The sequence below is a fragment of the Cololabis saira genome, chromosome 16 (assembly GCF_033807715.1).
Source record: "Cololabis saira isolate AMF1-May2022 chromosome 16, fColSai1.1, whole genome shotgun sequence".
Taxonomy (NCBI): domain Eukaryota; kingdom Metazoa; phylum Chordata; class Actinopteri; order Beloniformes; family Belonidae; genus Cololabis; species Cololabis saira.
In genome coordinates this window covers 40446420-40516831 of record NC_084602.1, presented here as the reverse complement: position 1 = coordinate 40516831, position 70412 = coordinate 40446420, and the positions used below count along the sequence as shown (strand labels likewise).

General features: G+C 43.1%; 4 protein-coding genes and 1 non-coding gene across 6 annotated transcripts; 2 read left to right on the top strand and 3 right to left on the bottom strand.

Moving 5' to 3' along the window:
• Window positions 1–24383: 24383 nt before the first annotated feature.
• On the bottom strand, window positions 24384–24455 carry trnaq-cug (transfer RNA glutamine (anticodon CUG)). Its single transcript has one exon. It is a non-coding gene; the product is annotated as a tRNA-Gln (tRNA).
• A 121-nt stretch (window positions 24456–24576) lies between these two features.
• LOC133462008 (retinol dehydrogenase 14-like) lies at window positions 24577–28114 on the top strand. Its single transcript, XM_061743083.1, has 2 exons — window positions 24577–24858; window positions 27494–28114. The coding sequence occupies exons 1-2, from the start codon at window positions 24604–24606 to the stop codon at window positions 28109–28111; spliced, it is 873 nt and encodes a 290-aa protein (XP_061599067.1). The 5' UTR covers window positions 24577–24603; the 3' UTR covers window positions 28112–28114.
• A 5592-nt stretch (window positions 28115–33706) lies between these two features.
• LOC133462709 (protein YIPF5-like) lies at window positions 33707–39845 on the bottom strand. 2 transcript variants are annotated; one of them, XM_061744098.1, is made up of 6 exons: window positions 39765–39845; window positions 38174–38289; window positions 37934–38085; window positions 36916–37061; window positions 36613–36794; window positions 33707–35306 (listed from the first exon to the last, which is right to left on the bottom strand). In XM_061744098.1, the coding sequence occupies exons 2-6, from the start codon at window positions 38275–38277 to the stop codon at window positions 35144–35146; spliced, it is 747 nt and encodes a 248-aa protein (XP_061600082.1). In that variant the 5' UTR covers window positions 38278–38289; window positions 39765–39845; the 3' UTR covers window positions 33707–35143. The 2 variants fall into 2 exon arrangements, with proteins under 2 accessions (XP_061600082.1, XP_061600081.1); XM_061744097.1 differs by having other exon boundaries at window positions 39733–39817.
• An 892-nt stretch (window positions 39846–40737) lies between these two features.
• On the top strand, window positions 40738–45909 carry lamtor3 (late endosomal/lysosomal adaptor, MAPK and MTOR activator 3). Its single transcript, XM_061744100.1, has 7 exons — window positions 40738–40914; window positions 41014–41033; window positions 41855–41889; window positions 42723–42781; window positions 43486–43619; window positions 45450–45513; window positions 45614–45909. The coding sequence occupies exons 2-7, from the start codon at window positions 41025–41027 to the stop codon at window positions 45685–45687; spliced, it is 375 nt and encodes a 124-aa protein (XP_061600084.1). The 5' UTR covers window positions 40738–40914; window positions 41014–41024; the 3' UTR covers window positions 45688–45909.
• Window positions 45910–47174: 1265 nt separating this feature from the next.
• dapp1 (dual adaptor of phosphotyrosine and 3-phosphoinositides) lies at window positions 47175–69418 on the bottom strand. The gene is made up of 9 exons (XM_061743588.1): window positions 69312–69418; window positions 61945–62067; window positions 61611–61744; window positions 55862–55992; window positions 52137–52184; window positions 51983–52045; window positions 51307–51392; window positions 48466–48553; window positions 47175–47906 (listed from the first exon to the last, which is right to left on the bottom strand). The coding sequence occupies exons 1-9, from the start codon at window positions 69365–69367 to the stop codon at window positions 47883–47885; spliced, it is 753 nt and encodes a 250-aa protein (XP_061599572.1). The 5' UTR covers window positions 69368–69418; the 3' UTR covers window positions 47175–47882.
• Window positions 69419–70412: the final 994 nt, after the last annotated feature.

The window sequence follows — 70412 nt, the reverse complement described above, 5'->3', positions numbered from 1 at the left end:
GGTAGAGGAATGTTGGTTAGTTAGGTAGAGGAATGTTGGTTAGTTAGGGATGGTAGAGGAATGTTGGTTATTTAGAGATGGTAGAGGAATGTTGGTTAGTTAGGGATGGTAGAGGAATGTTGGTTAGTTAGGGATGATAGAGGAATGTTGGTTAGTTAGGTAGAGGAATGTTGGTTAGTTAGGGATGGTAGAGGAATGTTGGTTATTTAGAGATGGTAGAGGAATGTTGGTTAGTTAGGGATGATAGAGGAATGTTGGTTAGTTAGGTAGAGGAATGTTGGTTAGTTAGGGATGGTAGAGGAATGTTGGTTAGTTAGGGATGGTAGAGGAATGTTGGTTAGTTAGGGATGGTAGAGGAATGTTGGTTAGTTAGGGATGGTAGAGGAATGTTGGTTAGTTAGTTAGAGATGGTAGAGGAATGTTGGTTAGTTAGTTAGAGATGGTAGAGGAATGTTGGTTAGTTAGGGATGGTAGAGGAATGTTGGTTAGTTAGAGATGGTAGAGGAATGTTGGTTAGTTAGGGATGGTAGAGGAATGTTGGTTAGTTAGGGATGGTAGAGGAATGTTGGTTAGTTAGGGATGGTAGAGGAATGTTGGTTAGTTAGAGATGGTAGAGGAATGTTGGTTAGTTAGAGATGGTAGAGGAATGTTAGTTAGTTAGAGATGGTAGAGGAATGTTGGTTAGTTAGGGATGGTAGAGGAATGTTGGTTAGTTAGGGATGGTAGAGGAATGTTGGTTAGTTAGTTAGGGATGGTAGAGGAATGTTGGTTAGTTAGGGATAGAGGAATGTTGGTTAGTTAGAGATGGTAGAGGAATGTTGGTTAGTTAGGGATGGTAGATGAATGTTGGTTAGTTAGAGATGGTAGAGGAATGTTGGTTAGTTAGGGATGGTAGAGGAATGTTGGTTAGTTAGAGATGGTAGAGGAATGTTGGTTAGTTAGAGATGGTAGAGGAATGTTGGTTAGTTAGGGATGGTAGAGGAATGTTGGTTAGTTAGAGATGGTAGAGGAATGTTGGTTAGTTAGGGATGGTAGAGGAATGTTGGTTAGTTAGGGATGGTAGAGGAATGTTGGTTAGTTAGTTAGGGATGGTAGAGGAATGTTGGTTAGTTAGGGATAGAGGAATGTTGGTTAGTTAGAGATGGTAGAGGAATGTTGGTTAGTTAGAGATGGTAGAGGAATGTTGGTTAGTTAGGGATGGTATAGGAATGTTAGTTAGTTAGAGATGGTAGAGGAATGTTGGTTAGTTAGGGATGGTAGAGGAATGTTGGTTAGTTAGGGATGGTAGAGGAATGTTGGTTAGTTAGGGATGGTAGAGGAATGTTAGTTAGTTAGAGATGGTAGAGGAATGTTGGTTAGTTAGTTATGGTAGAGGAATGTTGGTTAGTTAGTTAGGGATGGTAGAGGAATGTTGGTTAGTTAGAGATGGTAGAGGAATGTTGGTTAGTTAGTTATGGTAGAGGAATGTTGGTTAGTTAGGGATGGTAGATGAATGTTGGTTAGTTAGAGATGGTAGAGGAATGTTGGTTAGTTAGGGATGGTAGATGAATGTTGGTTAGTTAGAGATGGTAGAGGAATGTTGGTTAGTTAGGGATGGTAGAGGAATGTTGGTTAGTTAGTTAGAGATGGTAGAGGAATGTTGGTTAGTTAGAGATGGTAGAGGAATGTTGGTTAGTTAGTTATGGTAGAGGAATGTTGGTTAGTTAGGGATGGTAGATGAATGTTGGTTAGTTAGAGATGGTAGAGGAATGTTGGTTAGTTAGGGATGGTAGAGGAATGTTGGTTAGTTAGAGATGGTAGAGGAATGTTGGTTAGTTAGGGATGGTAGAGGAATGTTGGTTAGTTAGGGATGGTAGAGGAATGTTGGTTAGTTAGGGATGGTAGAGGAATGTTGGTTAGTTAGAGATGGTAGAGGAATGTTGGTTAGTTAGAGATGGTAGAGGAATGTTGGTTAGTTAGGGATGGTAGAGGAATGTTGGTTAGTTAGGGATGGTAGAGGAATGTTGGTTAGTTAGGGATGGTAGAGGAATGTTGGTTAGTTAGAGATGGTAGAGGAATGTTGGTTAGTTAGAGATGGTAGAGGATTGTTGGTTAGTTAGAGATGGTAGAGGAATGTTGGTTAGTTAGAGATGGTAGAGGAATGCTGGTTAGTTAGGGATGGTAGAATGTTGGTTAGTTAGAGATGGTAGAGGAATGTTAGTTAGTTAGGGATGGTAGAGGAATGCTGGTTAGTTAGAGATGGTAGAGGAATGTTGGTTAGTTAGAGATGGTAGAGGAATGTTGGTTAGTTAGGGATGGTAGAATGTTGGTTAGTTAGAGATGGTAGAGGAATGTTGGTTAGTTAGGGATGGTAGAGGAATGTTGGTTAGTTAGAGATGGTAGAGGAATGTTGGTTAGTTAGGGATGGTAGAGGAATGTTGGTTAGTTAGAGATGGTAGAGGAATGTTGGTTAGTTAGGGATGGTAGAGGAATGTTGGTTAGTTAGGGATGGTAGAGGAATGTTGGTTAGTTAGAGATGGTAGAGGAATGTTGGTTAGTTAGGGATGGTAGAGGAATGTTGGTTAGTTAGGGATGGTAGAGGAATGTTGGTTAGTTAGAGATGGTAGAGGAATGTTGGTTAGTTAGGGATGGTAGAGGAATGTTGGTTAGTTAGGGATGGTAGAGGAATGTTGGTTAGTTAGGGACGGTAGAGGAATGTTGGTTAGTTAGAGATGGTAGAGGAATGTTGGTTAGTTAGAGATGGTAGAGGAATGTTGGTTAGTTAGGGATGGTAGAGGAATGTTGGTTAGTTAGGGATGGTAGAGGAATGTTGGTTAGTTAGAGATGGTAGAGGAATGTTGGTTAGTTAGGGATGGTAGAGGAATGTTGGTTAGTTAGGGATGGTAGAGGAATGTTGGTTAGTTAGGGACGGTAGAGGAATGTTGGTTAGTTAGGGATGGTAGAGGAATGTTGGTTAGTTAGAGATGGTAGAGGAATGTTGGTTAGTTAGGGATGGTTTAAGAATGTTGGTTAGTTAGAGATGGTAGAGGAATGTTGGTTAGTTAGGGACGGTAGAGGAATGTTGGTTAGTTAGGGATGGTAGAGGAATGTTGGTTAGTTAGGGATGGTAGAGGAATGTTGGTTAGTTAGGGATGGTAGAGGAATGTTGGTTAGTTAGTTAGGGATGGTAGATGAATGTTGGTTAGTTAGGGATGGTAGAGGAATGTTGGTTAGTTAGGGATGGTAGAGGAATGTTGGTTAGTTAGTTAGGGATGGTAGAGGAATGTTGGTTAGTTAGAGATGGTAGAGGAATGTTGGGTAGTTAGGGATGGTAGAGGAATGTTGGTTAGTTAGGGATGGTAGAGGAATGTTGGTTAGTTAGGGATCGTAGAGGAATGTTGGTTAGTTAGAGATGGTAGAGGAATGTTGGTTAGTTAGGGATGGTAGAGGAATGTTGGTTAGTTAGGGATGGTAGAGGAATGTTGGTTAGTTAGGGATGGTAGAGGAATGTTGGTTAGTTAGTTAGGGATGGTAGATGAATGTTGGTTAGTTAGGGATGGTAGAGGAATGTTGGTTAGTTAGGGATGGTAGAGGAATGTTGGTTAGTTAGTTAGGGATGGTAGAGGAATGTTGGTTAGTTAGAGATGGTAGAGGAATGTTGGGTAGTTAGGGATGGTAGAGGAATGTTGGTTAGTTAGGGATGGTAGAGGAATGTTGGTTAGTTAGGGATCGTAGAGGAATGTTGGTTAGTTAGAGATGGTAGAGGAATGTTGGTTAGTTAGGGATGGTAGAGGAATGTTGGTTAGTTGGAGATGGTAGAGGAATGTTGGTTAGTTAGAGATGGTAGAGGAATGTTGGTTAGTTAGAGGAATGTTGGTTAGTTAGGGATGGTAGAGGAATGTTGGTTAGTTAGAGATGGTAGAGGAATGTTGGTTAGTTAGGGATGGTAGAGGAATGTTGGTTAGTTAGGGATGGTAGAGGAATGTTGGTTAGTTAGTTAGGGATGGTAGATGAATGTTGGTTAGTTAGGGATGGTAGAGGAATGTTGGTTAGTTAGAGATGGTAGAGGAATGTTGGGTAGTTAGGGATGGTAGAGGAATGTTGGTTAGTTAGGGATGGTAGAGGAATGTTGGTTAGTTAGGGATCGTAGAGGAATGTTGGTTAGTTAGGGATGGTAGAGGAATGTTAGTTAGTTAGGGATGGTAGAGGAATGTTGGTTAGTTGGAGATGGTAGAGGAATGTTGGTTAGTTAGAGATGGTAGAGGAATGTTGGTTAGTTAGAGGAATGTTGGTTAGTTAGGGATGGTAGAGGAATGTTGGTTAGTTAGGGATGGTAGAGGAATGTTGGTTAGTTAGGGACGGTAGAGGAATGTTGGTTAGTTAGGGATGGTAGAGGAATGTTGGTTAGTTAGTTAGAGATGGTAGAGGAATTTTGGTTAGTTAGAGATGGTAGAGGAATGTTGGTTAGTTAGAGATCGTAGAGGAATGTTGGTTAGTTAGAGATGGTAGAGGAATGTTGGTTAGTTAGGGATGGTAGAGGAATGTTGGTTAGTTAGGGATGGTAGAGGAATGTTGGTTAGTTAGGGATGGTAGAGGAATGTTGGTTAGTTAGGGATGGTAGAGGAATGTTGGTTAGTTAGGGATGGTAGAGGAATGTTGGTTAGTTAGAGATGGTAGAGGAATGTTGGTTAGTTAGGGATGGTAGAGGAATGTTGGTTAGTTAGTTAGAGATGGTAGAGGAATGTTGGTTAGTTAGGGATGGTAGAGGAATGTTGGTTAGTTAGGGATGGTAGAGGAATGTTGGTTAGTTAGAGATGGTAGAGGAATGTTGGTTAGTTAGAGATGGTAGAGGAATGTTGGTTAGTTAGTTAGAGATGGTAGATGAATTTTGGTTAGTTAGAGATGGTAGAGGAATGTTGGTTAGTTAGAGATGGTAGAGGAATGTTGGTTAGTTAGAGATGGTAGAGGAATGTTGGTTAGTTAGGGATGGTAGAGGAATGTTGGTTAGTTAGTTAGAGATGGTAGAGGAATGTTGGTTAGTTAGAGATGGTAGAGGAATGTTGGTTAGTTAGTTAGAGATGGTAGAGGAATGTTGGTTAGTTAGGGATGGTAGAGGAATGTTGGTTAGTTAGGGATGGTAGAGGAATGTTGGTTAGTTAGGGATGGTAGAGGAATGTTGGTTAGTTAGGGGTGGTAGAGGAATGTTGGTTAGTTAGTTAGGGATGGTAGATGAATGTTGGTTAGTTAGGGATGGTTTAAGAATGTTGGTTAGTTAGGGATGGTAGAGGAATGTTGGTTAGTTAGGGGTGGTAGAGGAATGTTGGTTAGTTAGTTAGGGATGGTAGATGAATGTTGGTTAGTTAGGGATGGTAGAGGAATGTTGGTTAGTTAGAGATGGTAGAGGAATGCTGGTTAGTTAGGAATGGTAGAGGAATGTTGGTTAGTTAGGGATGGTTTAAGAATGTTGGTTAGTTAGGGATGGTAGAGGAATGTTGGTTAGTTAGGGATGGTAGAGGAATGTTGGTTAGTTAGAGATGGTAGAGGAATGTTGGTTAGTTAGGGATGGTAGAGGAATGTTGGTTAGTTAGGGGTGGTAGAGGGATGTTGGTTAGTTAGTTAGGGATGGTAGATGAATGTTGGTTAGTTAGGGATGGTAGAGGAATGTTGGTTAGTTAGGGATGGTAGAGGAATGTTGGGTAGTTAGGGGTGGTAGAGGAATGTTGGTTAGTTAGTTAGGGATGGTAGATGAATGTTGGTTAGTTAGGGATGGTAGATGAATGTTGGTTAGTTAGAGATGGTAGAGGAATGTTGGTTAGAGATGGTAGAGGAATGTTGGTTAGTTAGTTAGGGATGGTAGAGGAATGTTGGTTAGTTAGAGATGGTAGAGGAATGTTGGTTAGAGATGGTAGAGGAATGTTGGTTAGTTAGAGATGGTAGAGGAATGTTGGTTAGTTAGGGATGGTAGAGGAATGTTGGTTAGTTAGGGATGGTAGAGGAATGTTGGTTAGTTAGTGATGGTAGAGTAATGTTGGTTAGTTAGAGATGGTAGAGGAATGTTGGTTAGTTAGAGGAATGTTGGTTAGTTAGGGATGGTAGAGGAATGTTGGTTAGTTAGGGATGGTAGAGGAATGTTGGTTAGTTAGAGATAGAGGAATGTTGGTTAGTTAGGGATGGTAGAGGAATGTTGGTTAGTTAGGGATGGTAGAGGAATGTTGGTTAATTAGGGATGGTAGAGGAATGTTGGTTAGTTAGAGATGGTAGAGGAATGTTGGTTAGTTAGGGATGGTAGAGGAATGTTTGTTAGTTAGAGATAGAGGAATGTTGGTTAGTTAGGGATGGTAGAGGAATGTTGGTTAGTTAGGGATGGTAGAGGAATGTTGGTTAATTAGGGATGGTAGAGGAATGTTGGTTAGTTAGAGATGGTAGAGGAATGTTGGTTAGTTAGGGATGGTAGAGGAATGTTGGTTAGTTAGGGATGGTAGAGGAATGTTGGTTAGTTAGAGATGGTAGAGGAATGTTGGTTAGTTAGGGATGGTAGAGGAATGTTGGTTAGTTAGTTAGGGATGGTAGAGGAATGTTGGTTAGTTAGAGATGGTAGAGGAATGTTGGTTAGAGATGGTAGAGGAATGTTGGTTAGTTAGAGATGGTAGAGGAATGTTGGTTAGTTAGGGATGGTAGAGGAATGTTGGTTAGTTAGGGATGGTAGAGGAATGTTGGTTAGTTAGTGATGGTAGAGTAATGTTGGTTAGTTAGAGATGGTAGAGGAATGTTGGTTAGTTAGAGGAATGTTGGTTAGTTAGGGATGGTAGAGGAATGTTGGTTAGTTAGGGATGGTAGAGGAATGTTGGTTAGTTAGAGATAGAGGAATGTTGGTTAGTTAGGGATGGTAGAGGAATGTTGGTTAGTTAGGGATGGTAGAGGAATGTTGGTTAATTAGGGATGGTAGAGGAATGTTGGTTAGTTAGAGATGGTAGAGGAATGTTGGTTAGTTAGGGATGGTAGAGGAATGTTTGTTAGTTAGAGATAGAGGAATGTTGGTTAGTTAGGGATGGTAGAGGAATGTTGGTTAGTTAGGGATGGTAGAGGAATGTTGGTTAATTAGGGATGGTAGAGGAATGTTGGTTAGTTAGAGATGGTAGAGGAATGTTGGTTAGTTAGGGATGGTAGAGGAATGTTGGTTAGTTAGGGATGGTAGAGGAATGTTGGTTAGTTAGAGATGGTAGAGGAATGTTGGTTAGTTAGGGATGGTAGAGGAATGTTGGTTAGTTAGGGATGGTAGAGGAATGTTGGTTAGTTAGGGATGGTAGAGGAATGTTGGTTAGTTAGGGATGGTAGAGGAATGTTGGTTAGTTAGGGATGGTAGAGGAATGTTGGTTAGTTAGGGATGGTAGAGGAATGTTGGTTAGTTAGGGATGGTAGAGGAATGTTGGTTAGTTAGGGATGGTAGGGGAATGTTGGTTAGTTAGGGATGGTAGAGGAATGTTGGTTAGTTAGGGATGGTAGAGGAATGTTGGTTAGTTAGAGATGGTAGAGGAATGTTAGTTAGTTAGAGATGGTAGAGGAATGTTGGTTAGTTAGGGATGGTAGAGGAATGTTGGTTAGTTAGGGATGGTAGAGGAATGTTGGTTAGTTAGAGATGGTAGAGGAATGTTGGTTAGTTAGTTAGAGATGGTAGAGGAATGTTGGTTAGTTAGAGATGGTAGAGGAATGTTGGTTATTTAGAGATGGTAGAGGAATGTTGGTTAGTTAGTTAGAGATGGTAGAGGAATGTTGGTTAGTTAGAGATGGTAGAGGAATGTTGGTTAGTTGGAGATGGTAGAGGAATGTTGGTTAGTTAGAGATGGTAGAGGAATGTTGGTTAGTTAGAGGAATGTTGGTTAGTTAGGGATGGTAGAGGAATGTTGGTTAGTTAGAGATGGTAGAGGAATGTTGGTTAGTTAGGGATGGTAGAGGAATGTTGGTTAGTTAGGGATGGTAGAGGAATGTTGGTTAGTTAGTTAGGGATGGTAGATGAATGTTGGTTAGTTAGGGATGGTAGAGGAATGTTGGTTAGTTAGAGATGGTAGAGGAATGTTGGGTAGTTAGGGATGGTAGAGGAATGTTGGTTAGTTAGGGATGGTAGAGGAATGTTGGTTAGTTAGGGATCGTAGAGGAATGTTGGTTAGTTAGGGATGGTAGAGGAATGTTAGTTAGTTAGGGATGGTAGAGGAATGTTGGTTAGTTGGAGATGGTAGAGGAATGTTGGTTAGTTAGAGATGGTAGAGGAATGTTGGTTAGTTAGAGGAATGTTGGTTAGTTAGGGATGGTAGAGGAATGTTGGTTAGTTAGGGATGGTAGAGGAATGTTGGTTAGTTAGGGACGGTAGAGGAATGTTGGTTAGTTAGGGATGGTAGAGGAATGTTGGTTAGTTAGTTAGAGATGGTAGAGGAATTTTGGTTAGTTAGAGATGGTAGAGGAATGTTGGTTAGTTAGAGATCGTAGAGGAATGTTGGTTAGTTAGAGATGGTAGAGGAATGTTGGTTAGTTAGGGATGGTAGAGGAATGTTGGTTAGTTAGGGATGGTAGAGGAATGTTGGTTAGTTAGGGATGGTAGAGGAATGTTGGTTAGTTAGGGATGGTAGAGGAATGTTGGTTAGTTAGAGATGGTAGAGGAATGTTGGTTAGTTAGGGATGGTAGAGGAATGTTGGTTAGTTAGTTAGAGATGTTAGAGGAATGTTGGTTAGTTAGGGATGGTAGAGGAATGTTGGTTAGTTAGGGATGGTAGAGGAATGTTGGTTAGTTAGAGATGGTAGAGGAATGTTGGTTAGTTAGAGATGGTAGAGGAATGTTGGTTAGTTAGTTAGAGATGGTAGATGAATTTTGGTTAGTTAGAGATGGTAGAGGAATGTTGGTTAGTTAGAGATGGTAGAGGAATGTTGGTTAGTTAGAGATGGTAGAGGAATGTTGGTTAGTTAGGGATGGTAGAGGAATGTTGGTTAGTTAGTTAGAGATGGTAGAGGAATGTTGGTTAGTTAGAGATGGTAGAGGAATGTTGGTTAGTTAGTTAGAGATGGTAGAGGAATGTTGGTTAGTTAGGGATGGTAGAGGAATGTTGGTTAGTTAGGGATGGTAGAGGAATGTTGGTTAGTTAGAGATGGTAGAGGAATGTTGGTTAGTTAGTTAGGGATGGTAGAGGAATGTTGGTTAGTTAGGGATGGTAGAGGAATGTTGGTTAGTTAGGGGTGGTAGAGGAATGTTGGTTAGTTAGTTAGGGATGGTAGATGAATGTTGGTTAGTTAGGGATGGTTTAAGAATGTTGGTTAGTTAGGGATGGTAGAGGAATGTTGGTTAGTTAGGGGTGGTAGAGGAATGTTGGTTAGTTAGTTAGGGATGGTAGATGAATGTTGGTTAGTTAGGGATGGTAGAGGAATGTTGGTTAGTTAGAGATGGTAGAGGAATGCTGGTTAGTTAGGAATGGTAGAGGAATGTTGGTTAGTTAGGGATGGTTTAAGAATGTTGGTTAGTTAGGGATGGTAGAGGAATGTTGGTTAGTTAGGGATGGTAGAGGAATGTTGGTTAGTTAGGGATGGTAGAGGAATGTTGGTTAGTTAGAGATGGTAGAGGAATGTTGGTTAGTTAGGGATGGTAGAGGAATGTTGGTTAGTTAGGGGTGGTAGAGGGATGTTGGTTAGTTAGTTAGGGATGGTAGATGAATGTTGGTTAGTTAGGGATGGTAGAGGAATGTTGGTTAGTTAGGGATGGTAGAGGAATGTTGGGTAGTTAGGGGTGGTAGAGGAATGTTGGTTAGTTAGTTAGGGATGGTAGATGAATGTTGGTTAGTTAGGGATGGTAGATGAATGTTGGTTAGTTAGAGATGGTAGAGGAATGTTGGTTAGAGATGGTAGAGGAATGTTGGTTAGTTAGAGATGGTAGAGGAATGTTGGTTAGTTAGGGATGGTAGAGGAATGTTGGTTAGTTAGTGATGGTAGAGTAATGTTGGTTAGTTAGAGATGGTAGAGGAATGTTGGTTAGAGATGGTAGAGGAATGTTGGTTAGTTAGAGATGGTAGAGGAATGTTGGTTAGTTAGTGATGGTAGAGTAATGTTGGTTAGTTAGAGATGGTAGAGGAATGTTGGTTAGTTAGAGGAATGTTGGTTAGTTAGGGATGGTAGAGGAATGTTGGTTAGTTAGGGATGGTAGAGGAATGTTGGTTAGTTAGAGATAGAGGAATGTTGGTTAGTTAGGGATGGTAGAGGAATGTTTGTTAGTTAGAGATAGAGGAATGTTGGTTAGTTAGGGATGGTAGAGGAATGTTGGTTAGTTAGGGATGGTAGAGGAATGTTGGTTAATTAGGGATGGTAGAGGAATGTTGGTTAGTTAGAGATGGTAGAGGAATGTTGGTTAGTTAGGGATGGTAGAGGAATGTTGGTTAGTTAGGGATGGTAGAGGAATGTTGGTTAGTTAGAGATGGTAGAGGAATGTTGGTTAGTTAGGGATGGTAGAGGAATGTTGGTTAGTTAGGGATGGTAGAGGAATGTTGGTTAGTTAGGGATGGTAGAGGAATGTTGGTTAGTTAGGGATGGTAGAGGAATGTTGGTTAGTTAGGGATGGTAGAGGAATGTTGGTTAGTTAGGGATGGTAGAGGAATGTTGGTTAGTTAGGGATGGTAGAGGAATGTTGGTTAGTTAGGGATGGTAGGGGAATGTTGGTTAGTTAGGGATGGTAGAGGAATGTTGGTTAGTTAGGGATGGTAGAGGAATGTTGGTTAGTTAGAGATGGTAGAGGAATGTTAGTTAGTTAGAGATGGTAGAGGAATGTTGGTTAGTTAGGGATGGTAGAGGAATGTTGGTTAGTTAGGGATGGTAGAGGAATGTTGGTTAGTTAGAGATGGTAGAGGAATGTTGGTTAGTTAGTTAGAGATGGTAGAGGAATGTTGGTTAGTTAGAGATGGTAGAGGAATGTTGGTTATTTAGAGATGGTAGAGGAATGTTGGTTAGTTAGTTAGAGATGGTAGAGGAATGTTGGTTAGTTAGAGATGGTAGAGGAATGTTGGTTAGTTAGAGATGGTAGAGGAATGTTGGTTAGTTAGGGATGGTAGAGGAATGTTGGTTAGTTAGAGATGGTAGAGGAATGTTGGTTAGTTAGGGATGGTAGAGGAATGTTGGTTAGTTAGAGATGGTAGAGGAATGTTGGTTAGTTAGGGATGGTAGAGGAATGTTGGTTAGTTAGAGATAGAGGAATGTTGGTTAGTTAGGGATGGTAGAGGAATGTTGGTTAGTTAGAGATAGAGGAATGTTGGTTAGTTAGGGATGATAGAGGAATGTTAGTTAGTTAGAGATGGTAGAGGAATGTTGGTTAGTTAGAGATGGTAGAGGAATGTTGGTTAGTTAGAGATGGTAGAGGAATGTTGGTTAGTTAGGGATGGTAGAGGAATGTTGGTTAGTTAGGGACGGTAGAGGAATGTTGGTTAGTTAGAGATGGTAGAGGAATGTTGGTTAGTTAGAGATGGTAGAGGAATGTTGGTTAGTTAGAGGTAGAGGAATGTTAGTTAGTTAGGGATGGTAGAGGAATGTTGGTTAGTTAGGGATGGTAGAGGAATGTTGGTTAGTTAGGGATGGTAGAGGAATGTTGGTTAGTTAGGGATGGTAGAGGAATGTTGGTTAATTAGGGATGGTAGAGGAATGTTGGTTAGTTAGGGATGGTAGAATGTTGGTTAGTTAGGGATGGTAGAGGAATGTTGGTTAGTTAGGGATGGTAGAGGAATGTTGGTTAGTTATAGATGGTAGAGGAATGTTGGTTAGTTAGGGATGGTAGAGGAATGTTGGTTAGTTAGGGATGGTAGAGGAATGTTGGTTAGTTAGGGATGGTAGAGGAATGTTGGTTAGTTAGGGATGGTAGAGGAATGTTGGTTAGTTAGGGATGGTAGAGGAATGTTGGTTAGTTAGGGATGGTAGAGGAATGTTGGTTAGTTAGAGATGGTAGAGGAATGTTGGTTAGTTAGAGATGGTAGAGGAATGTTGGTTAGTTAGAGATGGTAGAGGAATGTTGGTTAGTTAGAGATGGTAGAGGAATGTTGGTTAGTTAGAGATGGTAGAGGAATGTTGGTTAGTTAGAGATGGTAGAGGAATGTTGGTTAGTTAGTTAGGGATGGTAGAGGAATGTTGGTTAGTTAGGGATGGTAGAGGAATGTTGGTTAGTTAGTTAGGGATGGTAGAGGAATGTTGGTTAGTTAGGGATGGTAGAGGAATGTTGGTTAGTTAGGGATGGTAGAGGAATGTTGGTTAGTTAGAGATGGTAGAGGAATGTTGGTTAGTTAGTTAGAGATGGTAGAGGAATGTTAGTTAGTTAGTTAGGGATGGTAGAGGAATGTTGGTTAGTTAGGGATGGTAGAGGAATGTTGGTTAGTTAGAGATGGTAGAGGAATGTTGGTTAGTTAGAGATGGTAGAGGAATGTTGGTTAGTTAGAGATGGTAGAGGAATGTTGGTTAGTTAGAGATGGTAGAGGAATGTTGGTTAGTTAGGGATGGTAGAGGAATGTTGGTTAGTTAGGGATGGTAGAGGAATGTTAGTTAGTTAGAGATGGTAGAGGAATGTTGGTTAGTTAGGGATGGTAGAGGAATGTTGGTTAGTTAGGGATGGTAGAGGAATGTTGGTTAGTTAGGGATGGTAGAGGAATGTTGGTTAGTTAGGGATGGTAGAGGAATGTTGGTTAGTTAGAGATGGTAGAGGAATGTTGGTTAGTTAGTTAGAGATGGTAGAGGAATGTTAGTTAGTTAGTTAGGGATGGTAGAGGAATGTTGGTTAGTTAGGGATGGTAGAGGAATGTTGGTTAGTTAGTTAGTTAGAGATGGTAGAGGAATGTTGGTTAGTTAGAGATGGTAGAGGAATGTTGGTTAGTTAGAGATGGTAGAGGAATGTTGGTTAGTTAGAGATGGTAGAGGAATGTTGGTTAGTTAGAGATGGTAGAGGAATGTTGGTTAGTTAGGGATAGTAGAGGAATGTTGGTTAGTTAGGGATGGTAGAGGAATGTTGGTTAGTTAGGGATGGTAGAGGAATGTTAGTTAGTTAGTTAGGGATGGTAGAGGAATGTTGGTTAGTTAGAGATGGTAGAGGAATGTTGGTTAGTTAGGGATGGTAGAGGAATGTTGGTTAGTTAGAGATGGTAGAGGAATGTTGGTTAGTTAGTTAGGGATGGTAGAGGAATGTTGGTTAGTTAGGGATGGTAGAGGAATGTTGGTTAGTTAGGGATGGTAGAGGAATGTTGGTTAGTTAGAGATGGTAGAGGAATGTTGGTTAGTTAGGGATGGTAGAGGAATGTTGGTTAGTTAGGGATGGTAGAGGAATGTTGGTTAGTTAGAGATGGTAGAGGAATGTTGGTTAGTTAGAGATGGTAGAGGAATGTTGGTTAGTTAGAGATGGTAGAGGAATGTTGGTTAGTTAGGGATGGTAGAGGAATGTTGGTTAGTTAGAGATGGTAGAGGAATGTTGGTTAGTTAGGGATGGTAGAGGAATGTTGGTTAGTTAGAGATGGTAGAGGAATGTTGGTTAGTTAGGGATGGTAGAGGAATGTTGGTTAGTTAGGGATGGTAGAGGAATGTTGGTTAGTTAGGGATGGTAGAGGAATGTTGGTTAGTTAGGGATGGTAGAGGAATGTTGGTTAGTTAGGGAACATGCTTGAACAAGGGACATTAATTCAATTCACACTTTATTAGAGACACATCTCGAGAAAAGGTCCATAGTACCATATAATTATACATACAACATACACAATATAAAAGACAACAACAACCACAATACAGAAGACTTAAAAACAACAGTGACACAAAAAGAAAACAGTGTCAAACGCAAGTGTAGAGACATGACCGGCAGTGTTTCAACAACATAGATGTGAACCTGACTGAGCTAAGTGCAGGATTCATTTAGCAGGTAATAATGCTATTTAAAGAGTTAGATACTCTACATATACATTTATACATCAGATTCCGTAGCACAGCAGAACAGGTTGGTACTCCAACACTAACGAACTCCTTGGGACTTTAAGAATCCTCATGCAGTCATTATAGGCCAAAGTTTAGCCTCTGCATTCTGCTTTTCTTGTACCGACACCACAAGTGGCCAGTGCATAGGGATGTACAATATGTTTTAAGCAAAGAAATTTTAACATCCAACGAGCACATGCTGAATTTGCACAGCAGCATATTAGCTTGTACATACATTCTTCGACACTGTCTATAAATATCTCTGTCATCAGAGAGATCATTAGTCATAAAATGAAGTGAATGAAGATGTTCCGACTGAGTCGTATGTTGGAACCGGGATTCGCTCATAGAACAGGACGATGCTGGACGGGAGCGGAAGATATTAAACCGCTGGAATGTTACGATGCAACCAACCCCAGTCAGATCTAATTACTCCGAACATCTTACACCTGACGGCTCGGTGTCCCGACGTCCTCGAACAGAATCCATCTTTTTTTTTTTTTTATAAATATATTTATTGAGGGCAATAAAAAAACGATTTACAATAACAATAGAAATATCAATATTTCCCCCTTTTTTTTTTTACTTTTCATAACAATAATGAAACAAAAATAAATAAATAAGAAGAAAGAAAGAAAAAATATATATAAATAAATAAATACAACAACACACCCCTCCCTCATATGGTCAATACATTTCATCATTCAAAATCATTTAGCTTCTTTTCACATATGCATCACAATACTGGAGCAAATGAATAATAAAGTAAATAATCAAGTCCTGAAAAAACACATTCTTTAATCCAGTAGATGATTCTGACGAATCCCTCATCTTGACGTGAGATCAGTGAGGAACAAGAAACAGGTTGTGACGAGGAGCAGCCGGAGGGATGTACCGTCTCCATCACCGTCTCCATCACCGTCTCCATCACCGTCTCCATCACCGTCTCCATCACCGTCTCCGTCACCGTCTCCGTCACCGTCTCCATCACCGTCTCCATCACCGTCTCCATCACCGTCTCCATCACCGTCTCCATCACCGTCTCCATCACCGTCTCCATCACCGTCTCCATCACCATCCCCGTCACCGTCTCCATCATCGTCTCCATCACCGTCTCCATCACCGTCTCCATCACCGTCTCCATCACCGTCTCCATCACCGTCTCCATCCCCATCACCGTCTCCATCACCGTCTCCATCACCGTCTCCGTCACCGTCTCCATCACCGTCTCCGTCACCGTCTCCGTCACCGTCTCCATCACCGTCTCCATCACCGTCACCGTCTCCATCACCGTCTCCATCACCGTCACCGTCTCCATCACCGTCTCCATCACCATCCCCGTCACCGTCTCCATCACCGTCTCCATCACCGTCTCCATCACCATCTCCATCACCGTCTCCATCACCGTCTCCGTCACCGTCTCCATCACCGTCTCCATCACCGTCTCCGTCACCGTCTCCATCACCGTCTCCATCACCGTCTCCATCACCATCTCCATCACCGTCTCCATCACCGTCTCCGTCACCGTCTCCGTCACCGTCTCCATCACCGTCTCCATCACCATCTCCATCACCATCTCCATCACCATCACCGTCTCCGTCACCGCCTCCGTCTCCATCACCGTCGCCAGGGAAACCTGGACACCAGATCGTTTTCTGGAGGGAATGATGCGTTCAGCAGGGGAGTTTCCCTGAGAGCGTATTAACTTCTTCCTTGTGGAACCAGTTTTTCAGAACTTTGACTTCCTCAGAAGCATCACAGTATCAGTGTCATCGGATCGACAGGTTTCCTCAAATGTGTCCAACATCGTTAGTCCTCATCCTCTTAAAATAGCCTCTTGTTCTTACTATTGTTGCATTGTTGTTGTTTTAGGTGTGACACCTCACCCAGTTCTGTTGAGCCTCACAGTTGTCTCTGTACCTACAGAACAACCCCAGACCATCACACCTCCACCTCCGTGCTTGACAATGTTAAAGTACAATTTCGAGAAAAAAGTGGAAATGTTGAGAAAAAAGTCGAAATTTTGTGAATAAAGTTGAAATGTTGAGAAAAAAATATATATATTCTCGACATTTCGAGTGCACAATAAAAATGCATGGCCCTAATACTCTTCCGTATATGTATATATATATATGTATATATATATATATATATATATATATATATATATATATATATATATATATATATACACGGAAGAGTATTAGGGTCATGCATACATTCAAGCAGATTCATCTTCTCACACATTTTAGAAAACGTGACATTAAAAGGTTAAAATTGTCCTAAAAACACAGTCTTGTTGCACCTTCAGTGTTCTTTACCTTAAACGTTGATGTTTTAGATAATTTGTGATGAAAATACATTTAAAATTGGTTGAGCTTAATAGTTTGAAATGACATAATGCAAAAACTCATAATATGGTTTTTCCCAGGGCTTTATCTTAAGTGTTGCAGGTTATTAAGGTGTAAACGGTTCCTTTCTAAAGGTGGACGGCGCTCACGCGAGACCGGCGGGTTCCCAGTGTTCCCAGCGCTCGAGTGTCTCTAACTCCGTCTCTGACTCCGTCTCATCGGGCCGGAGCTGCAACAACCTGGTTGCCATTTCTGCAGCTCCAGATGGGGAACGTCAAACCCCTGACAGCCCCGGCGAGCGCTGATTACACGGCGGAGCTGAGAACCAAAACGCTCCAGAGAGAGAGAGAAACCTAGTCGAGGCATAATTGATAGCTCGTAACGCGGCGGCCGTTGCCAAAACAACCAAAAGCTCTGAGGGTTTTCTAATGGGAGCTGGGCAGCGCAGCGCCGGGGGAGTCGGCGCGCGAGTTCAGGGGGAGTCAGCCAGCTCCACGATATTTCACCCTCCACTGCCTCATCCAGCCACGGAGCTGTGAATCATGATGAAATCTTCCCGCTAAAGTGCCCGAGCAGAGACCTCCGTGAAGCTGCAGCTCCACAGATCTGCAGCTCCACAGATCTGCAGCTCCGCGGCTCCTCCGCGCCGCCGTAACCCCGATTAGCATCAGAGCCGGCGGGGAGAAGCCGGGGTCAGAGTGTTAATGCGGAAAATGGCTACCACACTTTCCAGTGGGTCGCGCTCTTCCCTCCTTCATGGGATCCTGCAGTGGACCGTGGCTCGCAGCTCTCGCAGCGCCGCCTGGAACACCGGCCTCCGCGCGGCCGCGCGGGGAACGAGGCCGGCTGTTAAGTTGTTTACATATCCGCAAAATGACTCTGAGTGGGTAATAAGTGCGAATCAATGAGCGGAGCGGGAGAGATGCGGGTGAGCGGCGGCGCTGCCCCCTGACGTAGCCCAGGCTGACAGGACAAACCCGCATGATGGATTAGCGCAGCTGGCAAATTGCATGGCTGTAATTGTGCTTCGTAAAGGCATTAAAATGCAACAAATGTTGCTCTGATCTCAGCTGGGTTTGGTGTTTGATGGAGGGAAAGAATCGCTGGACGAGTCACGAGGCCTGACTTTCTGTTCGGTTAAAGAGGCCGTATTCTGCTTTAAATGTTTTATGATTTATCTGTAAAGGTGTTATAGTGAATTGTCGTCTTAGCTGAGACCGGAGGCTGAAACAGACGAGGTTTGTGAATGCTGATTTTGGGCCACAGCCCTGCGTTGAACATGGAAATACTCAATTCCAATTCTGAGTCTTAGCCTGAGGTCAGCCCCGACTTTTAACATTGACGGCATGATTTGAAACAAAGGAACCTCCATAATGACTCAAAGAACCAGCAGGATTTGCATTTATGGCCTTCGGTGATAAGGAATAGCCTCCTATTTGGGCAAGGACCCCAAAACATTCCCCCCGTCCACGGTAACATGGAGTTCTGTGTGAGCTATGAAGAAGGAACAGATCCGATTTTAGCATGAAGAGCTACTAGCTACGGGCCGGCCTTCATTTTATTTGTAAGGTGTGATTTTTCTGATAATATTGTAGTGGTTTGTATATGATTGTAATATAAATAAGTAATTAATCATCTGTTACAACTGTTTTATTTACATCCGAATGTGTAAACTGTGCAAAAGTTGATCATTTGATTGTTTTTATCGCACATGGAAAGACTTATGAAGAGCTATGAAGAAGCCACAGCTTAGCATGAAGAGCTACTAGCTATGGGCCTTCTCCATGATCGGGCCTGAAGAAGCGTCCGGTTGCCTTGGCAACCACAGTCTGCAGCACTGCAACCAGTGACCCGCCAACGATCTGAACCCCAGAGGAGCTGAACGAGGGACACTTGCTGCCCCGACGTGAACACCTTCGGACCAACCAGGAGCTGAAGGAGGCCCAGCTGCAGAACCCATAATGCACCACTCATCCACCCGGAGATGAGGAGAGCAGGAAAGAGAGATGCTCTTACCAGGGTCACCTGCAGAGCGTAACCATCCAGCTGTTCACCAAGGAGCGTAACCATGGATGGATGGATGGATAATCTAACCGTGATTTTTAGAAACAGTTTTTATAACAAAAATCAAATTGGGACAAAATAAACAGCTGTTATTCTGTTTTTGATGAGATGTAATTTGTTTTAATCTAATAATATTTTACTTGTTAGGTGTGATTTTTCTGATAATATTGTGGTGGTTGGTATATGATCGCAATATAAATAACATAAAAAGTAAGTCATCACCTGTTACAACTGTTTTATTTACATCTGAATCTGTAAAATGTGCAAAAGTTGATCAATTGATTGTTTTTATGTCACAATATTCATTTGAAAAATCTTTGATTTAGTTGAAATTGAGTCCAAAATATTGGTGCATACTTGAAATTAAGGTGTTAATGCAACAATGTACTATATTTGTAGTGTTTATGACTGGTTGAGAACCAATTATGGAATCTGAATCGTTCTTAATAAGCTCTTAGCAATTCCCATCCCTGTAACTGAGTCAAGTTACAGGTTCAATCTCCTGTTTCTCTTGTTTGTTTTCCTTTTCCCACATTCCCCCTCTCTCTGTCCCAGAAGACTCCAGAAGGTTCTGATGAACCTCTGGGCGACGTCACCGAGTTTTTGTCCAGTTCTTGCTACACAGGCGACGGTTGCTACTGTTCCTGCTAAACTTCCCCTGAACAACCTCGGGTTTCTCAGGACGTTTTGGCTGATTGTTGTTGTGGATCCTGGTTTTCCGGAGGCCTCATCATCCTCCTCCTGGAGGGTAATCACGGTTCCCGGGGTTAGCTGAGGTCAGGCCCGTCAGCGGGGGGGGAAGGGGCTCCCTGGAGGAGCTCGGACGGCCAAGAATCCCAAGTATTTCTGCTCCTCTGGAGGTTCTGGACTGGATCTGAGGATCTGAGGGACGACTTGCTGCAGGAAGCTAATCAGCGAGACGCTGAAGCTGCCGGAGCTGCTGGAGCTGCTAGCGTAGCGGCGGCTCCATCAAGGGGTTACCTGACATTAAAGGAGCGAAGGCCTGTGAAGTGATGAAGTGGAGCGTAGCGGGTGTCGGCACCCCGGGGTGCCAGCTGGGGAGCGTAATAAAGCAGCGCTTTAGCAGCGTTTAATCCAGCTCCTGTGTGTTTTCCTATGAAACATACTACATCTTTTACGAGTGTACACACACACACACACACACACACACACACACACACACACACACACACACACACACACACACACACACACCACACACACACACACACACACACACACACACACAAACACACACACACTCAGAGGAGAGTGGAAGGTTCAAAGAGTGCTGATAATAAAAGAGCTCTCCTCCGTTCTGCGGGACGTTTCTTTGGCATCGGGAGGCCGATCTCCTCGTTCCCATGGCAGGACTGCGCTCCAGATGCTCCAGATGCTCCAGATGTTCCGCCGTGTTGTTGTTTATGAATGAGGCGGCTGAAATACGAGCCCCCTGGTGTTACAACCGTCAGCTCTTTCCCATTTTCTTCAAGGTTGCTGGTTTTGCAACGTCTAAGAATGTCTTTAGAATGCGGAGCGGTGTCGGAGGATCCAGTAGTCTCCCCGCTGAAGTCAAGTGATGGCACAACTCTCATAAAAGACCAGAAGCTCATCACCAAACGATGGGCAGAAGCACTTCGAAGAATTGCTTGATTGATTGATTGATTGAGACCTTTATTGTCCCCTCTGGGAGGAAATTAGTTGACAAACAGCTCATGACATTCAAAAGAGGAAGACAAACAGAAAAACACAGTCCAATGCAACAATACATATAAACACCCTGCTGGTCCAACAAACACAAAGTGCTGGTAGTTGTTTGCCAAAGTGCAGCATGTGCAGATAAGAGTTGAAGGGCCAGTCCCAAACCCCCCGTAGTCCTACTTTTTAGTCCTACCCCTAAATTGTGCGCGTTCCCGTGAGGGTAGTGGTGTCCCAATTCCTCTTTGCATGTAGGGCTAGTGGACGTAACGAGGGCTAGTGGACATAACGAGGGCTAGTGTGTATCAATCTAGTCCTTCAGAGCGAGGGATTTCAGATGCTGACTAGCTGACCTACAGTAGGGCTAGAGAAACTTTCCCAGAATGCTTTACGTCATCATTTGCAGACTGAATAAAACAAAAAAACATGGTGGACATTTCTAATTTTTTAGTGAATAAAATCAATATTTTGAGTTAGTTTCTGCATAAAAATGCGTTTTGATTACATTTTAGCAAGAAATATATATTTTACTTTCATAATATTCACTCTGTGAATGTACATAATCACTCGCTTGCTCGTTGTTGCGTTGTATCTTCAGATCTCGCCAGAATAAAGGCTGATTTATGGTTCCGCGTTACACCAACGCAGAGCCTACGCCGTATGGTGCGCGTTGCAGCGTACCCTACACCGTAGGCTCTGCGTCGATTTAACGCAGAACCATAATTCAGGCTTAATGTGAAGCTGCAACGTTAGTAAAGAGTAAAGAGTAAAGTCACAAACTTGTTCAGAAGAACACACACACACACACACACACACACACGCACACACACACACACACACACACACACACACACACACACACACACACACACACACACACACACACACACAACATTCAAAACTTTGTACATGCTTAGTCCTCTTTTAAAGTTTAGCGCTCATCTCCTTCACGGCAGCAAACTTGCCGAGTCGGCAAATTGGCTGTAACTGTTACAGCCAATCAGCGTTCAGGACAGTTGTAAAGTAAGAATTAACCTACACTGGCTGCACAATGCACATTTTATCATTATTATAATCTACAATTTACGATTATAGATGAACGTATCACACAAAACGTGGCCCTATCATTGGGCCCTATGAGCTTGTGGGCAAAGGGGACAAGTCCCTCTGTGCAGCTGCAGCATCTTCTGGCGGTTGCTGGCAAAGTCCTGGCCAAAGTCCTGCGACATCGACTAGTGAAGAGCATCACAGAAGACCTGCTGCTGGAATCACAATGTTCAATTCAATTCAATTCAATTCAATTTTATTTGTATAGCGTCTAATACAACAAATGTTGTCTCTAGGCGCTTTCCAGAGACCCAGAACATGATGTGGTTTCAGGAAGAACGGGTTTCCCTTTCCCTTTATAAACCGGCCCACTTCCACATGCCAACTGCCAGATTGTCTGCTGTTAGCCTAGCTTTCCAGCGTTCCTTAGTCTGTCTGTTTCTGCCTGCCTGCTACTTTCCCTGATTTCCGGTTTTTGCGTTTTTGCCTATCCCCTTGGTTTTGCCTGCCTGATCTGCCTGTCTGCCCGGTTTTTGACTCCTGCCTCTTTTTGACCTGATTAAAGCCTTTTTGAACTCAGATTCTTTTGCTTGTAAAGAGAAGATAAATCTTGTTCCACTGGCAGATTTTGCTACTTATTTCAAGTGAAAATTTACTTGAAACAGGTGAAAATTGTCAAATAACAAGTTATTTTTCTGGTAATGACTCTTGTTTTACATTTTTTTTTACATTTTTAACTAGAAAATAAGACAAATAAGACAAATATTCCTGGTAATATTTTGAGTTTTTGCAGTGTATATATAAAGTCCAGACCTGAACCTGATTGAAACCCTGAGTTTGGTCCTCCAGAAACCTCCATATAAGTGAATAAAATCAGTAGCAGTTCGTCTGCAGGTGGTTCTGTTTGGACCGCGGGGTGGGGGCTGCACCAGAACCGGTCACACGACTCGGCTGCAGCAGCTGAGCTTGGCGGTTGACTCGGTCCTGGCGCCGTTCCTCCACCTCCACGCCGAGCGCCGTTCCTCCATCCATCAGAGGAGGTTGTTGGCCCGGCGGAGTGACGGGCCGGCCCCGGCCGTCATCGGGCCCATCCATCAGGTCCATCCATCAGTCACCTCAAGCTGGGCCGGATTAGCCGGGATGACAGATCGTCCTTTAATTGTTTGGTTGTTTTTCTTCTCCCCGTGTGAAAGCGGCCTGAACGTGGGAACGTGTCGGCTCTGTTTGGATAGAGAAGCGTCTCAGGATCACGGGAGCGGCAGCTCCGCTGCTGCCGGGCCCCCCTGGTTCTGCTGAGGCCCGGGACGCTGAGGGGGGAATCTGAGGAGAAACTGGATCAGCGCGGAGCTGGACCTGTCAGCGCCGGGGCGGGGGGGTGGCTAGGTGGCGGCTAGGTGGTGAGGTGGTGAGGTGGTGACCAAAGTCAAAAGGTTAAGATTTATTTAGAGTGCGTTCGAGTGACGTGTCGTCGTCATGGTTACGGGTCGGGCAGGTTCGCTCGTTTCTCAGGGAAAAAGCTAATAAACACTGGCTGCGTCCGAAATCCCATCCTTCCTCCTAATGAGCAGCAAAAACAGTATGTGAGATTTTTTAGTGCGTCCTAAACATTAGTACGTACTCAGTAGTATGTACTATCCATACTCAATAGTATGTACTATCCATACTCAACAGTATGTACTATCCATACTCAATAGTATGTACTATCCATACTCAATAGTATGTACTATCCATACTCAATAGTATGTACTATCCATACTCAATAGTATGTACTATCCATACTCAATAGTATGTACTATCCATACTCAATAGTATTTCTATCAATACTCATTCTGGAGAAATGTATTAGTGTGGATTGATGGACACTAGCTGAGCAGAAACTTCCCACAATGCAATGCAGCGGTGTTTGGTTGCTAAGTGATACGTATGTGTATAAGTATAATATTAAGTATAATAATATTATTATATAATATTAATGTTATAATATTGGTATATAATAATATTATATAATTTCTTGTTTGGGCCAGAATAAACGGTAAAGAGTGGAGCGGTGCTGTTACCATGGTAACAACTCCCCCTGCATTTCGGACGCACCGCATGTCTTCTCAAAGACGGGTGATCTATTGGCGTTTTGCCTCCAAAACACAACTGAGTGAAACAACGGAGGGAAATGAGAGTCGGAGGACGGGAAAACGTCTGAAGCTCCTCCCACATCGCCGCACCCTGAAACCCGGTCATTAAACGAACATCCGAGCAGTCTGAGTCGGAAATAAAAGTAGTTCATCGATGATCCTCAGGAATCAATGGATCACAATCAATCGATCTTCATTGATCTCTACGTTAAACTGGACGGACGGACGGACGGACGGACAGACAGACAGAGTTACTGATGGGTCAAATAGATAAATGAAAGAATAAACGATACTTCACAACTGTTACAACAAATGAATTTTCTTAACAATGAGCAGGTGATTGATTGAATTGATTTAAATCTTTATTTCGAGCATATTAATTGTAAATACAAAAAAAACATTTACACAAAACATCAAAAAAAGTCATTAAACAAAATCAAAAGGAAATAAACCATCATGCCCAAAAGGAGTAGGAGGAAGTAAAAAACGTATGAGGTCCTTGTTTCTATTTCAATTTTGCTTGAATACAAATACAATTAAAAAAATATATAACAGCAAGCTTTACTTTAACGATGAGCAGGTTTCATTTCATTTCATTTTCATTTTATTCATTATTTCATTCAAAAATAAAACAGACAATTCAATACAAACGCAAATGTTCATAAATTGTGAATGAAAAGGGAGCAGAAAGAAAAAGAATCTTATCTAATCTGCCCCTTTTTCCCAATAAATACATTTACAAATAACATAAATTAAAAATAAAAAAAAACAACAACTTAGTAAATAAAAAACTAAAATAAAATAGAATTACCGCCGTCTATGGGTATGTCAATCAAACGTAACTAACATTTTTCATTATATTTCCTTAACATACAGGCTTTAATTGTTCTTTTTAATGTAATGTTTGATTTGGATTCTTTGGTTTCTTTATTCAGATTGTTCCATAAACTGATTCTTTCACAGAAACACAACGTTCCATCAATTTAGTCCTGAATCTTGTTTTTTTTTTAAATCTCTGTTCCTTTTAAATTAATCTTTCTTTCAAATATTTTCTGAATGTTGATTGGTAAAGTGTTTTTATGAGTGCAGGTGGAAATAACTGACGGATCAGATTCTCTTTGATAGTTTTTTGGGTTTATTTTGGGTATAAAAGTTCAGGTCCCACCGAGATTTGAACTCGGATCGCTGGATTCAGAGTCCAGAGTGCTAACCATTACACCATGGAACCGTGGGGGTCCCGCCATGCCAGGCGGCTCAAACCGGAAACTCGCAGCGCGGTGCACTCTGGGTATTGTAGTGTTTCTGCCTGGTCCTGGTCACGTGACTCGCCGGCCGCCACCATGGAGGGGAAGACGGTGATCACGTGACCCGCCACCATGGAGCATGGATCTATGGAGGGGAAGACGGTGATCGTGACCGGCGCCAACAGCGGGATCGGCAGAGCCACGACGGCGGCCATCGTGAAGCTCGGCGGCCGCGTCATCATGGCCTGCCGGGACCACGGCCTCGCGTTGGAGGCTGCCCGGGAGATCGTGCAGGAGACCGGAGCGGAGCAGAGCCAGGTGTCGGTGAAACACCTGGACCTGGCGTCGCTGGCGTCGGTGCGCGCCTTCTGCCACGAGGTTATACAGGTGGAAATAAGACCTTTATCTGTTATTAAAATAACATTTAAGCTCAGGAGGTTTTACAGGTGGAACAAAGACATTAAACTGTTATTAATGACACATCTATACAGGTGGAGAAAAGAACTTTATCTGTTATTAATATAACATTCATACAGGTGGAAATACGAGCTTTATCTGTTATTAATGTCACATTTAACCTCAGGTTATACAGGTGGAGATAAGACCTTTATCTGTTATTAAAGTCACATTTAACCTCAGGTTATACAGGTGGAGATAAGACCTTTATCTGTTATTAATGACACATTTATCTGTTAATAATAACACATTTAACTTCAGGAGGTTATACAGGTGGAACATTTATCTGTTATTAATACAACATTTATCTGTTATTAATGACACATTTATACAGGTGGAGATACGACCTTTATCTGTTATTATTAACACATTTATCTGTTATTAATGACACATTTATCTGTTATTAATGACACATTTAACCCCAGGAATCAGCGAGGTTGTGATATGAGCAGTTTAATAAAACAAGAAAGACCATTTAAAGAGGAATTATGACTTCAGACTTCAGACTTTAGACTTTAGACTTTTGATTGTCATTACAATGAAATTAAAAGCAGTACGGGGTGGTGTTTTCCTTCAAAAAAGATTAAGCAAAAAAAAGTAGAATAAGTATAAAATAAAATAGAATAGACTGTAAAAACGGTATATATAAAAAAATGTGCAACATGAAGTAACATCTGTGACGTAACAAACATAACGCTTGATGTAGAGGTGGTTCTGTGACATCACAGATCCAGATCCTCTCGTACTTATAAGTCTTGGATTTTTTTGGACGTAACACAACCCGTTTTTTTCAACTTTATTTAACAAGAACAATGACAAACTCAGATGTAAACATAAGTACATCAGATTGAGAGAACTATCAAACCTATTAAATTGAGATTGCATAAAGGGACAGGAATAAAATAAATATAAAAACAAATAAAGAATGAGGGAAAAATAAATAAATGAATAGTGATTTCTCTCGGTAACTACAGATTCTTCAGGATTGAAATACAAGAAGCTCAATCCGCTCTCTAAAATTAGGGCCAAAACCAAATCTGCTTTTTGGTATAAATGTTAGTAGAATACGTTTTCTGGATTAGTTTCTGGGAGGATCAACATGGCGGCTCTGAGGTCGTAGCAGGTGTTTATGACAGGTCAAAGGTCACCGTGGTTAATCGTGTCATCTGTGTAAATAGGGAGTCGGTATATTTAAGATGTTCTTTACTTTTGGAATCTTCTGTGTTACTTTCTTGTGGATCTCAACGGAGCAATTAGTGTTATATTTTGCATTAAAATCATCCAAAACAAGTATTTCTCAACCCTGACGCTTTACGTGGGTCTTTCAGAGATGTGGTTCTGTGATGTCACAGACCCAGATCCTCTCGTTGCTTTAAATGTTTAAACTATATTGTGGTATAAATGTTAGTAATAGTAGAGAAATCCTTCTCGGTCAAACACGCCAACGCAGCGACAGGTCAAAGGTCACCGTGGTTAACCGTGTTTTTTTTTTATTGCTTTATTTAACAAGAACAATGACAAACTCAGATGTAAAACATAAGTACATCAGATTGAGAGAACAGTCACACCTATTAAATTGAGATTGCATAAGAAAATAAATAAATAAATATAAAAATAAATAAAAAAAGAATGAAGAAAAAGTAAAGCGAATGAATGAAAAATGAGTGCTTAAAAAATAAATAAGGAAGTAAAATCATATGGACAAGTATGAAGACTTCAGGATAAATTGTATTGGGAGTATTTATGTGTTTTAGATACCGTTGAAATAAGTATTATAATTACAATTTATGAATGTATTATAATTCTATTTATATAGAAATATTTTGTGTGACTTTCCTGTAGATCTCAATGGAGCAATTGTTTATATTTTGCGTAAGTATTTCTCAACCTTGACGCTTCATGTGGGTCTTTCAGAGATGTGGTTCTGTGATGTCACAGACCCAGATCCTTCTTTATTCTTTATTCTATTTATTCTATTCTTTTTTCATTCATTAAAAGAAAAACAAAACAGTTCAATATAATTACAACAAATCTCTTTCCTTGAATGAAAGGGAACAGAAAGAAGACTAAGCTTATTTTATCTGTCCCTTTTTCCTAAGAAATCAAATTTCATTTAATGTAATAATAAAAAAAAACTAAAACAAATTACAAATTACGCAATTTAAAAAAAACAAACACTTTCCAATAAAGGGAATTTAAAAAAAAAACAAAAACAAAACTACAACAAAGTTATAAAATAACACAAAATAGCTGTCATATTCTTTTTTGATTCAAAGAAAAAAATATGACTGGTGCTAAAAAGAGAGAGAGAAAAAAAAGAAAACCCACTTAACTTAAGAATTATCATGATATTTCTTCATCAAACTGGCTTTTATTATTCTTTTAAATGTAATGTTTGATCCTCTTGTAGCTTTAAATGTGTTTTTTTAAACTATATTATGGTATAAATGTTAGTATTAGTAGTTTTATGGATTTATTAGAGAAATCTTTCTTGTTAAAACACGTTAGCCAGGTCAAAGGTCTCCGTGGTAACCGTGGTAACGCTGTCCCCTGTGCCGTGGAGCAGACGGAGTCCCGGCTGGACGTGCTGATCAACAACGCCGGCGTGTACCAGTGCCCTCTGACCCGGACGCAGGACGGGTTCGAGCTGCAGTTCGGCGTCAACCACCTGGGCCACTTCCTGCTGACGCACCTGCTGCTGGAGCTGCTGCGCCGCTCGGCGCCGAGCCGCGTCGTCGTGGTGTCCTCGCGGCTCTACAAGCGCGGGACCATCGACTTCTCCGACCTGAACAGCGAGCGCTCGTACGACCGCGCCGCCGCCTACGCGCGCAGCAAGCTAGCCAACCTGCTGTTCTGCGGCGAGCTGGCGCGGCGGCTGCAGGGCAGCGGCGTGACGGCCAACGCGCTGACGCCCGGCATGGTCAACACCAACCTGGGCCGCCACGTGGCCGTGCCGGCGCTGGCCCGGCCGCTGGCCGCCCTGCTGGCCCGGGGCCTGCTCCGGACCCCCGAGCAGGGGGCCCAAACCTCCGTGTTCCTGGCCGTCAGCCCCGAGGTGGCCGGGGTCACGGGGAAGTGCTACGCCGACTGCAAACCTCAGGTCCTGCTGGACCGGGCCTCGGACCCCGACCTGGCCGGGAAACTGTGGGACATCAGTGAGGTCATGGTGGGGATCACCACGTGACCCGGGGGGGGGTCATGGTGGGGATCACCACGTGACCCGGGGGGCGTCGGGGGCGTCGGCGCCGCGCTGGCGAAATAAATGTTCATCTGACTTTAATCAACCTGAGAAACGTGTGTTTGTACCTGAAACGTCATAAAAAGAACCGGACAACCACTCTGTGACATCACAGGGGGGTTGTCCGGTTCTTTTTATGTAAGTAAGTAAGTTTATTTGTGCCACGGCTGCACCACGTGGCACTCCTCCTCCATTGAGCTTCGCAATGGAGGAGGAGTGCCTTGTGCGCAGCACGAGGCACTCAGGCTTATTATTTATTCTTCCGTATAAACTTTGGTGCGTAACTAGTCCCGCAGCTTTGAGAAAACGCGAAAAGTAAAAACGTAGAAACGTGCGCCTTAAGCGGGAATCGAGTGGTATGACTTTTATTAGCGATTGCCGTGCACGTTTTTGCGCAACGTGCACAAACGTGCGCTTTTTGGCCCATCCGGAACGCATTGGGAGAACTTTGGGGCCTCACCAATCGCACACCGTTACACAAAAAATTCTGAACCGATTTAGAAAGTTGTAGGTCCTGAATTTAACTACAGTCCTGTGGATTTTCAGAGCGATGGTACAAATAGTTTTTGCACGAAGTGCAAAAACATTTCCAAACTAATGGGGAGATTTTCCCATGTAAGTGAATAGGGCAGAATGTCACACTGTGGATGGGAAGAGGTTGGGAAAAAAAAAAAAATTCACCTTTTTTCTGAGTCATTCAAGTTTGAAATGTCATTCAAACTTCAAAACGGAGGAAAACTTCTCTTCTCTCTCCAAACCTGAAACTGTTTTTTCCTAAGATGTACACTTTTCAAGATATGAGCACTCAAGTGAGGACTGGAAATCACTTTTTTGTCAAATTTAGAGTGCGGGTGTCAGTTTCTAGAGTGGCAGAGAGAGTGAAAAAATAACTTGATTTTTCATTTGTAACTTGATCTCACGGCCAAACCGTAAAAGGTAGACAGATCATTTTTGGTCAGAATCTAGACATAGGTGTTGGGATTCATAAAATGTGATGTTGACAGGCGGGGTATGCACAAAATTTAACCGGGGAGGGCTAAAGCGGCGCCAATTCCTGCCTCGGTCTCCATTGACTGCAATGTAATAACAAGCTTTCTTCAAAAAAAATCTCACTTTGTTTTCGCACTGCCGTTACTAACACATTTTAAGGAATTTCTGAATAAAATTAAGATTGTCAGAATCTGCCGGGTTCTGTGTCTCTCACGATGTTTTTGTTTTTCTGCTTGGAGCTACGGTTTGATCACAAAGTGGAGTGATTTGAGACCTTGTCACAAAATCTGGGTTTTTCTCACAGCCAAACTGAAAGGTTCTAAGTCGAGGTTCTTGTTGCCCCTAGCAACCAGCATTCAGCTGCTGACTCATTCATTCAGCCAGAACTGGTCACATGACTGAAATCTGATCCCTGAGCTTTGACCTTAGCCGACCCCCAGTCCTGCAGCCTGATGGTTCTGGGGGAAAAGTAAATACCCCAGTTAGCGGTCCCGTTAGCGGTACCGTTAGCGATCCTGTTAGCGGTTCTGTTAGCGGTTCTGTTAGCGGTCCCGTTGGCGGTCCCGTTAGCGGTTCTGTTAGCGGTCCCGTTAGCTGTGCCAGAGGCACTCCTCCTCCACAGCTATGTAATAGCAATGGAGGAGGAGTGCCTCTTGCTGCGCACTCTTATTATTGCTCAGGCTTATTATTAATTCTTCCGTATAAACTTCGGCACGTAACTAGTCCCGCAGCTTTGAGAAAACGCGAAAAGTAAAAACGTAGAGACGTGCGCCCTAATCGGGAATCGTGTGGTATGACTTTTATCAGCGATTCGTGCGCTTTTTGGCCCAACCGGAACGTATTGGGAGAACTTTGGGGCCTCACCACTCGCACACTGTTACTCAAAAAATTCTGAACCGATTTAGAAAGTTGTAGGCCCTGAATTTAACTACAGTCCTGTGGATTTTCAGAGCGATCGCACAAATAGTTTTCGCACAAAGTGCAAAAACATTTCCAGATTTCCAAACTAATGGGGAGATTTTCCCATGTGGCGCGGAATGTCACAAAAGCCTACTGTGGATGGGAGGAGGTAAAAAAAAAAGAATTTGAGACCTTGTCAGAAGCCAAAATCTGGGTTTTTCTCACAGCAAAACCAGACAGGTTCTTATATCACCGTGGCAACCGTAATTCAGCTGCTGACTCATTGCTTCAGCCAGAACTGGTCACATGACTCAGTCACTAAGGCCGCGTTCAGACTACCAGCCAATATCCGATTTTTAGCCCATCCAGATGGAAACTGGATGACTCTTTTGAAGTCTGAACAGTCCCAAACCGCATGATATCCGATATCATATCGCATTCATGTCGGATTTGGGCAGATGCGTGTCAGTCTGAACATCCAAACACTCAGATGGGATATGACTGTCCCAGACGCTCCAAAGTACCCGCCCATTTCCAGTTGTGGAGCTACTCATCCTTTCACAGAGAGCATGTACAATCTCTGATGTCACGTCAAAAAATATTATTTGTAGTTTAAGTGTTGCAAATTCACATTACAAATCATGTTAATAGCAGAAAAAAAGACCGCATTTCCACGTAGGTGCGGGTCGCCGCGTCCCCTACGCCGTAGGCTCTGCGTTGGTGTAACGCGGAACCATAAATCAGCCTTCAGCCGCGCTGTGAGCCTGAACCTGCAGCCCGTCAGCTCATCAGGAGGAGAGGTTAAAGGTTAAAGGTTAAAGAGCGGGGCTGCCAGTTGTTCATTGCTGGTTCGTTTTGTTAACTCTGAGCTTTGTTGGTTGGTTTGTTAGTTTGCTGGTGGTTTTGTTCTGAACACTTTTCTCAGTTTCTCATTTTGCTGGGACACCGGGTCCCTCCGCCGAGACACAACTTTTGCGGTATGCGTTCATTGTTATGTCTAAAAATGATGCGCAGTGCCGACCCAATCAGAAACGGTACAGATATTTTGGGATTTTTTTATATATATAAAAAAATAAAATTATAAAAAAATAAAGGATCCCCATAACCTTTGATCGGGTGGGCAGGACGCACGTTTGGGTGAGTACAGCCCACCCCTACCCCAAAACCGCCCTCGAGTTCCAGTAACAGAGGTCCGACGGGAGGATTAGAGTGAGATGGGGCAGTCTCAAACGATTTAAAATATTGCACAGCGTATGCCCAGCTTTACAGGTATGGAACAGCATGTTATTGATGCTATAATAATATATTGTTATTGATGTCGCAATTACATGACTTCACACACAATACACGCGCTGGGTGACGCCTCCGCTCCGACGTCGTTGCTACGGCAACCCGTCAGATCAGTCAATGATGTGGCCCAGTCTGAACAGAGCCAGATCCGATTTGGACACTTGCTAAAAACAGTGTGGACAGTCAGCCCTGAAAATCGGATATGAGAAGGAATCAGATATGAATCAGATTTGCCTGCAGTCTGAACGCAGCCTAAAGTCTTCATATACTCAGAGACGTTTTATTGTAAACTCTACCCCCCACTACGGTTGTGTTTCCTGTATCTGTGTCACGTGGGTTTCCCCACTGCCCCTTTAGGAGACTAACAGCAGCTCCTGAGTCTATTGAGTCCTATGGGAAAAGTGAACGTGAGCACAGATTATTACCAATTCCTTCGCCCCATAGTAACCTAAGTAAATATGGGACCCATTTTTAAAAAGCCACAAACCTTCTGAACATTCTGACACCAAAATGGACATTTTCAGACCGACAGATTAGGAGAAAATGAACTTTGTTTGAGACCCGTCTCTGTCTGAGCAAAGTTGTACTGTATCTAGTGTTGTACACACACACACAATGGCAGAAACGGTAATGCGTTATCTTCTGTATAGAGGATCTTTGATATACTTTAACCTGAAAAATGGAGACACCTAAAAGAATTCTGGGAAATCTGACCCCGAACCCCAGTCCTGCAGCCTCACGGCCGGGAAGCTGGGATCCGGTTCGTACCGGTTCATGGTTTCGGCCATTAAATACCCCCCCCCCACATCAGCCTCATCAACATCACTCTCGAAATTTCTGCGAGGAAATTTTCTAGTTATTATTATTTTCCTTCTCACGAAATTAGGGCCTTTTTTCCCCCTAAACGTGCCCCAAAAGTCACCAAATTTTGCACCAAGCCAGGCCTGGTGATAAATGTGATATTTCATGGTTTGCATTAATGGGCGTGGCCTAACGGCTCAACAGCGCCCCCTAGAAAACTTTGTGCCTCAAGCCCCACGATACGGTTTGATGTACATGCACGAAAATCGGTACACACCTGTATCATGTCACAACTTAAAGAAAAGTCTCTTGGCGCCATGGCCCAAACCCAACAGGAAGTCGGCCATTTTGAATTAATCGTGTCATTTTGGCGCAATTTATGCCATTCCTTCGGCAGTTAATACGGCCCGAACCGTAACGTGCACCCAGGTGTGTTATACATCAAAATGTGCTTCTACATCCTGCGACTACGCGCATTACTTTTCTCAGTCAAAAGCGTTACCGTGGCGACGCTAGATGCCAAAAAGCGCGCCCACCCTTCATCTGATTGGTTGATATCTGATACTTCCTACTTTCTTCCATAACTTTTGAATGGTTTGATATAGAGAGTCGTGGGTGGTTTCATCCGCTAAATGTCCAGGTCTGAAGAATCTACATGAAGTTATACAAGCTTCCACTGCAGCCTGAACGTGCACAAGGGTGGAGGACCGTTCAACGCTGCTTGCAGCTTTAATTATTATTATTTTTATTTCTTCTGACATAAACAAACATAAAATTCAGCCAACGTGAAATTAAACAAATGAAAAATGCTGAGTAAGGGGCCGGATCCCCCTGACAGAGGTGGAAGACCTGCAGGTGAAGCAGAAGACATTAGAGGAGGTTTGGATCAAGTGTGGTGTGGTGGCGCCCTCTGGTGGCAGGACGAGGAACGGTGAGTGTGTTTTGGTGTGAAATGAAATAAATGAAAGTTAAATCCGACATCAGAACGTCTGAACATCTGGATCTGCTCCCCACCGGGGGGGATGTTTACAGCCCAGATGTTGGTCTCCATAGCTGCATTTAAGCATCCGTTTAAAAGCAGAATAACCAGCTCCAACACCCTCTCCACCTCAGAAACTACTAACTAGTCCTCTAGCAGAATAACCAGACCCTCCACCTCAGAAACTACTAACTAGTCCCTAACTAGTCCTCTAGCAGAATAACCAGCTCCAACACCCCCCTCCACCTCAGAAACTACTAACTAGTCCCTAACTAGTCCTCTAGCAGAATAACCAGCTCCCTCCACCTCAGAAACTACTAACTAGTCCCTAACTAGTCCTCTAGCAGAATAACCAGCCCCCTCCACCTCAGAAAAGTCATGGATAGTAAATGTTACTGATTTAAATTGGTCTGAATTTGGAGATGAAACCTGAATGTTAAATATTGAAGATTTAAATTACATTATTTACCATTAAAGTAATCAGATTACACCGTATATCAGCATTACTGAAATGGACCTGATGCTTAATCAATCACAACGATTTGCAAATATTATTCATATATTTATTCAAACAAGGCCGTTATAAACACAAACTGTAATTAAATACAGACACATTCAGATGCACCAAAACATGAAATCAGATGAAAATACAAATAGTTTACAGAACTGTACATGAACCAGAGGAAGATGCTGATAAAACTGCAGCTGCAGCTGAAGTTGTTTTTGCAGTGATCTTGATTATTGTCCTTAAAATAAATAAAGATCTATTTTCTACATAAACCTCCTGCTGTAGGAGTTTATGTTAATAACTTAATAACAAAATAAACACACATTAAACACCAGTTTTGTTCACATTCACACCTTCGTGATTTCAGTCAAAAAAGTTCAGTAAAAATATTTAAAAGAAATATTGAAAGACAAAATTATTTAATTAAGGATTACAATTCAAAATGATTAGAATATAATTTAATTATGCAGAGCGATTTAGAGTAAATTTTCTTTTCTTTTGTATTACTGATGAACTGGGTTATCTTTTGGAAAAAATAAGCTTCGGCTTCAGACGTAAATATTTATGATAATGTTTTGTCAGTTACATGCACACAAGTTAAGTTGCATATAATGTAATGTAACCAAAATAAACTATTAATTGCTGCAACATCAGACTAAAGATGCTGGTTTGGTTTATTCTAGGGTCGCCACCTTTCAGAAATAGAAATAACGACTCCCCGATTTCAGCAGCGCAGTCGCCAAAAAAAAGGGACATCCCCAAAACTTCTAAACTGCAGAGAAATGTATTTATTTTATATGAAAAAACAAAATGCTTTGATTTAGAGTTTAAAGTGCTTTAATAGCATTGAACTTGCATGACTGAACAGACAGACAACCATGTTAGCAACTGAAATAGCCTATGCTGCTATAGTAAATATAAATATAGCTACAGGTGAAGGTCGGAAAATTAGAATATGGTGTAAAAGTTAATTTATTTCAATAATTCAACTTAAAAGGTGAAACTACGCATTTTTCCATCTCCGTAATATTGCAAAGATTAGGAAAATCCTCTCGCAGAGTGATGCAGAAAAACTAGTTCATGCGTTTGTATCTTCTAGACTAGATTACTGTAATGTGTTGTTAGCAGGATGTCCAAGTAATTTGCTGAATAGACTCCAGCTGATCCAGAATGCAGCAGCACGAGTACTGACAGGAATCAGCAGGAGAGACCACGTCTCTCCAGTGTTAGCGCCGCTCCATTGGTTACCCGTAAAATTCAGAATCCAATTTTTTATTACTTGCGTATAAAGCCCAAAACGGCTTAGCTCTGCATTATTTACAAGACCTGATAGTGCCTTATGTTCCTGGCAGAGCTCTCCGTTCTCAGAGTGCAGGTTTACTCGTAGTTCCTAGAGTATCTAAATGTAGATTTGGAGGCAGGCGGCTGCTGTACAGGGGGGCACCTACTAGTGCCCACCTGTACAGCAGCCTAGAAGACGGTGACCAGGGTGAAGAGTCCGTACAGCAGCCTAGAAGACGGTGACCAGGGTGAAGAGGCCGTACATCAGGGCACACGGGTAGAACACCAGCAGCTGCTGGTCCTGCATCAACAGGGTGGAGATGAAGATCTTGGAGGCCGAGAAGCTGCACCACCCGATGGCTGCCAGGGTTAGGACACTTCCCAGCATGCCCCTGGGGAGGGAATGAAAACATGGAAGTCACTCCTTTCATCCTACATTCATATATATATATATATATATATATATATATATATATATATATATATATATATATATATATATATACGTATGTATATGTACCGTATTTTCTGGACTATAAGCCGCATCCGCTCTATTTAAAAAGAAAAAGATATGCAAGCCGCAGATAATTTACTACATGTACAGAAGGATTCTGAACTGTAAATGATGTACATGTTTGTACCTAAATAGATCTTTCCTAACAGTGTCTTTTAACACGGCAGCAACTTTGCTGATTAAAACGGGACAGAACCAAGAGAAAATAACCGGTATTTATTTATCTATTTATCTGTTTGAAATCTGCTTCTACTTCTATCTGCTAAAGAAGAAGTAGTGTATTCTTCTTTGCATTTATTTTGTCTTAGTTTTGATTCTAATTCCGGTTAGAGCGCCCCGAGTAGTGGAAGAAAAATCCACAGAATAGCTGCACCTTTGTATAAGCTGCATGGTTGAAAACCTATGAAAAAAGTAGCGGCTTATAGTCCAGAAAATACGGTATGTACAGTATATGTATGTATATATATATTATATGTATGTGTGTGTATATATATATATATATATATATATATATATATATATATATATATATATATATATATATATATATATATATATATATATACATGTATATATATATGAAGGGAGAAAAAATATGTTTTGTGTCCTGAAATGCATCGAATTCCCAAAACACAGTCTGCACCTGCTGTTTATTATAACAAATGTGATTGTGAGAGAGGCGCTTGTTCACACGGGAGAGCTCCCATGTGAACCAAGACTTAGCGTGAGAGCTTTCAACCCCCTCCGCGAGATGTCGTATAAAGACGGAGACAGCCGGAAGTTCGGGTTAGAGTCTGCTGCGGGTCTAGTGCACGACGCCCAGCCGGGTTTATGGCTACTCTGCTTGGACTGTCCGGCTCTCCAGTCCCTCTGTGTTGAGGTAAGAGGTACACCGCCTAGCCCTGTGTAATTGTCTGTTGCTTTGCCATTTGCGGGGGAAAACTTGACACCGAGTTATCCTAGCAAAAGAGCAATTGTGTGTGAGTCTTTCTATATCCACTGCTGTCTAATAAATGTATTCATATATAATATAGCTAAAGCAAGTGTGTGTGTGATTCATTTTTGCGCAGCCGACCACTCTCGAGCCTCTTTAAGTGATTTTCTCCCAAAACAATATATATATATGTATATATATAGCTGCCCCCCCCCCCCACACACACACTGGCCCCACCCCCAGGACTCACTGCAGAGAGCAGAAGACGGCCAGGGCCGCCAGGCCGACGATGGGCAGCAGGCAGTAGCCTAGCACGCTAGCCACGCAGCCGTAGGACACGGCCAGCGAGCTCATCAGGCTCAGCAGGAAGAACATGCCGGTGCAGGCGGTGGCGCTGAGCCCGTAGACGTAGCCGAAGTGGACCTTCCCCGCCTGGAGGAGACAAGAAGAACTGGAGTCTGGGACCGGGACTAGGACCAGGACCAGGACCAGGACCTGGACTGGGACCAGGACCGGGACCTGGACCAGGACCAGGACCAGGACCGGGACTCACCAGCATCAGGGCGACGCCCAGCGCGATGCAGAACAGCACCGGGCCCGTCAGGTCCGTCTCGTTCATGATGCTTCCGTCCGCCGGCTTGAACGGGTTCAGAACCGTCAGCGTCTTCTGCCAAACGTGGTCGAAGTCGATCCCTAGTTCTGGAACCAGAGAGCCGTCGTCAACCTCATTAACCTCATTAACATCAACCTCATCATCATCAACATCAACATCAACCTCATCATCAGACCTGATAGTGCCTTATGTTCCTGGCAGAGCTCTCCGTTCTCAGAGTGCAGGTTTACTCGTAGTTCCTAGAGTATCTAAATGTAGATTTGGAGGACGGGCGTTCTGCTATCAGGCACCATTACTATGGAACCAACTTCCAATCTGGGTTAAGGAGGCTGACACCACCTCCACCTTTAAAACTAAACTTAAAACCTTTCTGTTTAGTAAAGCCTATAGTTAGTGTTTAGTAAACCTCTAGCTGGTGTTGGTAAATCTCTAGGTAGTGTAAACTCTAGTGTGTTAGAGTCAGTAGTCATAGTTGCAGCTATAGAACAAGACTATAATAGTTAGTCTCAAATATAGCTTGGTGGTAGATATGCTGCTATAGGCCTATGCTGCAGGGGGCACCAACATGATCCGCTGGGCGGTGCCTCTCACCCTTCTTCTCCTCTCCTCTTCCCTTCCTCTCTTCTCCATTACCATTTTTATTTATTATAAGTATCTCATAGCTATCATTTTTGTCCATCGTTCCTGTAGTTTCTTGTGCCGGCCCCCCTTTTTTCTCTTTTGTGCATGTTTGCAGGCCGGAGCCTCAGGAGCTGCGTTCTGCGTTCTACCGCTGCTGCTTCCACCTGCCTGCTGTTCTGTTGACGTCCCCGGCCCCCCAGTCTTACCTTCGGCAGGAGGGTCCCCCCTTATGATCCAGGTCCTGGTCCAGGTTTCTTCCTCCTAAAGGGGAGTTTTTCTTGCCACTGTTTGGCTTAATTATTATTATTATTATTATTATTGGGGAATGTTTTCTTACCAACGAGAAGCGGCGGTTCGTCCTCGGGAGACTCTGAGTTCCCATAGGTGTGTGAATGCACCGTGGGCTGGTAGATCTCCCCGGCGTAGCGCTGCTCCGTGAACGGACCCGGACCCCCAGGACCCCCTGGGGGGGAGTCCTGCCCCCCGAACCTGCAACCAGCAGGAGGTGAGACCGAGGGAGGTTCAGGGTCAGGACTCTGAGACCAGGACCTGACGACACCTTCAGATCAGAACTTACTCATCGTTGGGGTCGTAGGGGTCGTAGAGAACCGGGTGTCCCTGCTGGTCGATGTAGTAGCCCGTCTGGTAGAAGTCCTGCTCAAACTGCTGGAAGTCTCCCATGATGATAGGAACCTGGGAGGTGGATCAATGCAGGATCAATACAGGATCAATTCAGGATCAATACAGGATCAATTCAGGATCAATACAGGATCAATGCAGGACCAGAGCTGGTAGAGGAGCCAAAAATTGTACTCAAGTAAAAGTACTGTTACTTCAGAATAATATGACTCAAGTAGAAGTAAAAAGTATCATCCAAATAATTACTTGAGTAAAAGTAAAAAAGTACTTGGTGAAAAAACTACTCAAGTACTGAGTAACTGTTGAGTAACGTCTGATTTATTTTTCTAACACAACCATTCAAACAGACAAAAGTACAAAATAATCATCTTCAGGCAAATTAAATCAATAAAATAATAAAATAAATTAAAATTAATAAAAAACAAGCTTAAATTAAAATAATCTTAAAATAAATTCAAGTACTTTAATAAATAATAAAATGAATAAAATAATAACAGAATAAAAAAATAAATTAAGCATTAGTAGCACAAAATTTCCAGCCTTTGTATTTTTCTTTTTTAACCAGCAGAACTAAAACAAACATGAACTCATAGAAACTCTGTGTGTGTTTGAGTCTGTGTAAATGTGACAAAACATGCAAAAACTAACATTTTTCCCAAAGAATCACCCAGTGATGTCATGAGATTGACGCGTACGTGGATAAAAGGGATAAAAGAAAAGTAACAGCTCAGCGTAGCCTAATGTAGCGGAGTAAGAGGAACAGTTTCTTCTTCACAAATCTACTCAAGTAAAAGTAAAAAGTATAGTGATTCAAAACTACTCCTAAAAGTACAACATTTCCCAAAACTTACTCAAGTAAATGTAACAGAGTAAATGGAACTCGTTACTACCACCTCTGTGCAGGATCAATACAGGATCAACACAGGATCTGTCAGGATTTGACATTTCCCCCAGTTTCAGTTCTGTCTTGTCCCTCCTGTTTCCATCTGCCCTGATTGTCGTCACCTGTGTCTCGTTATCCTGTTATATCTAGTCTTTCCTGCTCCTGCTGGTCCGTACTGTTTCCTCCCTCCATGTCTCCTCGTCAAGTTTTCGGATTCATGTTTCTGGTACAGCTTTTGATCCTGCTCAGCAGTGTTTTTGGTTTGCTTTTGCTTTTGCAAATAAATGCAAATAAGTTTTTTCCAACACCTGCCTCCTGCTCTCCTGCGTTTGGGTCCTCAACAAACTGGATCAACACAGGATCAACAAAGGATCAACACAGGACCAATACAGGATCAACACAGGCTCAATGCAGGATGAATGATAACGTTCAAACAGGATGCATATGAACCTGTTGGGAAGTAAAGCCTAAACTCTGATTATGAAGCAGTAACAGCGACTAAAATCAGCTTCCCAGGTCAGAATATTCCAGTTCAGACTGAAGCCTGTTTGTCTCTGATTTATCAACAGTTAACTCTCAGTTATTTTTCTTTTCTTGTCCGTCAGTAAACTCACCTGTCAGGTTAGAGTTCCAGTCGTAAACTCACCTGTCAGGTTAGAGTTGCCCTCGACCGGCCGGAGCTTCTTCACTTCTTCTTCAGCTGTTTCCAGGTCAGACCACGTGCAGCCCCAGCTGTGTTCAGCTATTAATAGCAGGTTAAATCTGGACCAGAACTCACCGACCGTCTCTGAGGAGTTTTAAACTGCTGATTTGGTCTACAGATTAGTTCTGGTTCGTTTGTATATTTGGAGATTTTCATTTGAGACCTTTCATGTGGGATTTAAGTCAGGAATCATAAGAGCTGCTCCATTTGGGATTATTATTATTATTATTAATATTATTATTAGTAGTAGTAGTAGTAGTATTAATAATAATAATAATAATAATAATAATAATAATAATAATAATAATAATAATAATAATAATAATAATAATACTGTTTATTATTATTGTTATAAAATATCACAATAATAATCATAATTATTATTATTATATTATTATTAAATATTATTATTATATTTGTTTTTGTTAAATATTATTATTATTATCATCATCAACATTGTCATATACGTCTTTTTTTCTTATGATTCATATTATTATTATTATTAATTATTATTATTAGTTTTATTATTATTAAATATAATGATAATCGTAATTATTATTGTTATTATTAACTGTTATTATATGTGTTATTATTATTAAATATTATTATTATTGTTATTATTATTAAATATTATAATCATCCTCATCGATTTTTGTCTTAAAGTTGCTTTAATTTAACTAACTAAAAAAAGTGAACTGGCCACCCTGACGACGCATGCGCAGTATGAGCAACGCGAGACGTCCTCGAACGCAACACAGGGATTTTTATTTTTATTTATTTTATTTTCATATTATATTTAAATTGATATTTGTCCATTATCCTCTTTGAGAGTTTGTATATTTTCAATAAGTTTTGTAAAAACAAAACAAAAAAGGAACGCGCGTCATGTGATCAGCCACCCATCGACGCATGCGCAGTAGTAAGAGGACCGTGTGTCATGTGATGTAGCTTTAGCTTCTGCTTGTAACAAACATCAGCTGTTTGCTGTAAAATCACCGACTAAACTCTCCAGAGTTGTTTTATTTTATTTTTATTTGAGTTGTTCAGCAGGAAGAGGCGACTGGAGCTTTTTGTGTCTGAATTTCACCAACAGGTAAAGATGTTGTTGCTGAAAACTGTGGTTTTTATTAACTTAACAATCATTAAAGTTTCTCTGAGGAATTTAACTGATTAAAGTTTGTTTTCTGCACAGGAGGAGCCGCCATGGCTGATGTGAGTTAATTTAATGTTTTTAAAGTTAGCTGCTTCAATATTTACTTATTTATTCATGTTTTAATCAAACCAGCAACATTTGGAGTTACTGTTGTTGATGTTGGAGATGGTTTAGGGTATAAATATATAAATGTATAAATATATGGAGGACCAAATGTGACAAAACCTTTTTGCACAAATACACATTTAAATAAAGATGTGGATTTGAAAAGAAATGCAATTGTAGATTTCTGTTTTTCAGGTAGAAGAACACTTTAAACCATTGTACATTTTTAAAAAACCCATTAAATTCAAATTTAAAATCACAAAATTACAAACTAAATAATTTAAATAAAGGTCTGAGACCGGCGTCGTCCGTTTTTGAGTTTGGATTTCTGAGTTACTTCAGCATGGTACTAGTTTGGTCCCATTTCTGCATTTTTATTTTATTTATTTATTTATTTATTCTTTCTTTCATTCATTGATTAAAATAAAAGAACAATTTGATATAAACACCAACGTTCCTAAATTCTGAATGAAAGAGAGCACAAGGAAGAATAATCTTAGTTAATCTGCACATTTACCCCAAGAAATCAGTTTACAAAGAACATAAAATAAAATAGCAGCCGGACAACACAGACGGTCACAATCTTTTTAGTTCCCAAGTTATAATTCACTCAAACAATGTTTATACTTTTCATGACGAGGGGTGTGTCAATCAAACGTAACTAACATATTTCATTATATTTCCTAACAAACTAGCTTTAAGGTCTGATCCAGACCAGCTCATGGTGTTTTCTTTGTCGTTTTCCACCTGATTCTTCACGTGTTTTTCTCTGCAGGATCTGAAGAGGTTCCTGTACAAGCAGCTGCAGAGGTTTGTGTCTCTGACGTCACCAGAGTTTACCTGAACTCACCTGATTTCCCAGATTCTCCTGGTTTCAATGACTACGTTTACATGGAGTCAGAATTCGGGTTATTGCTAATATTCCGGTTACTGAAACATTGGGAATATTCCGTTTACATGGTAATTAATCATTCAGGATATCTGGATCAAACCAACGACGCACAGAGAACGTGATGACGCAATTCCCGTCATTTCTGCTTCTTCTTCCTGTATCCAAATTCAAAACAAATGCTGCTTCAACTTTTCTCTCACCTTCTTGTAAATCTTCTATCCCGGTACTTTCTACCGTCTACAAATGCAGAAATGTTCATATCCTTCATTACATTTATGAAGTGATTAGTCTCCTCCTGGTCTTGTTTCTCTGTGTTTATAAGAACTTCCTGGACTCAAAAGACCAGGATTCCTTGTGAACAGAACATGTGCAGAAAACAGATTCCTGTTCCGTTTGATGGGGATATTCTGTTTGGCGTTTACATGACCCAATATTCAGGTTTTAAAAGGAGGAACCCTCATATTCAGGCTTTAAAACCAGAATATGAGTAAATTCCGGTTATTCAAAGGGGTTTGTAAGAGCCATTTGTGGTGTTGATCTTGTTTTTAGCCTATCTGTCCACTAGGGGGAGCAGTGATGCCATCAATTAGCACGGTCTATTTAATCAGGTGTAATCACACACAGGTTTAATCAGGTGTAATCACACAGGGGGCTGTGGAGGCAAAACGTTTTTTATTAAAGGGTTATTGATGATGGAAACGTAGTCTGTTTCTCTCCAGATCTTCACCAGTGTCTTTGTGTTTCTCTCCAGCGTCGAGGGTCTTCATGCCATCGTGGTGACGGACCGGGACGGAGTCCCCGTGGTGAAAGGTGACGGCCGTCTCACTGTTGTTTTATATTTAGGGCCCGAGCACTGACAGTGCTACGGCCCTATTGTATCTGTAGGAATTGTTCTTGTTTTTATTTTTCTCGTTTTTCTTCCGACGAAATGAGGGCCTTTTTTCCCCCTAAACGTGCCCCAAAAGTCACCACATTTTTCACCAAGCCAGGCCTGGTGATAAATGTGATATTTAATGTTTTGCATTAATGGGCGTGGCCTAACGGCTCAACAGCGCCCCCTAGAAAACTTTGTGCCTCAAGCCCCACAATACGGTTTGACGTACATGCACGAAAATCACTACACACCTGTATCATCTAACCCAACAGGAAGTCAGCCATTTGGAACATTTTGAATTAATTGTGTAATTTTGGAGCAATTTATGCCATTTCTCCAGCCGTTAATACGGCCTGAACCGTAACGTGCACCCAGGTGTGTTATACATCAAAATGTGCATCTCCATCCTGTGACGACGCAGTCAAAAGCGTTACCGTGGCGACGATAGACGCCAAAAAGCGCGCCCCATATTTGATAGTTCTACTATCTACTTTCTGCCATAACTTTTGAATGGTTTGACATGAGTCCTTGACCTTTATTGGTGGAAATTGCCCGCGCGAGGGCCCGTTCATCACTGCTTGCAGCTTTAATTTTTATTGTTGTTATTTTCTAACATGTTTCCTGTGTTTCTCTCCCTCAGTTGCCAACGACAACGCCCCGGTCCACGCCCTGAGACCCGGATTCCTGTCCACCTTCGCCCTGGCCACGGACCAGGGGAGTAAACTGGGCCTGTCCAAGAACAAGAGCATCATCTGCTACTACAACACCTACCAGGTCTGGGGTCTGGGGGGGGACCAGGGGGACCAGGGGGTCTGCAGGTCCTGTAACATGTACAGATGCACCGATCAGGATTTTTTAGGGCTGATCACCAAAACCAGTATCTGCCGATCACAGCGTGAAATCCATAAATTGGTCAATATTGTTGTCTCATGTACACGACACTGACATCGTATTATTAGGTATAAAAATTAGGAGATGAGAAAGTATCATGAATTGACTGTTTTATTGCAGACTGATATTTCACTCTAGAGACGACTTGGATTCAGCAAGTTGTAAACTAAATCAAATCAAATCAAACTTTATTTGTAAAGCACCTTGTAACATGTAACACAAAGTGCTTTCCATAAAACATGAACATAAAATGCATTAATGCCATTTAATTGTCTTTGCAAACTTGCTGTCCTTTTGGAACATTGCAAACTCCCACACCGGCGACACCATTTTCAGTGTTGATGCTTGTAGAGACGGCCACGCCCCCTCTAGAGATGACCACGCCCCCTTACACAGGTGGCCACGCCCCCTCTAGTATATACTAAAAAGTATACTTAAATTTGGCACACTTTTGAGTAAATATCAGTAGTATGCATTAAATCGGACGTACTACTAAGAGCCACACGTCACTTCCTGCCGTTGGGAGGAAGTGACGTGTCACAGCAGCAGTAGCAGCTGTTACCATGGTAACTGCTCCTGATGACATTATATAATATTATTATATACTAATATTATAATATTAATATTATATAATAATATTAATATACTTAACATTAAACTTATGACATATACGTATCACTTAGCAACCAAACACCTCTGCATTGCATTGTGGGAAGTTTAGCTAGTGTCTATCAATCCACACTAATACATTTCTCCAGAATGAGTATGGATAGTACATACTATTGAGTATGGATAGTACATACTATTGAGTACTAATGTTTCAGACACACTAAAAAATCTCACACACTCATTTTGCTGCTCATTAGGAGGAAGGATGTGATTTCAGACACAGCTCTGGGTCTGGGATGTGGGAACGTTGTTGTAAACCTCATCTTTGAACTATTATTTTGAGAACTCTGATCAAAACCAATGGGAGTTTTATCGGTTGATACCAATCGGTTAATTGATCGGTGCATCTATAGTAAAGCGGCCGTTCACTCGTATGACAGGGTGAAAGTGACGGTTCTGGCCCGGTCTGAGTAGAAACCAGCTGAGACGAGCTGCAGCAGACGGGTGGAGGCCCGTTGTGGATCTGCTGCTGTTTGGGACCAGGTTCAGTCATCAGCTGTCAGTCAGACGTCCTCACATGTCCAGAATCCAGACCTATAATCTGTCATTTATTTATTTATTTCCAAACAGGGACGGTGCACAATAAGACGTTAATCTTGTACCAGAGAACATGCATTGTTCCAGGTTGTAGCAGCTTGCTGTTTTCCACCTGTAGTTCCGGGGCCGGTTGATGGAATAGAACATAAACATTAGTGGAAGCAGATTCAACAGATCTGTCAGATGTTGGTACCTCAGATTTAAAGCTAGGCTGCCCCCCCAACACACACACACACACACACACACACACACCTCAGCTGACTCGTCTTATCAAACTGGATTCATCCGGATGATTGATGACTGATTGAATCTTTAACATTGTTGAACTCTGAACTCCGACCTGTTAGGAACCGGTTATTTAACCTGTTGAGCTGATCTGAGACCAGCACTGATGTCTTTCCTCTCTGGCGTTGTGTTAAACACCTGGAAACTGCAGAAACATCTGGACCTGGACCTGCTTCTGGTTCCAGTGGTTCTGGTTCTAACATGAATGTTTGTGTGTTCCAGATCGTCCAGTTCAACCGTCTCCCTCTGGTCATCAGCTTCATCGCCAGCAGCTCCGCCAACACCGGTACGACCCCGTACAACCTGGACCTGGATCTGGAACCAGACCCAGTACTGACCCGTGTCCCGGGACTCTAGACCCAGTACTGACCCGTTTCTCTCCCCAGGTCTCATCATGACTCTGGAGAAGGAGCTGGAGCCGCTGATGGAGGATCTGAGGCAGGTGGTGGAGGTCACATAAGCCCCGCCCCTGGAGAAGCCCCGCCCCCAGAGACATAGGCCCCCCCCCCCCCCCCCCCCCCCCGTCTCTACGGTGACGCCTTCAAGTCCCGTAGGAGAATCCTGCGTCCCGTCTGACGTCCGGACCTGAACCTTCTCCTAAACTCCTGTCGTCTTTGCTTTCTCAGTAATTCTGATTAATTAATTAAATGCTCCGTTTGTTTCAACTGAAACTTTGTATTTTCTTTTTTATTGATATTTAAACATGTTACACAATAAATTCAGCATATTCATACAAGCATCACAGCTGCTTCACCAGCCCCGCCCACATCCCATTATACATTACTAAGCCCCGCCCACATTCCATTATACATTACTAAGCCCCGCCCACATTCCATTATATATTACTAAGCCCCGCCCACATCTCATTATATATCACTAAGCCCCGCCTACATCTCATTATATATCACTAAGCCCCGCCCACATCCCATTATATATTACTAAGCCCCGCCCCCATCTCATTATATATCACTAAGCCCCGCCCACATCTCATTATATATCACTAAGCCCCGCCCCCATCTCATTATATATTACTAAACCCCGCCCACATCTCATTATATATCACTAAACCCCGCCCACATCTCATTATATATTACTAAGCCCCGCCCCCATCTCATTATATATTACTAAACCCCGCCCACATCTCATTATATATCACTAAACCCCGCCCACATCTCATTATATATCACTAAGCCCCGCCCACATCTCATTATATATCACTAAGCCCCGCCCACATCTCATTATATATTACTAAGCCCCGTCCACATCACATTATATATCACTAAGCCCCGCCCACATCCCATTATATATTACTAAACCCCGCCCACATCTCATTATATATCACTAAGCCCCGCCCACATCCCATTATATATTACTAAGCCCCGCCCACATTCCATTATATATTACTAAGCCCCGCCCACATCTCATTATATATTACTAAGCCCCGCCCACATCTCATTATATATCACTAAGCCCCGCCCACATCCCATTATATATTACTAAGCCCCGCCCACATCCCATTATATATTACTAAGCCCCGCCCACATCCCATTATATATTACTAAACCCCGCCCACATCTCATTATATATCACTAAGCCCCGCCCACATCCCATTATATATTACTAAGCCCCGCCCACATCTCATTATATATTACTAAGCCCCGCCCACATCTCATTATATATTACTAAGCCCCGCCCACTTCTCATTATATATTACTAAGCCCCGCCCACTTCTCATTATATATTACTAAGCCCCGCCCACATCCCATTATATATTACTAAGCCCCGCCCACATCTCATTATATATTACTAAGCCCCGCCCACATCCCATTATATATTACTAAGCCCCGCCCACATCCCATTATATATTACTAAGCCCCGCCCACATCTCATTATATACCACTAAGCCCCGCCCACATCCCATTATATATTACTAAGCCCCGCCCACATCTCAGTATATATTACTGAGCCCCGCCCCCTTAGTTACTGTTGCTAACGCTGTCAGCGTTTACAGTTTCTGACTGTAAAGAAAAACTAAAATCTGGACTCAAACAAACAATCGTTTCCTGGAGGGATTTTAGTAAATCTAAAACTAGATCCAGTCAGTAATCCAGGTAAACTCGTTTTACTGTCGTCATGGTTACAGGTGACTGTCATGGTTACGGGTGACGACATCCAGCATCATCGTTGGTTATTGGGAACGTCAGAGTTAAAATCAGTGTTTTGATTCATCTCAGACCAAATAAAACATCCGTGTTTGGATTTAAAAAATGAAATATAATCTTTATCATCCACCCTGTCTGGATTTAAACCTAATTTCTGTCATAAACTCAGTTCTGGACCTTCAGCGGTTCTTAAACCTGCATAGTTCCCGGTTCTGCTCCCTGAGGAACTGATGCTCAACAGCCATTGGCTCGTCAGGGTTTGGGGGCGGGGCTTAGGACTAGTTAGCTCCTGTTAGCGGTAGCGCTAGAAATAATTAGTATTTACAAGCGGTTCTGACCCGGCGGTTCTGCACATCTCTGACTACAACACGTTCATAAAGATGCTCTTAAAGTAACAAACGGGAGTTTTGTGGGAATAAAAAGTCCTGAGAGGCTCCGCCTCCTCCTCTGACATCATCATGGGGGCGGAGTCGACGGGTCTGGAGGGACGACGTCATCGACCCTTCCTCATCTGGGACTGAAAACAGAAACAAAGGAAACTGTTTAGGTCATAGTTCACTGTAACTCCTCCCCGTCACACTAAAGCCTGGGATAGACGTGCAGTTCAGAACGCGTACGCGTCATTACCGCCACTCGTATCCTGCGTTCATTTGACACGTCGACGTGCACGTTCTCAAAAAGACACTGAACGCGGAGGTCGTTGGTGCCGTTTCCTTTGCCGAGATCGCAACCAAAGCGATTATTATTAATCTCCTACACTCGTCAATGGTGTCATGTTAACTTGTTTGTGGTTCTAATCTGCTGCTGCTGCTACTACTGCTATTACCGCTGCTACTAAATATTTAATCACTTTTCCAACTGTTGCTCTGCTTACTGCCCCCTAACGGTCACCGCTGGTACGACGTGATCTCCTTGCGTACGACGTGATCTCCTTGCGTACGACGCTAGCAACGTTGTGGTTGGTGGTGCAGGAGAACGGACGAGAACAGACGAGAACGCAAGCACCAACAGCAAGTTTATCTCTGAACCTAGATCTAGATCTAGATCTCTGGATCTGGATCTGGATCTGGACTCACCAGTTTCCACCTCAGGATCCGGATCCACTCGTCGGCCTCCACCCCTGATTTGGCGCAGAAGTAGAAGGTCCTTTCAGGAAACACCAGGCTGTGGAAGAGACAAACACAGGCATTTTAAGACAAATAGCATCAACATTTCAGAAAGAGATACAAATAAAAGATACTTTGATATATCAGCTAGTAATTTTTTTGCAGAGTTATTTGGCTTAATTTTCTTTTATAAAGGCAAAAAAACGTGAGGCAGGAAGTGGCTCCATCGTGTCTCACAACTTCCTGTTGAGTCTCCGCCGTGACGACATCATGATGTTGTGACATCATCACGTGAGGCGGAAACTCCCCGCAGGAAACGTCCCATGATGCAACGCTGGGGTAACACATTCAACCTGTTCAAGCTTTTGAGGAACTTTGATTAAAAAAATAACTTAAAAATGCTTTATTTGTTCATGTTTGGTGGTGGTGGCTTAGTTGGTTATTTAATGTGTTTATCTGATATTTTAAACAATTAAAGTATTAATGAAAATAAAAGATTATTGATGTGAATTTAAGAATGAAAATACTTTTGTCTTAAAGTATTTTTAGTATAAAAATATTTTTAAAATATTTGTTTTTAAAATATTTTATGACTTTCTATTTTTAGTATTTTCTTTCTTAATTTAAGAAAATAATTTAATTGGTGAATGAAATTAAATGAAAAAAATGACACTTTATTTTTAACTGATGTTAATGAAAAAAGTAATAGTTTAATGTATCTGATATTTAAACAGTTTAATTTTTTTATAAAAATACAAAATTATTGATGTGAATTTATTTTTAGTATAAAAATGTATTTAAAATATATTTTTTTTTAAATATCTATGACTTTTTATTTTTTGTATTTTCTTTCTTAATTTAAGAAAGTACTTTAATTGATTGATGAAATTAAATAGAAAATGACACTGTATTTTTAACTGATGTTATTGAAAAAAGTAATAGTTTAATTTATCTAAAAAGAGTTTAATGTCGTTATCTGATATTTTTAAACAGTTTAGTTTTTAATAAAAATAAAAAATTATTGATGTTAATTTAAAAAGGAAAATACTTTATTTATTTTTAGTATTAGACATTTTTTTTTAAATATTTTATGACTTTTTATTTTTAGTATTTTCTTTCTTAATTTGAAATGAGTTTAACGCTGTGATGTCGGTAAACGGGGGGAAACTGAGAGTCTGAAGCCAAAACTTCTGCTTTTCAAACCCAGAAGTCAGAGCCGCCGGGGGGAAGTTCAGCTGAGGAGAAACGAGAAACCCGGCGCCGCGGCGTCAGACTGAAGATCTTATCTACGTTTGGTTGCAGCTTCGTTCAGATTCTCTCAGATTTATTTCTGAATGACATCAGATTTCAACACAAACTAGGAGAGAAAAGAGGCTTCAAAAGTCGTCATTCATCAGACAGATTCAGTTTGTTTTCATATGAAGTTTCAACACCAACACCAGCTACACCAGAGTTGGTCTTGGAGTCCCGCAGGGTTCCGTGTTTGGACACTTTTCACTCTTAAATGTGTCTTTGGGACTAAAGGAACCAGATCTAACTGATTTAAATCACATCTATCAGACTAATTCAGTTTGTTTTTCCTCATAAACCAGAGGTGGTCTTGGAGTCCCGCAGGGTGCCGTGTTTGGACCCTTTTCACTCTTAGGGTGCGTCCCAATTCTCCCCCTCGCCCTCCTTTTCTTCCCTAACCCTAACTTTTGCGCGTTCCCGTGAGGGTAGTGGTGTCCCAATTCCTCTTTTCACCTAGGGGGAGGGGGCATAACGAGGGCGAGGGGCTGAGAATAGCCCCTTCAAATCGAGGGATTCCACATGCTGACTTGGCGAGCGAGGGGGTATAAAAATTACCCAGAATGCTTTTCGTTGTCATTTGCGGACTGAATCCAAAAAAAAACATGGCGCACATTTCTTAGTGAATAAATCAATATTTTGAGTTAGTTTCTGCATAAAAATGCGTTTTGATTACATTTCTAGCGAGAAATAAATATTTTACTTTCATAATATTCACTCAGTGAATGTACATAATCACTTTTTTGTCCTTTGTTCGCGAAGAATCGTGCCGGAGTAAAGGCTGTTAGGTTACGCCGTAGGTTACGTAAACTACGGCATAGCTTACGTAACCTACGCCGTAGGCTACGTAAGCTACGCCGTAGGCTACGTAAGCTACGCCGTAGGCTCTGTGTCGATTTAACGCGGACCCATAAGCTCCAGAGCCGGCAGTCAGGCAGAAATCTCTTCTCATCTCTGAAAACGTCGAGTCAAATTTCTTAACAGGTGTTATTTGGATAAACTGAGCCCAGGTTGGGGATCTTAACGGTTACTTTTACACCTGAAAAAAATATTAAAACTTAATAAAGTGGCATATTAACAGCGCTACAGCTGAAATTAAAACAGCTTTTGGCTCTCTGCTTCCTGATCAGGGAAGGGATGAAAACGAGGGGGAGTAGGAGAAATGGGACAGGCGCCTGGGCCAAGTGCCCTAAAATATCCCCCTTCTTTTTTAGGGGGTAGGGAAGAAAAGAAGGGCGAGTGGAGAAAAGTAGGGGGAGTATTGAGATTGGGCCTTAGATCTGGTTCCTTTAGTCCCAAAGACAAATTTAACTGGTTTAACTCGTCTCCATCAGACAGTTTCAGTTAGTTTTCATATGAAGGTTCATCACCAACACCAACACCATAAATGGCCTTGGAGTCCCGCAGGGTTCTGTACTTGGACCCTTTTCCTTCTGTACCTGCAGCGTAACCGGACCAGTGAGCATGATGGGAAACTGAGGACTAAAACAGCGCTAGTCGGGACCGAGGGTCCGGGTCTCGTACCAGAAGCAGTTGACCCGGTCCTGGGAGTAGTCGAACTGAACCGCCGAGCAGGCGCTGAGGTCCAGGGTCCGGATGGGCTCGGCCCCCTGAGGACGGAGACACGGCGTTAGTCCGGACCGGGACACCACTCACCGGGACCCGACTCACCGGGACCGGGACACCACTCACCGGTTCTGCTGGCGTCCCGAGAAAATGTCGAGAATAAAGTCGACATTTCTTGAATAAAGTTGAAATTGTACTTCAACATTAATCTCGACATTTCGACTTTTTTCTCGACATTTCGACTTTTTTCTCGACATTTCGACTTTTTTCTCAAGTGCATAATGAAAAAAAAATCTTCCTCCTCTAAAACATTATTTTTATTTTTCTCCTGCCTGGCCCTGATTCTCTTCCGTAGATTTGTCACTGGTTTGTGGCGACAACGAACAAACTTGGAACAACAAATCAGAGGTGGATGGATGTAACGAGAGAGAAGATATTTCTGCAAAAAAAGCAAAGACTTTGTGTAAATATCTATAAAAATTAGATAATGAAGTTACTTTCCTAAAGAGGAGCAGTACATTACTACGGAAGAGCATTAGGGCCAGCCAGGAGAAAAATAAAAATAATGTTTTAGAGGAGCGTCGAGAAAAAAGTCGGTTCTGCTGGCGACCCGGGTCCTGGTGACTCGACTCACCGTCTTGTCCTTGAAGTACTTGAGCTCGTTCCGGTTGAGCGTGAACCATCTCTGTTTCCAGTTCTGATGGAAGATAAAGATAAAACCAGATTTATCTTTTCTAGATTAGAGGATCTGCAGGTCAAAGGTCAGAGGTCAGGTTTCAGATCCTCACCTTCACAAACGCTCCCTGCTTCACCAGGTAACCCTCCTTGGTGCCGAGCTGCAGAGACGGTTAGAGAGTTAGTTAATCAATCATTTAACAACTGTTGAGGTTTAAAAGTTAAATTCTAGTTATCAGGAAATAAAAATAAACATTAAGAAAAGTAGAAGAAGGTCAAGAGGAGAAAGAACTAGCTGATAAATGCAGCCGATCACAACTCATCATCATCATCATCATCATCATCCTCATCACCATCACCATCATCATCATCATCATCCTCTCCTCTTCCCTTCCTCTCTTTTCCATTTCCAGTTTTATTTATTATAAATATCTCATATCTATCATTTTTGTCCATCGTTCCTGTAGTTTCTTGTGGCCCCCCTTTTTTCTCTGCGTGTTTGCAGGCCGGAGCCTCTGGAGCTGCGTTCTGGCCTGAACCAGGACATATTGGAGAGATCTCTAGTGGGACCAGAGACGTCGTCCTGGAAGACCTGGAGGCGGCGGCTGGACCAGATCTGGACAAGATCTGGACCTCTCTGCTCCACTGCTCGGTTCGTTGTGGAGGAAACCTTCAGGGAGACGCTGCGACTCCGTCGTGGAGGTTTCTGGAGGTTCCTGGAGGTTCCTGGAGGTTTCTGGAGGTTTCTGGAGGTTTCTGGAGGTTCCTGGAGGTTTCTGGAGGTTTCTGGAGGTTTCTGGAGGTTTCTGGAGGTTTCTGGAGGTTCCTGGAGGTTCCTGGAGGTTTCTGGAGGTTTCTGGAGGTTTCTGGAGGTTTCTGGAGGTTTCTGGAGGTTTCTGGAGGTTTCTGGAGGTTTCTGGAGGTTTCTGGAGGTTTCTGGAGGTTTCTGGAGGTTTCTGGAGGTTTCTGGAGGTTCCTGGAGGTTCCTAGAGGTTTCTGGAGGTTCCTAGAGGTTCCTAGAGGTTTCTGGAGGTTCCTAGAGGTTTCTGGAGGTTCCTAGAGGTTTCTGGAGGTTCCTAGAGGTTCCTAGAGGTTTCTGGAGGTTCCTAGAGGTTCCTGGAGGTTTCTGGAGGTTTCTGGAGGTTCCTAGAGGTTTCTGGAGGTTTCTGGAGGTTCCTAGAGGTTCCTGGAGGTTCCTAGAGGTTTCTGGAGGTTCCTAGAGGTTCCTGGAGGTTTCTGGAGGTTCCTAGAGGTTCCTGGAGGTTTCTGGAGGTTTCTGGAGGTTCCTAGAGGTTCCTAGAGGTTTCTGGAGGTTCCTAGAGGTTCCTAGAGGTTTCTGGAGGTTCCTAGAGGTTTCTGGAGGTTCCTAGAGGTTCCTGGAGGTTTCTGGAGGTTCCTAGAGGTTCCTAGAGGTTTCTGGAGGTTCCTAGAGGTTTCTGGAGGTTCCTAGAGGTTCCTGGAGGTTCCTAGAGGTTTCTGGAGGTTCCTAGAGGTTCCTGGAGGTTCCTAGAGGTTCCTAGAGGTTCCTGGAGGTTTCTGGAGGTTTCTGGAGGTTCCTAGAGGTTCCTAGAGGTTTCTGGAGGTTCCTAGAGGTTCCTAGAGGTTTCTGGAGGTTCCTAGAGGTTTCTGGAGGTTCCTAGAGGTTCCTGGAGGTTCCTAGAGGTTTCTGGAGGTTCCTAGAGGTTCCTGGAGGTTCCTAGAGGTTTCTGGAGGTTTCTGGAGGTTTCTGGAGGTTCCTGGAGGTTCCTGGAGGTTCCTGGAGGTTCCTAGAGGTTTCTGGAGGTTTCTGGAGGTTTCTGGAGGTTCCTAGAGGTTTCTGGAGGTTTCTGGAGGTTCCTGGAGGTTCCTGGAGGTTCCTAGAGGTTTCTGGAGGTTTCTGGAGGTTCCTGGAGGTTCCTGGAGGTTTCTGGAGGTTTCTGGAGGTTCCTAGAGGTTTCTGGAGGTTCCTGGAGGTTCCTAGAGGTTCCTGGAGGTTCCTAGAGGTTCCTGGAGGTTCCTAGAGGTTTCTGGAGGTTCCTAGAGGTTTCTGGAGGTTTCTGGAGGTTCCTGGAGGTTCCTGGAGGTTCCTGGAGGTTTCTGGAGGTTCCTAGAGGTTTCTGGAGGTTTCTGGAGGTTCCTGGAGGTTTCTGGAGGTTTCTGGAGGTTTCTGGAGGTTTCTGGAGGTTTCTGGAGGTTTCTGGAGGTTTCTGGAGGTTCCTAGAGGTTCCTAGAGGTTTCTGGAGGTTCCTAGAGGTTCCTAGAGGTTTCTGGAGGTTCCTAGAGGTTCCTGGAGGTTTCTGGAGGTTTCTGGAGGTTCCTAGAGGTTCCTAGAGGTTTCTGGAGGTTTCTGGGGGTTCCTGGAGGTTCCTAGAGGTTTCTGGAGGTTTCTGGAGGTTCCTAGAGGTTCCTGGAGGTTCCTAGAGGTTTCTGGAGGTTCCTAGAGGTTCCTGGAGGTTTCTGGAGGTTCCTGGAGGTTCCTAGAGGTTTCTGGAGGTTCCTAGAGGTTCCTGGAGGTTCCTAGAGGTTTCTGGAGGTTCCTAGAGGTTCCTGGAGGTTCCTAGAGGTTTCTGGAGGTTTCTGGAGGTTTCTGGAGGTTTCTGGAGGTTTCTGGAGGTTTCTGGAGGTTTCTGGAGGTTCCTGGAGGTTCCTGGAGGTTCCTAGAGGTTTCTGGAGGTTTCTGGAGGTTTCTGGAGGTTCCTAGAGGTTTCTGGAGGTTTCTGGAGGTTCCTGGAGGTTCCTAGAGGTTTCTGGAGGTTTCTGGAGGTTTCTGGAGGTTCCTAGAGGTTTCTGGAGGTTCCTGGAGGTTCCTGGAGGTTCCTAGAGGTTTCTGGAGGTTTCTGGAGGTTCCTGGAGGTTCCTGGAGGTTTCTGGAGGTTTCTGGAGGTTCCTAGAGGTTTCTGGAGGTTTCTGGAGGTTTCTGGAGGTTCCTAGAGGTTCCTAGAGGTTTCTGGAGGTTCCTAGAGGTTTCTGGAGGTTCCTAGAGGTTTCTGGAGGTTTCTGGAGGTTTCTGGAGGTTCCTAGAGGTTTCTGGAGGTTTCTGGAGGTTTCTGGAGGTTTCTAGAGGTTCCTAGAGGTTTCTGGAGGTTCCTAGAGGTTTCTGGAGGTTTCTGGAGGTTTCTGGAGGTTCCTAGAGGTTTCTGGAGGTTTCTGGAGGTTTCTGGAGGTTTCTAGAGGTTCCTAGAGGTTTCTGGAGGTTCCTAGAGGTTTCTGGAGGTTTCTGGAGGTTTCTAGAGGTTCCTAGAGGTTTCTGGAGGTTCCTAGAGGTTTCTGGAGGTTTCTGGAGGTTTCTGGAGGTTCCTAGAGGTTTCTGGAGGTTTCTGGAGGTTTCTGGAGGTTTCTAGAGGTTCCTAGAGGTTTCTGGAGGTTCCTAGAGGTTTCTGGAGGTTTCTGGAGGTTTCTAGAGGTTCCTAGAGGTTTCTGGAGGTTCCTAGAGGTTTCTGGAGGTTTCTGGAGGTTTCTAGAGGTTCCTAGAGGTTTCTGGAGGTTCCTAGAGGTTTCTGGAGGTTTCTGGAGGTTTCTGGAGGTTCCTAGAGGTTTCTGGAGGTTTCTGGAGGTTTCTGGAGGTTCCTAGAGGTTCCTGGAGGTTTCTGGAGGTTCCTAGAGGTTCCTGGAGGTTTCTGGAGGTTCCTAGAGGTTCCTGGAGGTTTCTGGAGGTTCCTAGAGGTTTCTGGAGGTTCCTAGAGGTTTCTGGAGGTTCCTAGAGGTTTCTGGAGGTTTCTGGAGGTTTCTGGAGGTTCCTAGAGGTTCCTGGAGGTTCCTGGAGGTTCCTGGAGGTTTCTGGAGGTTTCTGCAGGACGGTATCTCTCTAAACCCGGTAGCTGTGACTCATAAACCAACAGAGAGAAGGAAAGTCTCGTACCGAAGGAGCGTTGGCCACCAGGTCCGTCTCCGTCCGGCCCGTCTGCACGGCCGTGTGGACCCGGACAGACTCGTAGATGGACGGTTCCTCCACTCTCCAGGGGTACGGGTTCTTCAGAACCAGCAGGGTTCCTGGGGAGACACAACCAGAACCGGGTCAGAACCAGGACCAGAACCGGGTCAGAACCGGGTTAGGGGTTCTTCAGAACCAGCAGGGTTCCTGGGGAGACACAACCAGAACCCGGTCAGAACCAGGACCAGAACCGGGTCAGAACCGGGTTAGGGGTTCTTCAGAACCAGCAGGGTTCCTGGGGAGACACAACCAGAACCGGGTCAGAACCAGGACCAGAACCGGGTCAGAACCGGGAGGACGGGACGACAACGGTGAGAACCAGAGCAACAACCAGACGAGCGTCATCACCAGATTTCTTTTTTTTTTTTTACCTTGTCTGCACACATATTATTGATTGATACCATGACGGTAGAAACCAAAAGTGTATATATGTGCATTATTACTATATTTAATATATACATATATATATACGCACACATATGCGTACATCCAGGAAGCAGGAACACACGGAAACACACGTCAAGCACTGGAAATCTGCAACAAAAAACCACAAACAAAGCACGAAACCGGCACGGAGCCAACCAAAACACGAGCAGCAATCGACCTAAATCTTGAGATCTGATTGCAGTCTGAGCTAAGCTATCGCTACCGCTACCTAAACCCAAATCACCAGATTTCTGCAGCAACGCTGCTGAACAAATACATCCTACCTGTCCAGTCTCCCGTTTTGGCGGGAAACTAAACTACCGTATTTTACCCTCTTTCCCGCCGTCCTCCAGTATTAGTATTTTCCTGTAAATTTCCCATTTTATAACATAATCATTTTTAAAAAGCATTATTGTTCCTCTCCAAACTGAATTGTCACTGGTTTGTGGCAACAACGAACAAACTCGGAACAACAATTCAGAGATGGATGGATGTAACGAGAGAGAAGATATTTCTGCCAAATAAGTGAAGACTTTGTGTAAATATCTCTAAAAATGGGAAAACAACTTTACTTTCCTACAGAGGAGCAGGATGTTACAGTTACGAGTTCTGAAAGATTCATAACTGTGATGTTAGTGTCTCTAATGGGGAAGAACGATGTCCGTCATCTCCAGCGCTGTGAAGGCCAGAGCCTCATGAGTGGAAATGACAAGTAAAAAGAAAATGTAAATGTTTAACCTGAAGACAATCAATGTGTATATTACGGAAGAGTATCAGGGCCGTGCAGGAGAAAAAATATTTGAGAGGGGAAGATTTTTTTTTTATTGTGCACTTCGATGTCGAGATTATATAATATATATAATAAATATAATTTCAAGAATAAAGTCGAAATTTCGTGAATGAAGTTGAAATACAATTTGGTGAATAAAGTGTAAATGTCTCCTCTCCATCTAATCCAGTTAGGAGAGACAGCTCTGCAGCAGCAGCCGTAACTAACTAACTAACTAACTAACTAACTAACTAACTCACATCCTTGGAGTGGGACGTTAAGGAGACGTTTCTGAAGTTATGCAACTGGATATACAGTATGTGAGATGTTTCAAGTCAATATCGTCATCAAATTTGGACTTTTTTCTCGACATTTCGACTTTTTTCTCGAAGTGCATAATGAAAAAAAAATCTTCCTCCTCTAAAATATTATTTTTATTTTTCTCCTGCCTGGGCCTGATACTCTTCCGTAGTATATAAACTGAAAACATTTGAATAAATAAATGTGCTTTAATTCACTTTTGTGTTTTCATTGAGACTTTTATAGGAATCACAAACACAGGAAAGTCTGCAGCATTTCAGAGTCAACAAAAGTAGAACTATCAGATTCTGAGTGCATGACTGTGGTTTGTAAGTGATTGACACAAGATAAAAAACACTGGTTATTTTAGATTTCTTGTCTTGAAACATAAGATACTGGATCTCAGTTTGTGCGACAGCAGGTTATTTTTAAATCTAAAACTTGACAGCTATGTGACTGTTATCAGTTTTACCAGAAACCTGTTGATCTGAGCGTTTCCAGCGGCTCCTGTTTGGGTCGTTGGTTAAAGCCCGGCTCTGCCTCTGTGATTGGTCCGGTACTTTCTACACCGGGGGAATGTTCACGAACACGAGGGACTGATTTCATCGGGGAGTATCGGTGATTCCCGTCAGACAGAACTGGACGCTGATGAAACTTTCACCACAACTCTTAAATGTTGTGCCGATCTTTTGAAATCAGAGTCGTCTATATCCGACGAACATCCAGCCGGTGGATCAGTTTTCTGCAACAACAAAATCCAGAGATCCGTAGGTTTTTAATCGATGTGTAAACAGAGATTTCCTGCACGTCGCCGGATCGGCCGGTACCGGAGCAGGAATGTCCCCTAACCGGACCTGGGACTCGGTAAAACCCCGGAGATGTTTGTTTGTGCTCATGTGATCAGAATCTCAGGATCTGATCTCAGATCAGTCATACTGGTAGAAATGAAAACATAGAACAGACAAAGGAGGCTTTAGAAAAATAAAGCATGCAATCAAGTCATGAATCTGGATTTGTTTCTCTTTCCCCAACTGTCTGTTGGATAAAGTTGCATGTAGAACAACCAGGACCAACCAGCCCGGTACTTCATACTAGTTTCATCTGTTACCAAAACACTTTTAGACCTTTAAACTCTGGTGAGAAGAAGCTTAACTGAGGTCTCAGAGCAGAAACATCACTGGCTTAAATCCCTTCGCTGATGTAGAAAGTTAGAACTGGAGACGTGGGATCTGCCGATGGAAAACCCCAACCCAGGGGTGTCAAACTCATTTTGCTTGGCGGCCGGATTTGACCAATTTTTTTTCTCGCACGCTCAAAATAACAAAAACGGTGCGGAAATTTTTTTTCTAATTCTTTTTTCTTACTATTGTTATCTAATCCAATATCAGTTTAGTTAATTTTAAAGGAAATATTCACTTTGTTTACGCTCTAATTATGTAAAATATATTTCTTCAGGATCTTTTCTTGAAATTTCTCGTTTTTTTTTCAATTTATGTAAGATACTTTTAATATAATTTTACAAAGATAAACAGAAACAAGTATGTTGTTCTTTATATTTAGCTTTTTTTATAGGAAATTTAATTAAAAGCTAAATCTTTCTTATTACATCCGAGTGTTTCTTTGTGATTTAGAGATTTTTCCAGTACAATTAAGTGTATTTATTTTTAAAAATTGGTGCGGATATTTACGCCAGTGTGCCGAAAAAGTCAGCACTTCTTTTTTAACTGTTTTACTTTGTCACTATCCTCGTATTCAAAACTGAGATTCTCCGAATAAATATCTTCTATCATCTTTTTTAGCAGTGATATTTTTCCTGCGAAAATATATAATAGTAGTCAGTTAATAAAAATAAACGACCGTCTACAAAGAAATAAAATCGGCAAATGCATTCTAGAAAACTAAAAAACTGTCAAACTGCTCTATTTGTGGAATAACGATGGATTTGTAGAAGAAATATATTATCAGATATGCTGCGATTCATGGCAATTATTTATGCCTTCCTTTTTAGTAAATTAACATTTATTTTTTTTGCGTTGGAAACTTCTCTCGGCCCGCACGTTTGACACCCCTGATCTAACCCTTTTAAACCTGAGCGTCTTTGGCTAAAGCGACTCCAGGTTCCTCTTAGCAGCTTCCAAAGCAGCTAACGAGGTTTTTACAGCCACAAACAATCACTGTGTTCTCTTCTACTGGTGAAAAATGAAGTAATACTACGTTACTGTGGCTAGATTATGTTATAAGTAAATGTCTTATGAAGAATGTCAACGATCTGAACGGTTTGTTCCAATCTCATCTTCCTTGCCTGGTATTTCCCATAATGCCTGTCCGACCATCACATGACTTCCACTAGTATATCTGATATACACGATGACGTACCCGACGAAAAAATACTGGATACTACTCTGTACACACGACTTCAAAAAGGAAGTTTCAGTAACGGATTAGTTTCCTCTGGTTTTGTTAGAGTTGAGTATCATCAGCATAACCATGTATGTTTTCTGGATTACGTTGTCCAGAGGAATCACGTAAAAGGAAAACAGGGTTGGTCCCGGTCCAGATCCCTGTGGAACACCAAAGCTAACTGGTATTCTGGTTCAGGACCTTATAGAGGTGACGTAAACCGGTCCAGATCAGTACCGTTATAGAGGTTTAAATTCGAACTTGAGATAGTTGCTTATGGCTTACTCTGTCCCAGTCAATCGTTAGCAAGAAGCTACATCCACAAGTGGTGTTCGTTGCTTAGCCTAGCAACACTGATCAAAAAAGTTCACTCCAGAAACGTAGTAAAACAAAAATAAGGATGTCCGTTTTATTACTCATTCCCAGAGTGTACATCCACTGGCAAGAAACGTAAGCTGGCCAAAAAACACCTTTTGTAACTAAATGCAACTAAGAGAGAGTAAGCCATAAGCAACTATCTCAAGTTCGAATTTAAACCTCTATAATTAGTAAGAAAACCGTTTGCCTCCACTGCTCTCAAGCTCTGACTCTCCTTCATCCACTGCAGGTAATCCATGGCAGCTGTGAATGTAACTCAGTACACCTGAGCAAGTACACCTTTTATCCTTAGCTTCCAAATCACATACATAAACACATGGATTCTTATATACTTTTACATTTTAACTACTCTATGCAATTCTAAATCAAATAATATATCTTTTTAACACACATAATGCATATGAAATTATATCTCATGAACTTATGTAACACAGTTTTAATCATGTTAACAGTTACAAGCTATAAACTGTTCTTAGGCCTCTACAACCGTCATCGGTGATGATGTCATAAGAGGTTCAGGTCAGCGGGCAGGGCCGTCATGGGTACGGCAGCCGCCACAGCTCGGCTTCAGGGGAAAATGTAAATGATTGTTTTTTAAATAAATTCATGGAATTACTCAGTGTCTATTTGTATTGATTATTCTATTATTTAATACATATAGAATAACTACAAATGCATATCAGAACAACATGATGGATTTCACTAGGTATTATCTTTCCCAACACTTGTACCCCCCCTCCTCATATCTTGAAATGTGATGTCCCAGCGTCCCTGACGACAGTGGTCGCTATCAATCTGGTTTTTAGCTCTGCAGTGTTACTAACTTACAAACATGAAAAGGAAGCAGACAACCCTGCAATTTTCTTTTGTCAAAAAAAGACGCCAAGTGATGGGTCCAATGTTTCCCCGGTGGGGAGGGAGAAGGACCAGGTAGGGAAAGCGGGAGTCGGCTATTAACGAGGCTGTTAGCCACTCCATGTCCATGTGATATTATTCCACTGACATAGTGAATGAAGTGAACAGAATTAGTTAAACTGCGTTTATCAGATACGCTATTTCTGCTCTCTAACTCTGCCGTTTGCTGTCTGTGGTGCAGCAAACGGATGCGTAAAGGCGCTTTGACTGAATTGATCAACACGTTGTTAAAGTTTTCCTAGTTAGGTTGAGACTGCATTTGAAAAAGTTCCAATTTTCTTGACCACACAGATCAGCTACATAAACTTCTGTGATGAGTATTTGCTGGGCCTGTTGGTTGATACTGTAGTTAAGTTCTGGGACTCGTAACCTTGCCGTACCTTACCTGAGACTGAATTGATGCCACTGTCAGTGGGGTCAAAAATGAAGAACCAAAGGTCGTTATAAGAAGCAAGCTGAAGACACCTGAGCACCCCCCAGTCCTCGTACCTGCGTCGCTGCCCAGCAGGGGCTGGTTGGCGAAGTGGTGGACGAAGTCGTGGAGCGTCGGGAACTCGTTGAACCCGAACACGTAGGTGTTTTCTCTGCGGTTCACGTGGAAGTGTTTCACCGAGTCCTTCGCCCTGAAGACCAGACGAAGCAAGAGACGAACTCACGTTAGTACAGAACATATATTAGTATGAAGAAGGTGGAATTCCTGCAGCATTTAGAGATTAAAGATAAAACAACAACAAAACATGGTCTTCTTTGGTATCAAGTCTCGCTTGTGCTTCGACCAAAAGTCGCCCCAGAACCGAATTGAAGTTGGGGAAGTTAAACCCACCTGACGGACAGGGCGAAGCAGCCCGGGCCTTCGTTGCTGTTCCTCAGTAAGTAACTTCCATCAGAGCCGTTGGACAGAAGCAGCGCCTCGGCGGCGTGGCGGGACAAGTCGTAGTGGTACCACCTTCAGAGACAGAGACCAGGACCTGGTTCAGAGACCAAGAACTACACCAAGGAGGACCGGAGGACTGGATGAGTTTCCAGTCCTCCAATCCACCAATCCACCAAGTCCCCCAATCCCCAATCCTCCAATCCTCCAATCTTCCAATCTTCCAATCCTCAAATCTTTCAATCTTCCAATCCTCCAATCTTCCAATCTTCCAATCCTCCAATCTTCCAATCCTCCAATCACCCAATCCCCCAATCCTCCAATCACATAATCCCCCAATCTTCCAATCCTCCAATCCCCCAATCCCCCAATCTTCCAATCCTCCAATCCCCCAATCACCCAATCCCCCAATCCCCCAATCTTCCAATCACCCAATCCTCCAATCCCCCAATCCTCCAATCCTCCAATCCTCCAATCCCCTAATCCTCCAATCTTCCAATCCCCCAATCTTCCAATCTTCCAATCCCCCAATCCCCCAATCCTCCAATCACCCAATCCCCCAATCCTCCAATCCCCCAATCTTCCAATCACCCAATTCACCAATCCCCCAATCCTCCAATCACATAATCCCCCAATCTTCCAATCCTCCAATCCCCCAATCCTCCAATCACATAATCCTCCAATCCTCCAATCACCCAATCTCCCAATCTCCCAATCCTCCAATCTCCCAATCTTCCAATCCCCCAATCTTCCAATCTTCCAATCTTCCAATCCTCCAATCTTCCAATCCCCCAATCCTCAAATCCCCCAATCCTCCAATCTTCCAATCCCCCAATCCCCCAATCCTCCAATCTTCCAATCACCCAATCACCCAATCCTCCAATCCTCCAATCACATAATCCCCCAATCTTCCAATCCTCCAATCCCAATCCTCCAATCCTCCAATCCCAATCCTCCAATCCTCCAATCACATAATCCTCCAATCTCCCAATCTTCCAATCCCCCAATCTTCCAATCCTCCAATCTTCCAATCCCCCAATCTTCCAATCTTCCAATCCTCCAATCACCCAATCCTCCAATCCTCCAATCCCCCAATCTTCCAATCCTCCAATCTTCCAATCCTCCAATCCTCCAATCACATAATCCTCCAATCTCCCAATCTTCCAATCCCCCAATCTTCCAATCCCCCAATCTTCCAATCTTCCAATCCTCCAATCCCCCAATCTTCCAATCCCCCAATCTTCCAATCTTCCAATCCCCCAATCTTCCAATCTTCCAATCCCCCAATCTTCCAATCCCCCAATCTTCCAATCCCCCAATCTTCCAATCCCCCAATCTTCCAATCCCCCAATCTTCCAATCTTCCAATCCTCCAATCCCAATCCTCCAATCATCCAATCATCCAATCTCCCAATCTCCCAATCCCCCAATCTCCCAATCCCCCAATCTTCCAATCCTCCAATCCTCCAATCCCCCAATCCTCCAATCCCCCAATCTTCCAATCCTCCAATCCCCCAATCCTCCAATCTTCCAATCACCCAATCACATAATCCCCCGATCCTCCAATCTCCCAATCTCCCAATCCTCCAATCCCCCAATCTTCCAATCTTCCAATCCTCCAATCCCCCAATCCTCCAATCTTCCAATCACCCAATCACATAATCCCCCGATCCTCCAATCTCCCAATCTCCCAATCCTCCAATCCCCCAATCTTCCAATCTCCCAATCCTCCAATCTTCCAATCCCCCAATCACCCAATCCTCCAATCCCCCGATCCCCCGATCCTCCAATCTCCCAATCTCCCAATCCTCCAATCTTCCAATCCCCCAATCCTCCAATCCTCCAATCCTCCAATCACCCAATCCCCCAATCCTCCAATCCCCCAATCCACCAATCCCCCAATCCTCCAATCACATAATCCCCCAATCTTCCAATCCTCCAATCCCCCAATCCTCCAATCACATAATCCTCCAATCCTCCAATCCCCCAGTCCCCCAATCCTCCAATCACCCAATCTCCCAATCTCCCAATCCTCCAATCTCCCAATCTTCCAATCCCCCAATCTTCCAATCTTCCAATCCTCCAATCTTCCAATCCCCCAATCCTCCAATCCCCCAATCCTCCAATCTTCCAATCCCCCAATCCCCCAATCCTCCAATCTTCCAATCACCCAATCACCCAATCCTCCAATCCTCCAATCACATAATCCCCCAATCTTCCAATCCTCCAATCCCAATCCTCCAATCCTCCAATCCCAATCCTCCAATCCTCCAATCACATAATCCTCCAATCTCCAAATCTTCCAATCCCCCAATCTTCCAATCCTCCAATCTTCCAATCCCCCAATCTTCCAATCTTCCAATCCTCCAATCACCCAATCCTCCAATCCTCCAATCCCCCAATCTTCCAATCCTCCAATCTTCCAATCCTCCAATCCTCCAATCACATAATCCTCCAATCTCCCAATCTTCCAATCCCCCAATCTTCCAATCCCCCAATCTTCCAATCTTCCAATCCTCCAATCCCCCAATCTTCCAATCCCCCAATCTTCCAATCTTCCAATCCCCCAATCTTCCAATCTTCCAATCCCCCAATCTTCCAATCCCCCAATCTTCCAATCCCCCAATCTTCCAATCTTCCAATCCCCCAATCTTCCAATCCCCCAATCTTCCAATCCCCCAATCTTCCAATCTTCCAATCCTCCAATCCCAATCCTCCAATCATCCAATCATCCAATCATCCAATCTCCCAATCTCCCAATCCCCCAATCTCCCAATCCCCCAATCTTCCAATCCTCCAATCCTCCAATCCTCCAATCCTCCAATCCCCCAATCCTCCAATCCCCCAATCTTCCAATCCTCCAATCCCCCAATCCTCCAATCTTCCAATCACCCAATCACATAATCCCCCGATCCTCCAATCTCCCAATCTCCCAATCCTCCAATCTTCCAATCCCCCAATCACCCAATCCTCCAATCCCCCGATCCCCCGATCCTCCAATCTCCCAATCTCCCAATCCTCCAATCTTCCAATCCCCCAATCCTCCAATCACCCAATCCCCCAATCCTCCAATCCCCCAATCCTCCAATCTTCCAATCCCCCAATCCTCCAATCTTCCAATCACCCAATCCTCCAATCTTCCAATCACCCAATCACCCAATCCTCCAATCTTCCAATCACCCAATCCTCCAATCTTTCAATCACCCAATCCCCCAATCTTCCAATCTTCCAATCCCCCAATCCTCCAATCTTCCAATCCTCCAATCTTCCAATCACCCAATCCTCCAATCCTCCAATCCTCCAATCACATAATCCCCCAATCTTCCAATCCTCCAATCCCAATCCTCCAATCCTCCAATCACATAATCCTCCAATCTCCCAATCTTCCAATCCCCCAATCTTCCAATCCTCCAATCTTCCAATCCCCCAATCTTCCAATCTTCCAATCCTCCAATCACCCAATCCTCCAATCCTCCAATCCCCCAATCTTCCAATCCTCCAATCTTCCAATCCTCCAATCCTCCAATCACATAATCCTCCAATCTCCCAATCTTCCAATCCCCCAATCTTCCAATCCCCCAATCTTCCAATCCTCCAATCCCTCAATCTTCCAATCCCCCAATCTTCCAATCTTCCAATCCCCCAATCTTCCAATCTTCCAATCCCCCAATCTTCCAATCCCCCAATCTTCCAATCCCCCAATCTTCCAATCTTCCAATCCCCCAATCTTCCAATCCCCCAATCTTCCAATCCCCCAATCTTCCAATCTTCCAATCCTCCAATCCCAATCCTCCAATCATCCAATCATCCAATCATCCAATCTCCCAATCTCCCAATCCCCCAATCTCCCAATCCCCCAATCTTCCAATCCTCCAATCCTCCAATCCCCCAATCCTCCAATCCCCCAATCTTCCAATCCTCCAATCCCCCAATCCTCCAATCTTCCAATCACCCAATCACATAATCCCCCGATCCTCCAATCTCCCAATCTCCCAATCCTCCAATCCCCCAATCTTCCAATCTCCCAATCCTCCAATCTTCCAATCCCCCAATCACCCAATCCTCCAATCCCCCGATCCTCCAATCTCCCAATCTCCCAATCCTCCAATCTTCCAATCCCCCAATCCTCCAATCACCCAATCCCCCAATCCTCCAATCCCCCAATCCTCCAATCTTCCAATCCCCCAATCCTCCAATCTTCCAATCACCCAATCCTCCAATCTTCCAATCACCCAATCACCCAATCCTCCAATCTTCCAATCACCCAATCCTCCAATCTTTCAATCACCCAATCCCCCAATCTCCCAATCCTCCAATCTTCCAATCCCCCTATCTTCCAATCCCCCAATCCCCCAATCTTCCAATCCTCCAATCCCCCAATCCCCCAATCTTCCAATCCCCCAATCTTCCAATCCTCCAATCCCCCAATCCTCCAATCCCCCAATCCTCCAATCCTCCAATCCCCCAATCTTCCAATCACCCAATCACATAATCCCCCGATCCTCCAATCCCCCAATCCTCCAATCACCCAATCTTCCAATCTTCCAATCCTCCAATCCTCCAATCCCCCAATCACATAATCCCCCAATCCTCCAATCTCCCAATCCCCCAATCCTCCAATCCTCCAATCCTCCAATCCTCCAATCCCCCAATCCTCCAATCACCCAATCCTCCAATCTTCCAATCCCCCAATCCCCCAATCTTCCAATCCTCCAATCCCCCAATCCTCCAATCACCCAATCCTCCAATCACCCAATCCCCCAATCCTCCAATCACCCAATCCCCCAATCCTCCAATCTTCCAATCCCCCAATCCTCCAATCTTCCAATCACCCAATCCTCCAATCTTCCAATCACCCAATCCCCCAATCCTCCAATCTTCCAATCACCCAATCCTCCAATCTTTCAATCACCCAATCCCCCAATCTTCCAATCTTCCAATCACCCAATCCCCCAATCTTCCAATCTTCCAATCCCCCAATCTTCCAATCCTCCAATCCCCCAATCCCCCAATCTTCCAATCTTCCAATCTTCCAATCCCCCAATCTTCCAATCCTCCAATCCTCCAATCCCCCAATCCTCCAATCCTCCAATCCCCCAATCCTCAAATTCCCCAATCCTCCAATCTTCCAATCCCCCAATCACCTAATCCCCCGATCCTCCAATCTCCCAATCTTCCAATCCCCCAATCCTCCAATCCTCCAATCCTCCAATCCTCCAATCCCCCAATCCTCCAATCCTCCAATCCCCCAATCCTCCAATCACCCAATCTTCCAATCTTCCAATCCTCCAATCTTCCAATCCTCCAATCCCCCAATCCCCCAATCCTCCAATCCCCCAATCACCCAATCTTCCAATCTTCCAATCCCCCAATCCTCCAATCTTCCAATCACCCAATCCTCCAATCTTCCAATCACCCAATCCCCCAATCTTCCAATCACCCAATCCCCCAATCTTCCAATCACCCAATCCCCCAATCTTCCAATCCTCCAATCTTCCAATCCTCCAATCCTCCAATCACATAATCCCCCAATCTTCCAATCCTCCAATCCTCCAATCCTCCAATCCCCCAATATTCCAATCCTCCAATCCTCCAATCCTCCAATATTCCAATATTCCAATCCTCCAATCCTCCAATCCTCCAATCCTCCAATCCCCCAATCCTCCAATCCCCCAATCACCCAGAAACTGGACTCTGCTGCTGTGTTTGGGATCACTTCCTGTCACATGACGGGGTTTATCTGTCAGACAGACGTCCTCACACGTGTCTCTATTTATATCCTCCCTCGTCTCTAACTCGTCACGCAGGTGAGCAGGAACCGCTGGAGGAAGTGAAACTTCTCACCACCAACGGTTGCTAAGAGACTCTGGACCCCCCCGTCCCCCGTCCCAGAATCCTCTCTGGCCGTCAGGTTTCCCACCGTTGTCATGGTTACGACGGTAAATCAGGTTGTAAATCCTGACTTTTATACTTTTACAGCTCCATCAAAGCTGTAACTTCTGTTTCTGACCTGAACCTCCGTAAACCCTAACCCTAACCACTACTGAAGGTTACCATGGAAACGAGGAGTTAAACATTAGTTACATAAAACAAGATCATGTGATCAACAGGTTTGGTTGAGTTCAGTCAGCGAGCTACGAGCTGGTCCTGGTCCCCCCTGTTTCGGGTCCTGGTTCTGGTCTCATCTGGTCCTTAGTCCCAGTCCCTTTTATTTTATTTATTTATTTATTTTTTTTTTTTGTTTTGTTTTGTTTATTTATCTTTTTTTCCCTTCTTAAGTCCATAACCCCATGCACCACGTACTTTATACCTCTACTCTGCACTTTATAGCTGTGACACTTTACATAGACACTTTACTTTAGCTGCTGCTATAACTTATAACAGTAACTTATGAACTATAAATGTAAAAATACTATGAAATGTGTTATGTGGTTGGTTGTATCATCGTGATATTGGTTATATTATTGTACTATTGTATTTTTTTAACTGAACATTGTATTGCTCTTAAACTTGCTTGTTTTTATATCCTAGCCGGGGGGACTGCCAATGGGAATTAGCCAATAGGCTACATTTGGTGCATCTGCTTTTATTTTGTAAAATGCATAATGATGTGCACTGTCCCTCCTTAACAAATACAATAAATTGAAATTGAAATTGCAGGACCAGAACCCGGTCTGGAACTGGACCAGGTCCCGGTCTCTGGTTTCTGCAGCTGTGACTGATAAACTCTAACGATGTTGAACCTGGAGAGTTTACTGGAGAGTAAACAGTCAAGAGTTTAAACTGCTTTAGTTCCTCTAGTTTCCTCCAGGATCTAAATCAGGGAACCAGACTACCGAGGACCCAGGTCCTGCAGGTCCAGGTCCCACCGAGGACCCGGGTCCCTGCAGGTCCAGGTCCTACACTGATACAAATATCTTGCTTGATCTACTTAAAAATAAGAAAATAAGTCAACTTTTTGCATGAGATTATTATGTAGATCAAGAAAGACTAGTCTTTGTATAAACTACTTCATTTTTTGTATGTAAATGATACATTTTGCAAGTACAGTCAACTTAATTTTGATAAATAAAGTAAACTTAACACAATTAAGTTGACTGTACTTGCAAAATGTATCACTTACATACATAAAATTTAGTAGTTTATACAAAGACTAGTCTTTCTTGATCTACATAATAATCTCATGCAAAAAATTGACTTATTTTTAGATAAGTTGATCAAGTACAATATTTGTATCAGTGTAGGACCTGGACCTGCAGGTCCAGAACCAGGACCAGGTCCAGGTCTAGGACCAGGTCCTGGTCTACGTCCAGGACTCACCCCAGCGTCTCCAGCTCGTCTGTCAGGTCCTCGGAGGCGTCGCTGTAGACGCTCATCTCTGCTGCTGCTGATGAGTACTGAGTACTGGTACTGGGGGAAGTGAAACCTGCAGCTGCAGAACAGGAACTGAGTATGGCTGCCACGCCCACCAGGAACTGGTCATGGAGCCACGCCCACCAGGACCATGGATGAGGACCTGGGCCACGCCCACTGGAACTTAGCCACGCCCACCAGGAACTGGGCTGTTTAGGAACTTTGTACTGGGAACCGTTCAGGTCGTTCCAGCTCGGTTCAGGTCGGTCCAGCTGGGTTTACCTGTGCTGTCACTTCCTGCTGTCCCATAGCGCCCTCTGCTGGGCGGCAGCTGCAAACACCACCGTCCACATGTGGACATTTGGACCTTCATTAGAGAGAAAGTCCCAAACTGGACCTGGAATAACCTGAAACTAAATCCAAAACAAAAATCCTAATAAATAATATTTATTCTGCAACAGGAAGCTGCCGGACGGAGAACGGGTCGACCCGGTTCTGGTAGAGAAATACAGCCCGTCGTGTTCAGTGATCCAAGATCAATCAGAGATCAATAAGAGATCAATAAGAGCTTCACCGATCGATAGACGTCAGCTTTGTCTGTGCATGGAACTTAAAATAGTTTAATTAACGAGTACTTAATAAGCCGTTTCCAGTTTTTAATTGAATTCATAAACGATGCAGAAATCGATCCACTAACTGATCAATAACAAACGACGTCAACTTTCAAGTTCAATCGTAACCGTAACAACCGGGGAGAGCAGTGGTTCCCGTCACGTCACTTCACAGTTTCTCCTCGTTCTCCTCGTCCCAGGTCCCACTGACCAGGAGTTCAGGTTCCTGATCAGTTCCTGATCAGCCCCTCCTTGTATTGATCCTGTATTGCAGCGTATTGATGAGGCCGGGGGCGGGGCCAGGGTGGGGGCGTGTCCTCCATCAGTGATGACCCTGCAGACAGGAAGCTCTAGAACAGGGGTGTCAAACATACGGCCCGCGGGCCGGAACCGGCCCCCAAATAGGTTCGATCAGGCCCGCGGGATAATTTAAAAGTGAAAAAATGCATAAAAGACA

Coding starts and splice junctions, on each gene's coding strand:
- LOC133462008 (XM_061743083.1), top strand. CDS start 24,604: ATGGAGCATGGATCTATGGAGGGGAAGACGGTGATCGTGACCGGCGCC. Junction 24,859..27,493: donor TCTGCCACGAGGTTATACAG/GTGGAAATAAGA, acceptor GCCGTGGAGCAG/ACGGAGTCCCGGCTGGACGT.
- LOC133462709 (XM_061744098.1), bottom strand. CDS start 38,277: ATGGGAGACTTCCAGCAGTTTGAGCAGGACTTCTACCAGACGGGCTAC. Junction 38,086..38,173: donor CCCTACGACCCCAACGATGA/GTAAGTTCTGAT, acceptor TGCTGGTTGCAG/GTTCGGGGGGCAGGACTCCC. Junction 35,307..36,612: donor GCCGTCTTCTGCTCTCTGCA/GTGAGTCCTGGG, acceptor TTCCCTCCCCAG/GGGCATGCTGGGAAGTGTCC.
- lamtor3 (XM_061744100.1), top strand. Junction 41,890..42,722: donor CTGTACAAGCAGCTGCAGAG/GTTTGTGTCTCT, acceptor GTTTCTCTCCAG/CGTCGAGGGTCTTCATGCCA. Junction 43,620..45,449: donor GCTACTACAACACCTACCAG/GTCTGGGGTCTG, acceptor TGTGTGTTCCAG/ATCGTCCAGTTCAACCGTCT.
- dapp1 (XM_061743588.1), bottom strand. CDS start 69,367: ATGAGCGTCTACAGCGACGCCTCCGAGGACCTGACAGACGAGCTGGAG. Junction 61,745..61,944: donor TGCTTCGCCCTGTCCGTCAG/GTGGGTTTAACT, acceptor TCTGGTCTTCAG/GGCGAAGGACTCGGTGAAAC. Junction 51,393..51,982: donor AGTACTTCAAGGACAAGACG/GTGAGTCGAGTC, acceptor CTCCGTCCTCAG/GGGGCCGAGCCCATCCGGAC.